Source organism: Suncus etruscus, chromosome 2 (genome assembly GCF_024139225.1).
Source record: "Suncus etruscus isolate mSunEtr1 chromosome 2, mSunEtr1.pri.cur, whole genome shotgun sequence".
Taxonomy (NCBI): Eukaryota; Metazoa; Chordata; class Mammalia; order Eulipotyphla; family Soricidae; genus Suncus; species Suncus etruscus.
In genome coordinates, this window is record NC_064849.1 from 26,606,176 (window position 1) to 26,678,264 (window position 72,089).

Below are 72,089 nucleotides of genomic sequence, written 5' to 3' on the forward strand. Positions count from 1 at the left end.
AGAACAATGGAATAGAATAAAAAATTCAGAAAGCTCTTCAGGTATATGGGCAGTTAATCTTTAACAAATGAGGGGGAAGTATGAAGTGTAGCAAGAACGTTTCTTCAATAGCTGGTGTAGGAGAAATTTGTTGGCTACATGCAAAAAAATGAATTCAGACCTTTTCTAAACCCATGCACAAAAGTCAAATCAAAATGAATTAAATACCTCAATGTCAAATAAATTACATTGAAGGAAACATAGGTATAACACTTCATGACATTGAAGCTAGAGGGATCTTCAAAGATTCAGTGCAATTGGCTAAGCAAGTGGAAGAGAAAATAAACAAATGTAGCGTTATAAAACTAAGAAGCTTCTGCATTGTAAAAAAATAAAAAAAAATCCATCATCAGAATAAAAAATTAGGAATTGAGCTTACATACAATTCAATAACTTTACTTCTAGATATTTACACAAGAGAACCAAAAGCTCATCAGAAAAGACATTTGTAATCCTATATTCATTGCAATAATATTCACAATAACTAAAACATGGAACCAAACCAAGTGTCCAAGAACAAATGACTGGATAAAAGTTATGGTACATATACATAATATAATAGTACTTGACTACAAAAATAGATTTGTAATCATGTAATTTTCTGCTACAAAGCTCTGGAGAGTATCATGCTGAGTGAAATAGTTAGAGAGGGAAAGAACATTATCTGCCTCATATGTGGGACATAAAGAAACATGACAGGAAAATAACAAATCCCCAAATGCAACAGAAACTGGAGGATGAAATAGTTTGGGTGTAGGCACTAGGATAATGGTGAAAGAAAGACACCATTTTGGTGGAGGGTATTGTGCTGCAATGTTTTATGCATGAAATCCTATCATTAACATCATTGTAGTGCTAGAGCAATGGATATTTGTCTTGCATGCAGCCAGCCTAAATGAAACCCCCCAGTATCCCACATGATCTCCCCTTATCTCCAGCAGGAGTGATCCTTGAGCACAGTTCTAGGACGAAACCTTGAACATTATTTTTTGATGTTCAAAGAACAAAAACAAAAGCATTATTACAAATAACAGTGCTTAAATTAAAATTTAAATGAATAATTAAATTTAAGAAAATAAAAATAGGGGCCGGAGAGATAGCATGGAGGTAAGGCGTTTGCCTTTCATGCAGGAGGTCATCGGTTCGAATCCCGGCGCCCCATATGGTCCCCTGTGCTTGCCAGGAGCAATTTCTGAGCCTGGAGCCAGGAATAACCCCTGAGCACTGCCAGGTGTGACCCAAAAACCAAAAAAAAAAAAAGAAAATAAAAATAAATAAAAGCATGTCCTTTAAGGACTTTTCTTGTTGGTGTACGGGCAATATTTTAAAAATTATTTGTAAACAGAGTTTTCTTCTAGTTCTTAGATGCTCCAGAAAACATTTCTGTATATCATTTTTCCTGATACCAGAAACTTAGTGCTTTCCATCTCAGCTTGGTTGCTGGCCTTAAGTTCCTGGCTAGTTGCTTGGGATTTACTAGCTCCAGTGGTCAGAAGGCACTAGTGAACATAGCCAGAGATTTCCACAGTTAAAGATTTTTCAACTCACTCTCACAAGAAAATGTTAAGATGCTGTGTTGGAACAGATGATCATGATAATTCAATGACTGTTATCTCATAAGGGGTTCTTTATAGCTCTTAAAATAAAAAATCTAAACAAATAAGTGGTTGTAGAAGCAGCTCCAAGCTAATTTCCCACTCTACTTCTTTTATTCAGATCAGTAAGCCAAAAGTGGACATTAATTTATATTGAGTAAATTTAATGCTCTTGGGAAAAGTTCAGAACATCCTTTGATGTCCAGAAAAATCTGTCCTGAATGATTTTGTAAGAAAGTAGTGCTGGGATGTTTTGTGGACATGACAGCTCAGTGAGATGTGGAAGGAAAACCTCTGCTTGAAATAAAATGTCACACATGAAAGAGGAAAGAGCCGTTTGGTGCTCTGAAGTGGGGACATGTCATTTCCTCAGTGCAGACAAGGAAATGAATAAGGATAGGGGCTGGGGGAGGGGTATTTTAGAGGAACTCTTGTGGAGAGGACTCCCATGGACATCTTTGGAAACCAGAAAGAGAGGTGGGGGAAAATCTATTTTGGAAATATCTAGCTATTAGCTGCACTCCAGGCCTCCTAAAAATATTTGAGGAGTCAATAATACAGCATTTGGAGGTCTGTTTCACAGATCCATTCCTTCACATTACCATTTCTTTGTACTCTGGCAAAAAAAAGAGTTGATTTTGTGAAAACAGCACTGAAGGCTGGGGGGAGGTCGTCTTTGAAAAATATAGCTACATGTAAACGTATCTTTTTTTGTTTTATTGCAAGACCATGATTTGCCAGGTTGTTCATAATACAGTCATTTCAGGCATTAAATATTCCAACATCAATCCCACCAACAGTGTGACCCTCACTATTGTCTTCAATTTTTTACCCACCATCATAGCCAGCCTCCATGCAGACACAAAGTATATAAAGTAAAAAAAATTACTTTATATTGTTTGTTACAACACAGAGACAAATGGTATTCTCAAATCTTAGATCAACATAGGTCAATTTGAAATGATTTTTATATATCCCCATGTTACTAAAGTGGGTGTCTGAGGCTTTATTGGGCTGTGGTTGGTGCTAGATGAACCTTCTGCTTTACAATTTAGGCTTAAATCCATTTATTACTATGTAAATTTCCCATCAAATATTCCGTGACACAACTGAGCTGACACCACTATAAAATATTGATGTCATGGATTTACAGATCTGAAACAAATGTGGTAGCTTGGAAGCTTAATCATGATAATCATGAGGCTGGGCTATTTCTCTAGTAGGGTGTATAGGGATTGGGCTAATGTGGTTCATGCAGAAAGGGGAATCTGCACCTTCCCCACTTTCTGAGAATACCGTAGAGGTATCAGCCGGGACTAGTTTACCTGGGACTTATCCAAAGTCATGATTGTCTTTTGAAGCCTGGATTATGCTCAGAAAGAAAATGGTCTGGCCCCTCCACCCGGGACTGGAGTGATAGCACAGAGGTAGGGCGTTTGCTTTGCTTGTAGTGGACCTAGAATCGATCCCGATTCCCAGCATCCCATATGGTTGGTACCTGATGCCTGCCAGTAGTTATTTCTGAGCTCAGAGCCAGGAGTTTCCCCTGAGTGTTCCCAAAACAAAACAAAATAAAGAACTTGGACACTGGTTCTTCCCAGGTAGTCTGTTCCTGACTGATACCTCTGTAGCATTCTCAGAAATGGGGGAGGGGGTAGATCCCCCTTTTTGCATGAATGACAGCAGCCCAGCGACATACCCTATATCCCCTGACAGAGATAGCCTACCTCCGCGATTAAAATCAAATGATAAGAGTAGTTAAATCCTCTCAGGTGAAATCGGTCTACAAGGCTGAAATTCTGGGTCATTGCTTTTTGAATGGTATTCAACTGACCCCACTCACCCAACCTACTACCAGAAAACCCAGCAGGTCCCACCCATTGCCACCATCTTTCTGGAGGTAAATGGTTCTTTTAAGGCCATCTCCTTGGAAAGTCTAACATCCTTCTTTCTCTTTTCTGTGGTGAAAGGCTAACAAATCTGTGTTTTACGCTGCCTTCTTCAATAACCTCTGTAACTGCCCTTCCTTCACATATCCACTTCCCACCAAATTTTTGTTTTAGTTGGGATTTTTAATATGATATCTGAAATCATGCAACTATATTTGTCTCTTAGACTTTGTTCTCTATATATGTCAATACTTGTTCACTTATCCACCTAATCACTAAGAAATATGAGAGTTAATAATGATGATTTCTTTTGCTCTCTGATTATTGAATCAAATTATTATTTAAGAACGGCTAATAGATATACTCATAAAATATTTTATATTAATAATCTGGATGAAGTCTTATGAATGGTTCTTCAGAAAAAAATAAAATTCCTATTAAAGAGCAACCTCGGACCCCTGCCGCACTTCATGATAGCTGATGAGCTAAGGGGTGTGTACTTAACTAGTTAGTAGGTTATTTGAAATCACCTAATATGCATAGGATTAGCATAGCTAGATATGTCCCTTCAAATTTTACATTTGAACTCGCATCATTTTTCAAATAATAGTTATACATGCCTGCTATGGTATCAGAAAACAATAGCTAGTTAGAAAAATGAGCAGTTTGACTCACAGACATCAAAACATGGGCGTCACCTCATTTTTATCTTATGTCACTATCTGTTGGGTCGTATTGTCTTCAGTGGGTTTCATTTGCTGAGTATCTGAGGTACTTCTTATTCAAGTATTCTTTAGACTTTCTGTGAGGTTCTTAGGCCCAAGCAAATTATGCTCAAAGGACTGAAATGTAATTTTTTATTGATTTTTTTACATTGATGTCTGAATGACAATCAACTCTAGCAGAAGCCAGTAAGCTCACCCTACATTTTAAATCTCATTATAACTTTTTAGTAATTTTAATATAATAATCCAATTCTGCTCACTTTAAAAATCATGAAATTTTAAACTGTTCTTTTTTAGTCTTTCCCCAGCAAGTTTGATATGCTTAGGGATTAAAGTAGATGACCTGAATAAAAGATAAGGTCAAATATATTCTAAACTCCAACATAGACACTCATGAACTTAAAATAAATGAATTGAGATGAAAAAGCAGCATTTTGGGCCTTTACAATAGTTATTGGGGATATAAATTTCATCATATATATGCATGTATATAATTTTTCTTTCATTTCTAGTTCCCCATGGTCTTCTTCCTTTGCTCAGCAGATTTTCTTTCTCACACTTTTGTATAAGATATGTACAGACTTTCTTCCATCGAATAATCAAAGCAACTTGTATTATTTAAAAGAAGCCTCTAATGTAAAACTTACACTTAGTTTTCAGGAAGATGATGTTAACTAGCTTAAAAAATAATTTAAAGTAAAACTAGACTTGAATTTGATTTGTGTTCCTTGATTGAGATAGTAACTATTTGAAATGGGGTTATTATTAATTTAAAAATAACCTGAGGGTCATGTCACCCTGAGTCCATGGCACTCACACACATACTCCTTATACCTCCCTTTTGAGATGTAGATATATATATACTTTCAAATTGGAATCTGTGCTAACTCTCTCTCCCTCCCTCCATTCCTCTCTCTCCATTGTAGAAAAGTACATGTTCTCTCTTGAGCATGTATTTTAATCTACCTCTTTCCTTACCTTCCTTTATTTCCCCCAATAAATTTTTATGTAAAAAAACAACAATAAGAAAAAAATATACCGATACATTCTGTCCACAACAATATTGTGCAATTGCATTCTTACAAATGACAATAATATAATGGTAAAAGCTGAACAGGGAATTCAAAGGAATTCTGCAGATTGTGATATGAGAAATACTACTCAATTTTACCCAGTTTTCATTTAGTAGAACAATTCTTCTCTGTCTATCTCGGCATCCAACACAACTCTTATTAGCAGATGAATTGTAAAGGGTTCTCTCAAAAAAATCTATTTGTGGAAATTCCATGTAATACACTAGGCAAAACTTAAAAATCATACCCAAGTTTTTCTGACAGAAGAACAATGGCATCCTAAATTTTATAGCCTTGCAAAGACATTACAAATTCCAAACCACATTGTCTCTTGCTTCTTCCTCTCACTATTTCTAGAAAGCAGCTTGCTGTTTTTTTGGTTTTTTGGTTTTTGTTGTTGTTTTTTTATTTTGCACCAATGCTGAGAATGTATGTATGATGGTCACTTTGGTGGAATTCAGAAGTTTGTGTTCCTACATCAGGTTGAATTCCAATTTTGTATTCCAACATCAGGTTACATTTCACGAATGCAACTGAAAATTTTAGGAAGTGTCATACACATGAATGTGTGCACAATCAAATTGCATGCATCAGTTCTCACTAATCAAAGATTGGCCTCCTCCATGAACTGACAAAAGGGTCCCTTGTTTTCTATGGCAAAGATCAAGAAAGAAGAGATAATAACCAAATGTCACAACAACTATCTCAGTTTTACTACACATACCCCAAGCCTCTAGAAAACAGGGTCAGGCTTCCTCTGAAGATCTTTAGGCTTCTTTTTGGAATAAACTGATATTACAAGAACTCAAACTGTAACCCAAATGTGAAATGAATGCCTCCTAATTGATTGTACGAAGTAAAACCATTACTTCAATGGGCTTGGAGATTGCCATACAATCCCCTTTCCTTGTCTCTTTTCCTTTCTCTTTGGATTCAGTTATAGTAGATGAAACATGGTCTCATTTCTTTCTCCAAGACTCTATACAAGACAACAGAAAGAATAACTACACATAGTTTTTTCTCTTTGCTCACATTGGCCAAGTCATACCCTTGTTTTAATAACTTAGCCTTATATTTACCTTTAGGGCTACAAAATTAGACATGGATAAGATCAAAAACACCGTAACTAATGCTTTTATTCCTAAAGTAATTAACTTTAGTCCTAAAGTAATTTAACTGAAGATATGGTGCCAAGTCACAAGTAGATATTATTTTCTCTCCCCTCTAAATTTTAATGACATTAGAACAACAGATGTTTTTAATGTTGAAAACTCATGTTCAGAGACAGCCACCCATACCATGCCCTTGCACAATTTATATTGATAGTCTTATGGATGGCCTGGCTAATTTCTGTTTCAACTTCCTGACTCTGTGTGGTAGGTGCACTTAAGAATGGCACAGAGGGTTTCTATACACTGCCTTTTTGTAGCCTCCAGTGTAGACATCATTCTGGTGATTTTCTCCTGGTGTGCAGGTCTTCAGGGCATTTCCTTTATTGGTAACTTTGTGTGTTTTTTTTTTTAAATTAGTCTCCTGAGGCTAAGATCATTTGTCCTTTTTGGTGGCTGAATGGAGATTATATAAAGGAGAAAAGCTATAGTTCTGTCAAGGCAGGCTGGGGGTGAAGGGATATGGGAGGTAGCCTGGGAACACTGGTGGAAGGAAGTTGACACTAGTGGTGGGATTAGTGCTGGAACATTTTTTGTGTAAATTAAACTATGGAAAACCTTGTAAATCATGGTACTTTAATGAAATTTAAAATTGTAATTAAAAAGTAATAAAAAGAAAAGGGATAGGATTTAAAATTGCAAATGTATTTTCTTGTTTCAAAATTTAAAATACTGTAAGAAAATAAGTTAATTCAAAACATTAACTTTAATCACTTTTGGGATTTTTTTTTGAGGGGGAAACACCCTGTGACACTCAAGGGTTATTACTGACTCAGAAATTGCTCCTGGCTTGGGGGACCATATAGGATGCCGCGGATCTAACCAAGGTCCTTCCTGATCTCTCTCTGGCCCTTAATCACTTTTTTTTTAGTTGGGGGGCACACCCTGTTTTGCTCAAGGCTTGCCCTTCCTCTACAGTCAAGGGTCACTTTTGGTGAACTTGGCAGACTTTCTGGGGTGCTGGGATCAAACTTGGGTTGGCTGCATTCTAGCCAACCTCCCTATTCACTGTACTATTGTTTCAGCCCAATCATTTTTTTAAAGCTATCTTTTTAAACCAGCATATTAAATGATTTTAGATTTATTAATAACTTTTGCTATCATTTTGTATTGTTACTTTTGAATAATACATTTGACAATCAGGACTAAATGAACAAGATTAAATTTAACCAAATATAGGAGTCAAAAGATCATTGTTCTATATTTGTTTTATTCATTGTTTTTTACTGAAAGCTTGATTATAGGTGCCAGAGAGATAGTTCAGCAGGTAGGGTGTTCTCCTCGAATGCAACCAACCTAGCAATCCTATATAGTCTCTGGCACATTGCCACAACTAATACATGAATAACCAGAAGTAACCCCTGAACACTACTGGATGTGACCCAAAAACAAACATAATAAAACCAACTTGATCATAGCCACAAACAATTCTCAAAATGGTGATTTCCTAAAATTCAGATTTCCAGGATGAGAAATGGCCTTTTTCTACTCTAAGTAGAATAGCCCTATAAACACTTTATAGTTAACTAGTTGTCAGTTTACAATTCCTGGTAATTTACCCAAAAACTTGTGGGATGTTACCTTGATCCCAATGACACAAGCTTCCTCACCTGGCCTTCTTCTACACAGTCAAAGTTTTTCTGTCTCTTCATTTCTCTGCGCTTTGCATAAATTAATACTCTTCCCTTTGATGGTAATCCCATTTGCATTGTGTGATGAAAAGGAGTAAATGACTGCAAGAATTAAAGGGATATAACTCCAAATGCATGTAACAGCTGAAAGACTAGGCAACATTGAGAAACTTCAAGTTCCTGATCAAGAATTCATGACTTTATCTGCTCATTCTACAAAGCTTTATCTCCATAGTGAGTTTAAGGCCTTCTGATTATGAGAGGAGTGAGTGGAATATGGCAGGACTCATCTCAAAGTACAATTGACCAAAAGCTTAAGAGAAGAGCACAGCCAAGTACTATATTCTTAGACTTGTCCATCTCTGAACTAATTTTCTAGGTCAGTCCCTGTTTCCCTCCGTGAGGCTATTTCTGAGCAAGAGAGTATATAAAATGCTGAGAAGAAAAATAATAATGGGCATTATGCATTTATATCATTAGCATGTTTCAGGAATTAGTGTATTTGTTTTAGGGAATAGTATAGCCTTACTAATGCCACAAATATAAGTTGTAGGTATTTTGAATCTCACTATTACATAGAAGAGAAGGCAATTAAAACTGTTAAGTAGCTTGTTTGCGATTACAGAATTTATGAATAGCTGAGACAGAATTGAACCTAAATTTGGGGCTGGAGCAGTGGTGCAGCAGTAGGGCATTTGCCTTGCACATGGCTGACCTAGGACAGACCATGGTTTGATCCTCTGGTGTCCCATATAGTCCTCCAAGCCAAGAGTGATTTCTGAGCTCATAGCCAGGAGTAACTCCTGAGCATTACTGGGTCTGGCCTAAAAACCAAATAAAATAAAATAAAATTGAACTTAAATTTAATCATTCATCTATTCTACCTCTATATGAACCAAATTTTTTATTCACCTTTGCCTTTGTTCTACTTTTCTCTGTGTCATGGATTTTCTCTGTGTCATAGAGAAAGAAGGACTCGATGTTGGTCAAGCACTAACAGAAGGAGAATTTTTCTGGAACTCCTTTAACAAGCCTGAACCATTTCTTTTCATCTTTTCCACCTCTTCTAGTAGTTCCTGTTATGATTTTCTAGTCTATGAAACTGCCATTTTTTAAGCCAGAACCAAGAAGTAGCCTCATATGGCCTAATTTGGGCAACATTTTTCAGGGATGCAAAGGCAAATTCCCACTAAGCAAAAGCAAAAATGATACAGAAAATTAAGTAAGGGGTGGAGAAAAAAATAACATTCAGAAATCTATTCAAAATAATGAATCACTCCTGGCTTATCAGACTACGGTCACACCTCAGGGCTAAATATTCACCAAATATAATCCAATGTGTCATACTTTCTCTTGATATCTATGAAAGATATTTCAGATACAGCCTAAAGATTATCTCCTCTGTGTGGGTCTTTATTTTTACTTTGTCCCAAGTCTGGTGACAGGAGTTAACCTTCTTTGTATTGCTGAGTCTCTTTTGTGTTTGTTTCCATTACCTTACCACTTCTCACACTATTTGCTTTCTTTTCCTGATCATTTATAGCAATTACACAACTGTGGCTTGTGAGTCTATATTTCTCCATCCTCCCTAATAATGTCTAGTACAGTGTGGTTTAATAAATATTAATTCTCTAATACCACTCGTCTTCTGTTGGCTCTTCTGGTATATTCTGAATTTTCTTGCCTTCGGGCTTACAGATTTGCTTCAGTTGGTTGAGTGAATATGGCAGACTCTCAGTGGGGAATTTCTGTGAAAAAAGAAAACTGCTCTATACCTGTGCTGCCTCTTCACAACCACTGCTCAGAGACATTATGCACAGCATTAAAGGATATTATCAGGTAGGCTCTTAGCAATGATTTTCAAGAAGCTATAAAATCAAGATATGATTTGAAAAGAACTTTCTAACTCTAGTACCAGCTCTGGACTTAGGACACCCGCTGGAAACTGCAGACCAAAACTCAGTAAGACAGCCAGGAGCACTTTTCAGCAAAAAGAAAGATCCTACCATGCTAAACTTGACACCTAGTTTTGTGCAGGGTCAATTTGGATTGTGTTCAGGGGACCATATATAGTAACGGAAATTAAACTGAAGTGTTGAGGCTGAAGTGGTGACATGCAAGAGCCTTTTTTCCGATACTCCTTACAATCTGCAACAGGATTCTTAGCTGCACAGAAAACCTTAAGATGGGTCAACCTACCCAACTACAATCATGTTTGTAATCAAACTGTATAAATAAAGATATTTTAAAAAAAAGATGGAGCAACCTTAGGCCAGAGAGATAGTATTGCAAGTAGTGTTCTTACCTTGCATGCAGCTAATCTCGGTTTAATCCCTGGCTTTACACATACCTACAATTCTATAGAAATACCTGAGTAATCTAATACATAACCCATAGTAATCCAGTATATCACTGAATGTGCTCTTTTGTTTTACAATAAAAATCATTCTGTCTAATCCTCTCCTAAGTATCTGCATTGAATTTCTTTTCTCCCAAGAAGATAAAAGCAAAGTGGTAAGTATGCATCACAGTCAGTGACTAAGTCAAGTTAGAGGGCTCTTTCCATTGTGCTTTTACTGTACATCTGCTTTATTTCTTTATCACATTGTTTGTGTGCACCTGAAATTCAGATCCTCTAAGAAGATCATGCTATCTTGACTGCATAGTCCTAGACCAAGGTTTCTAAACATATTTAGCTACCACTGCCTTCTTAGGAGAAATTATTCAGTGCCTTCCTGAAAATCTACCTTATATAAGCAAAGAACCCTTTAATAACATGCAAGACTCTCATCATGCTCACCACCATGGTTCCAGTGTCCCCCAAGGGCAATATTGAATGCCTTGATAAACACTGGCCAAGCATCTAATTCAGTGCCTGTCATTCAAATCTAGTTCATGGTGAACACCTATTCCACATCAGGTCCAGTTATATGTGTACTATTGCTATAAAGAAATCATATAATCCTCAAATTATTTTTACCATACATATGAAGAAATCATATCATTATATATTTTCTTTCAAAATCTTTCAGTAATGATAATGATTATTTTATATTTTCCCAACCCAGACACCCTGTTCCCACCATGATTACTTCTAGGCTCCTAGGGTTCTATGCAGTGCTGAAAAATTAAATTTTTGGACAGGAAAGTCTAATTTTAGTTGTTCTCCATGCAGGATACTAACACACTATCATAGGAATCTTGTTTTAGGATTTGCCTCTTGTGTCCTTAAAGCTAGTACATGACAGAAATATCAATAATTCCCTACCCCACCTATCCTCTACTGACCATAGGAAGCACTAAGAGACTGACCAAGACTTGTCCTCTACCAACCTCTTATAGGTACATATTTGCTCTTCAACTTCTTTTAAGCTATTGTGAATTTATACCATGTGCCAATCCCACTGAACTGTCCCCTCCCCACAGCTACTCATAGTACAATATCCCTATTCCTCAGGATTCCAGTTATATGATTGCCACTCCTTCCCCACAGAAAGTTTCTGATTTCTGAAGGTAAAGGAGAGACTATTTTGGGTCACTCTTAGTTCTTTCTGTCTTGAATGTCTAAGGTCCTTTTCTTTCTGAAGTTATTTATTTCACCCAAAATGTTTGTAATGGCAATGGTCCAGGTCAGAAAAGAGAAAATCATAATGAATAACAAGAAAATAAGCATCAAAAGTATTATTGATGAAGACTCATCATAATAGCTAATTACTTCTTAGCTCTTGTACTATGCCAGTAACTACAATAAGTAATTCATATGTCTTACATAAATTCATTATCACAACAACCCATGAGGCAAATTAAATTATTTATCCTTGTTTTACAAATGAAGTGCAGGCAAGGTTGCCTATGGCCATGAAGCTAGAAAGCATGGTAGTCTATTGGGAACCAGGCTGTCTGAACCCAGCTTTTTATTTTAACTATTCATATTGCCTTCCTCCATCTTGAGACTCCCCCTAGACTCAAAGTAGCTTATAATAACATTGCTTGTTTGAACAAAATCACCAATGAGCACCCAATAAATATTTGCTGAAAGATGACAAATAAAGAAACACAAAAATATGGTGAATTTCTTCAACAAATAGGGTGTGGGGAGTTTGTTCACTATACTCTTTCAAATAAAAAAATTAAAAAGTGAAAAATTTTGCATATACTAGAAGAAACAATAATATTTTTATAATAGAGCTTAAAATATTGCCTTATACCAACAAGTTGTGGACCAGAGTCCCAAATCAATGTGAACCTTAAAAGTAGATCAAGCATGTATGAAAATGAGGCCTTATGAACTGAGAACTGAGAGATAGTACAGGGTTGAGGCATTTGCCTTGCATGTGGCCAATTATATTTCCAGAACTGCATACAATCCTCCAGAGCACTGCCAGGATGGACTCTTGAGCACAGAGCCAGGAGTAAGCCCTAAGCACAGCAGTGTGTATGGCCCTAAAACAACAGAAACAAATTAATAAAAAAAATGAAAAGAAGATCCAAGCATGAAGGTATTACACATAGACCATAAACTTACGTTTTCTTTCTGAGCAGTGCCACATATCAGTCCCTCTTCAAAGTCACTTTTCCTGCAGTAAGAGCGTGGCCAGGCCAAGCTCTATTTTTAGCCAGTGTGTGGGTTGGGGACTTTTACGTATTTTGTTTTGGTTTTGATATTTTTTTTTTCCTCCCAGAGCCTTAGCTTATGTTTTACTTCATCAGCAGTTAGAACCAAAAATCTCAAGGGCCTCCAGCAGGGAAAATCAGTTTGGAGTGTTTTTAAAGCTCAGTTCTTGATAGCATTGGTGCAGGCTCATCATGAGGAAAATTAAGGTACTAATAAAGGTTTTCAAGAGACCTCAGAGTATGTTTTAACTGCAGGGGAAAAATGACTTTAAAGAGCAGTGAGCCATAGTGAGAAAAATCTTCTGTTTTTAAGTCCATGTTCCTACTTTAATATAACAGGACTACTCCAGCTGCGATACAGCTTCAGATTTTCTGATGTGGGCCCAGAACATCCTTGTATAAGTAAAGAATCCTAGATGTAAGTATAAGGACCTCTTAAAGAGGCAAGATAGATACACACAGGCAAAGTAAAAACACTTTAAGGACCTAAATAAGACAAATATGATTGATATAAGACAAATGAACCTCACTGATCTTAGATTTTTGGAGGGCAAGGTTGACTATAAGCTAAGTTATATCCCTTATACTTACCTAGTCCATCTTAAATTCCATACTTCAGAATAAGACTTTATTTAAAGATAAGGTCTTTAAATTGAAATGAAGTAAAAATGAGGCCTTAGGAACTGAGAGATAGTATAGGGCTGAGGCATTTGTCTTGTATGTGGTTGATTCTATCTCCAATTCTGCATATAATCCTTGAGAGCACTGCCAGGATGGGCTTTAGAACACAGAACCAGTAGTAAACCCTAAGCACAGCAGTGTGTGTGGCCCTAAAAGAACAGAAACAAATTAAATTTAAAAAAAATTAAATGTAGGGGACAGGGGTGATCAGCTGGGAACCATGCTGTCTGACAGTTCTTAACCCATTAGGAATCAAGACAGATCTGCCCTAATAATCCATCACCCAGCACCCAAGCAAAGGGACAATCACTCAGCCCCTTATCTTGTCCCCCAGCAAGAAAATACAACCAATACTCCTGCTGACTGATGTCCTGTGGCTCTCCTTCTCACCCCCCCCCACAAATGTGGACTGTTGCCTGATCCCAGATTCAGCTCCAGAAGGACCCCCAGGGCAAGAACTCTACCCGAGCCCTTTCTGCCACAAATCATTTTAAGACTCAACAAGACCAAGGTGTGTGATGAAAATGTGCCCTGGATTCCACCCCCCACAAGAATATCACAAAAGACAATGGGGAAGCCTATATTTTCTTTATAAGTTTAAGACCTCTATAACAATACCTTTTAACCTATTTATCCCCAAATGTAACATGATCTCCTGCATCACTTTGTTCCCTTAATTACTTTTTTAAACTCATTTTAATTTATTTTTCTTTTATATATAAATGTATTTATATATTGTCTTGTTTTTGCTTTCTTCTCCTCCTTAACATCATATATTTTGGTTCTGCTTGGTACAAAAATCTACAAGAAAAAGTCTTGCCTGGGATTAAAGCTCAAGTCAAAACCAGGGCACAGAGATGATGGAGCCTGACACTCTCACCCCCAAATACACCAGCAATATAAGATAGCACCATTTCTTTTTGCACAGGCACACTATAAAGGGGAAAATTTTACATATAGAAACAAGCTCTTATTGAGGGGTAAGAACTCATACATTCTACAATACAGGGGCATATCCCACCTTGAACATATGTCGTGTGGTCCTAATTTAAAATCCATGTGATTAGACAGCACTCATCCAACCCTGAGCCCTAAATCTCAGACATAGAACAGACACAGTTCTCCACAACATCTCCAGGAACCAAATTCTCTCTGGGGCATTCTTAATATTGCTCTGACACTAACATGCTCCAATTTTGATAAGACTTCCTGACCATGAGAAAATGGCAACAACTTGGTCTAAAAGCAGATTGTCTTAACCTAACAATAAGATGAAATCAGAAGACACGTCATCCTTTGATCTGTGCAAAAGCCAAGATTGCTAACTTCAAAAGACTGACTGTGACAACCATGACTGGGCAGAACCTATTCTGAGACCAATAAAAAAAACCATAGTCTAGGTTTTGGCCTATAACCTAACAACCAAGATCTCTAATTCCAGAGATCTGACTGAAACAACTGCAACTGAGAAGAATTTCTGGAAACATAATGAAAGACTCTATCCTATGCTTCATCCTAGGCTCGGGGCAATAACCAAGACCACCAACTACAAAAGACTGATTAAAACAACAGTGATGGAACAGAACTTCTAGAACCATAAAGAAAGACTCTAGCCTAGGCTCCATCCTATGATCTGTGCAAATACCAAGATCTCTAGTTGCAGAGGCCTGATTTTATCATCCATGACTGAGCGGAAAGTTCCCAGACATCATAAAAGAACCCAGGGGAAGAGAATAAGAGCGTATATGGAGCCTGTAGTTATTCCCATTACAGTATATTTCAAGGGCAGATAAACCCTGTATCTCTTAGGCCAAGGGAATTCCCTTTCTAATCTCCCCAATATTTATTATTCCTATGCACCAAAAAATTAATGGTTTTTATTGTTGTTGTGTTTGTTTTGTTTTTGTTTGCTTGTTTCTTGTTTGATTTTTGTGCTTTCTTTTGTTTTTATCTTGGGACCATGGTTATTGTTTGGTTGTTGTCTTTATTGCTGTGGTACTTATTGCTGTGGTGCTTTTCGGGTTTGTTTGTTTCATTTTTTTCTATTTTTGTTATGTTTTTCTTCTTTTATCTCTTCTCTTAAATTTATATTTATAGCCTCTAAAAGAACTCCTTCCATTTTATTTGCTTGTTTGATTTTTGCCACCCCTTTTTTCCTTTTTTTTTCTTTACTTCTAATAGAACCACATAACTTAAACCATCTTGTTCTGTCTCACAAATTGGAGAAGTAATGGAGGGTATCTAGACCAAACAGTCATATGAACATTAAGTATAAATAAAACATGATCAGATTTAAACACCAAATCCAAAGCCAAGGACAACAGAATAGATACCCAATCTACAACAAGCTAGACACAAAGGAGACCACTTATACTAGCAGCCCAGGGGGTAAAGGAGGCAAATATGGGATGAATGCTGGGAACAGAGGTGAACGGAAGACAATATTGGTGGTGGGAATGCCCCTGATTCAATGTCACTATGTACCTAAAATATTACAGTGAAAGATTTTTAGTCCACTGTGGTCAAAATAAAACTTATTTGGCCTGCCCAGTGGGGCCCGACTGTGAGGACCTGTGAGTGCTGCCTGTGTGTGTTTGTCTCCTGCCTGTCTCCTAAACCTTTTGGGAGTGGGCAGAAAAGGACCCAGAAAAATTGCTCTCCCAGAGGCTCCAGAAGAGCACGGCAACTCCAGCCATGCGCTCTTTCTAAGGAAAGAATGCCACTGCAACAAGAAGAAAAAGTCACACTAAGAACTAAGCTGGATCACTGAAGCCCAGCATTTCACCCTGGACTGTCATCTCTGCTGCATGCTCGGGCCTAAGATTTGATCCTATGTGAGGCTTTATCCACACTGGGCTCCCCTTACTTGGAGGCAAGTCCACCCACCCAGAAAGGGCGAGCCAGAGGAGCATGGCCACGCACATCATTTATCCAATGAATATCACCACAGCACATAGAAAAACCCACAATACAAGTATGACAATGGGGAAACAATGCAGGCCAGCATCAGACATAGAGAATGAAGATGACAATTCTTATGACCAGAAAACGACCAACCAACTAATCAATCTCTCAGATAAGGACTTTAGACAAGCAATATGGAAGATGCTCAAAGAACTCAAAGAAACCATGGATCGAGTTGAACAGAACACTAATAAGAACCAAGAATATATGAAGACAAAAATCACAGAACTCCAAACTGAAATAACAGGTAAATAATACACAACATCAATAATAGGAAAAATAAAAATCACATGATCATATCAATAGATGCACAGAAAGCATTTGATAAGGTCCAAAACCCATTCTTGATCAGGACTTTCAGCAAGATTGAAATGTAAGAAACCTTTCTCATATAGTTAAGGCCATATAGCACTAGCCATTGGCAAATATTATCCTCAATAGAGAAAAACTAAAAGCCTTCCCTCTAAATTCTGGCACAAGACAAGGCTGTCCTCTCTCACCACTCCTATTCAACATAGCACTGGAAGTACTCACTATAGTGATTAGGCAAGAAAAAGATATCATGGGAATCCAGATTGGAAAGAAAGAGGTCAAGCTCTCGCTGTTTGCAGATGACATGATACTCTACTTAGAAAACCCTAAAGACTCTACCAAAAAGCTTCTAGAAACAATAGACTCATATAGCAATGTGGCAGGCTACAAAATTAACACACAAAAATCAATGACCTTTCTATACACCAATAGTAATAAGGAAGAAATGGACATTAAGAAAACAATCCCACTCACAATATTGCCACACCAACTTAAATATCTTGGAATCAACTTGACTAAAAATGTGAAGGACCTATACAAAGAAAACTATAAAACTCTGCTCCAAGAAATAAGAGAGGACATGCGAAAATGGAAACACATACCCTGCTCATGGATTGGCAGGATTAACATAATCAAAATGGCAATACTCCCCAAAGCATTGTACAGATTTAATGCAGTCCCCCTAAAGATACTCATGACATTCTTCAAAGAAGTGGATAAGGCACATTTGAAACTCATTTGGAAGAATAAACACTCTAGAATAGCTAAAGCAACCATTGGGAAAAATAATATGGGAGGAATTACTTTTCCCAACATTAAACTTTGCTACAAAGCAATAGTTGTCAAAACAGCATGGTGTTGGAATAAAGACAGTCCCTCAGATCAGTGGAATAGACTTGAATACTCAGAGAATGTTCCCCAGACATACAATCATCTAATTTTTGATAAAGGAGCAAGAAATCCTAAATGGAGCAAAGAAAGCCTCTTCAACAAGTGGTGTTGGCACAACTGGCTAGCCACTTGCAAAAAATTGAACTTAGACCCCCCAGTTCACATCATATACGAAGGTAAAATCCAAATGGATTAAAGACCTCGATATCATACCTGAAACCATAAGATATATAGAACAACACGTAGGCAAAACACTCCAGGACATTGAGACTATAGGCATATTCAAGGAGGAAACTGCACTCTCCAAGCAAGTGAAAGCAGAGATTAACAGATGAGAATAAATTAAGCTGAGAAGCTTCTGCACCTCAAAGGAAATAGTGCCCAGGATACAAGAGCCACCCACTGAGTGGGAGAAACTATTCACCCAATACCCATCAGATAAGGGGCTAATCTCAAAAATATACAAGGCACTGACAGAACTTTATAAGAAAAAATATCTAATCCCATCAAAAAATGGGGAGAAGAAATGGACAGACACTTTGACAAAGAAGAAGTACAAATGGCCAAAAGACACATGAAAAAATGCTCCACATCACTAATCACCATGGAGATGCAAATCAAAACAACTATGAGATACCACCTCACACCCCAGAGATTGGCACACATCACAAAGAATGAGAACAAACAGTGTTGGCGGGGATGTGGAGAGAAAGAAACTGCTATCCACTGCTGGTTGGATTGACATCTAGTTCAACCTTTATGGAAAGAGATATGGAGATTCCTCCAAAAACTGGAAATCGAGCTCCATACGACCCAGCTATACCACTCCTTGGAATATACCCTAGGAATACAAAAATACAATACAAAAACCCCTGCCTTACACCTATATTCATTGCAGCACTATTTACCATAGCAAGACTCTAGAAACAACCAAGATGCCCTTTAATAGACGAATCGCTAAAGAAACTGTGGTATATATACACAATGGAATATTATGCAGCTGTCAGGAGAGATGAAATCATAAAATATTCCTATACTTGGATGCACATGGAATCTATTATGCTGAGTGAAATAAGTCAGAGAGAGAGAGAGAGAGAGAGAGAGAGAGAGAGAGAGAGAGAGAGAGAGAGAGAGAGAGAGAGAGAGAGAGAGAGAGAGAGAGAGAGAAACGCAGAATGGTCTCACTCATCTATGGGTTTTAAGAAAAATGAAAGACATTCTTGCAATAATAATTTTCAGACACAAAAGAGAGAAGGGCTGGAAGTTCCAGCTCACCTCATGAAACTCACCATAAACAGGGATGAGTTTAGTTAGAGTAATAACTACATTTTGAACTATCCTAATAATGAGAATGCATGAGGGTAATAGAAAGCCTGTCTAGAGTACAGGCAGGGGGTTGATGGGGAGGAGGGAGACTTGGGACATTGGTGATGGGAATGTTGCACTGGTGATGGGTGGTGTTCTTTACATGACTAAAACCCAAATACAATCATGTATGTAATCAAGGTCTTTAAATTAAATATATTAAAAAAGAAGTGATAGGGAACAGAGAAAGACCGGAATGAAGAGAAGTTTATGCTTTATTTTATTTTATTTATTTATGTTTTATTGAGTAGGAGTAGCAGATTCAGGAGTCAGCCTTGCACACCTTCCCACCCCCTAACCAATTAAAAAAATAATGTTCATTTTCATCTCCATCACACAGAAATGATTGACTAAATTCAGGACAAAAAAACCTAATATTACAACTAAGGTTACTAGATTTACTCTTCAAAAAGTAGAAAATTAAAATTGGGAAATTATAATGTCTTTTAGAACTCTGGCCAATAGCCTGGCCCTAAACCAAACTAACACTATGTTTTTATTGTTTCAAAATATCATAGTAGAGAATAGAAAGGTCTAAACAATTCAGTAATTGGAGAAGGGCCAACAAATTGATAAATATTTGTTTTTATTGAAGTGCTTAACATTATCAGAACATTTGATCATCAGTTCTTAAAATAAAGATTTAAAAAAATGAAAGAAAAATTAAATTTAGCTTTTACATAAAATAACATTTTATTTTTACATTCTTTATATGACTTGTATATGCTTTTTGAAAAACCAGCATGCAAGTATGTCATAATAAATATGTTTGCCACTACAAATCTAAAACTATCCTTCAGCATAGCACTGTACCCCATTTGAAATAATTCAAGCAAGAAGACAGTGGAATGACATATTTAAACGACTGAATGAAAGAAATTTCCAACCTAGTGTCCAATACCCAGCAAAACCCTCATTCATATGGGAAGGAAGACTAAAAACATTCTCAAATAAAAACGATCTAGCAATAATTGCGCAAACAAAACCAATTTTAAATGACCTACTCAGAGACGAATTACACAATCCAAATCCCCGATTCTAACAACAATAACCCTATACAACACAAATACACAACAGCTCTCTCTGTCAATAATCTCCCTAAATGTTAATGGTCTAAACTCTCCCATTAAAAGACATATACTAGAGAACTGGATTAGAAAACATAAACCGGACTTCTGCTGCTTGAAAGAAACACATCTATTAATACAGGACAGGCACAGACTTAAAATAAAAGGATGAAAATCAATTATTCAGGCCAATGGAAAACAAAAAAGAGCAGAGACAGCCATCCTAATATCAGGTATTCAACCTCAAGAAAGTGATCAGAGACAACTAAGGTCACTACATACTGATCAGGGGAGCAATAGATCAAGAGTACTAACCCTGGTCAATATTTATGCACCTATTGTAGACTCAGCAAAATATGTGAGGCAATTACTCACAAACCTGGAGAAACACATGAAGGGAAATGTGATAGTAGTAGGGGATCTCAATACTCCACTATCACCACTGGATAGATCCAGCAGGCAGAAAAATAGCAAAGTAATAAGAGCCCTAAATGAAAAATTAGAAGATCTAGGGCTAGTAGACTTATATAGGGCTCTCCACCCCCCAATAGTAGAATACACATTCTTCTCAAGCCCATTTGGAACCTTCTCCAGAATAGACCATGCCTTAGGATATAAATCTAACTTATATAAAATCACAAGTGTAAGGATCATCAGAAGCACCCTATCAGATCACTTTTCAACAGAGGTCAAAATTGATTGTAAGAAGAAACAATGGAGAAAATCAAACACCTGGAGATTAAACAACATGCTACTCAACAACAGTTGGATCAAAGAGCAACTCAAGAAAGAAATAAAAAGATTCCTTGAGACAAATGATAATGAAGAGACAACTTGTCAAAACTTGTGGGACACAGCAAAAGCAGTAATGAGGGGGAAACCCATAGCAATACAGGCTTATGTCAGAAAAGAGGAAAATAACAAAATCAACAATTTAAAGGATAACCTTAAGGAACTGGAACAACTACAGCAAAGAAATCCAACCACAATGAGAAGTCAAGAAATAATAAAAACCAGAGCAGAAATAAACAACATAGAAACCAAGAAAACAATACAAAAAATCAATGAGTCCAGGAGTTTGTTTTTTGAAAAAATAAACAAGATAGACAAACCACTGGCAAGACTCACCAAAAAAAAAAAAAAAAAGAGGGAAATCACCCAAATTAATAGGATCACAAATGAAAGGGGAGAGATTACAACAGAACTCCAAGAAATACAACATATCATGAGGTCATATTATGAACAACTATACTCAGTTAGACTAGAGAACCCAGCAGAAATCAACAGATTCTTGAAAAAATATCAGCTACCAAGACTGGAATCTGAAGATCTAGAAAACCTAAACAGGCCAATCACTTCAGAGGAAACAGAAGATGTAATTAAGAAACTCCCTAAGAACAAAAGTCCAGGTCCAGATGGTTTTACAGGTGAATTCTATCAAACATTCCGAGAAGACATACTACCATTGATCCACAGGCTCTCCCAAACCATAGAAAAAACAGGAACCCTCCCCAACTCCTTTTATGAAGCTAATATCACACTCATTCCTGAAGACAACAAGGACAGCACCAAGAAAAAAATCTACATTTCACTAATGAACATAGATGCAAAATTTCTCAACAAAATTTTAGCAAACTGAATCCAGCACTTCATCAGAAAGATTATACACCATGACCAAGTGGGTTTCATCCCAGGGATGCAAGGTTGGTTCAACATACGTAAATCAATCAACATTATACACCACATCAAAAACAAGAAAAACAAAAACCACATGATCATGTCAATCGATGCAGAGAAGGCGTTTGACAAAATTCAGCACCCATTCATGTTGAAAACACTCAGCAAAATAGGCTTAGAAGGAACCTTTCCCAAGATAGTTACAGCTATCTATGAAAAGCCCACAGCCAACATTATCCTCAATGGCAAAAAACTGAAAGCATTTCCACTAAGGTCAGGAACTAGGCAAGGCTGTCCACTCTCTCCACTCTTATTCAATATAATATTAGAAGTCCTAGCAATAGCAATCCAACAAGAGAAGGGAATCAAAGGAATCCAAATTAGAAAAGAGAAACTCAAACTATTGCTCTTTGCAGAAGATATGATGATATATATAGAAAACCCTAGAGTCCACAGTAAAACTTCTAGAAATAATTAACCAATACAGCAAAGTGGCTGGCTACAAAGTGAATACACAAAAGACAGTAGCATTTCTCTACACAAATAATGAAGTTGAGGAGAGAGAAATTAAGAATTCAATTCCATTTAAAATAGTAACAAAAACATTAAATACCTAGGGATCAACCTTACAAGGGAAATGAAGGACTTATACCAGGGAAACTTCAAAACACTTCAGAAAGAAATTGAAGAGGATCTAAGGAAATGGAAGAACATCCCATGCTCATGGGTAGGTAGAATCAATATAGTCAAAATGACTATCCTACCCAAACTCCTATATAGATTTAATGCACTCCCCATCCAAATTCAGACATCATTCTTTAAAGACTTAGAACAATCAATCATGCTGGAGCAGGATTTTTAGCCAGCACGGGCGGGCAGCTGGCAGGCCTCCACATGTGCCAGCGGCCTCTTGGCCTGGCCTAGGGTAGGGGGGCTCGGACATGGGTCACCCGACCCCCCTCTCCCCCTTTCCTCCGGATCTCCAGGTGGGTTACTGGAAGGAGTGATGGGGCACCCTGGGTTTTCCCCACTCCCTGGCCAGGTCCGGACCCTGGCCTAGGGTGGGGCTTAAATCCCTGTCCTTCGGGCTTGGGAGGGTCTCTCTCCCTTCCTGGAGCAGGATTTTTAGCCAGCACGGGCGGGCAGCTGGCAGGCCTCCGCATGTGCCAGCGGCCTCTTGGCCCGGCCTAGGGTAGGGGGGCTCGGACATGGGTCACCCGACCCCCCTCTCCCCCTTTCCTCCGGATCTCCAGGTGGGATTCTGGAAGGAGCTGATGGGGCACCCTGGGTTTTCCCTACTCCCTTGCCAGGTCGGACCCTGGCCTAGGGTGGGGCTTAAATCCCTGTCCTTCGGGCTTGGGAGGGTCTCTCTCCCTTCCTGGAGCAGGATTTTTAGCCAGCACGGGCGGGCAGCTGGCAGGCCTCCGCATGTGCCAGCGGCCTCTTGGCCTGGCCTAGGGTAGGGGGGCTCGGACATGGGTCACCCGACCCCCCTCTCCCCCTTTCCTCCGGATCTCCAGGTGGGTTTCTGGAAGGAGTGATGGGGCACCCTGGGTTTTCCCCACTCTTAGGCTGGCTACAGAGGTTGGCTAAGGGGGTGGAGATTGATCTGGGGGGTGGCAGATAGCTTCTCAGCTATACTCAGGCTGTCACTGGCAATTTCATACCAGTCTACATTTTGCAAACCGCGCGAACATATGCTCCTCCCAACCATTAGTACCCCAGATTTACTCTTAACTTCAGTAACACTCAGTTCTATTCTCTGACCAAAGACATACAGTAGATCTAACAAATCCCAGAACTACTTAGAAGGACAGAAATTGAACACATATTGAACACATATATCTTTTGAATATATTATGGGTATTTTCTTTAACTGATGTAACTCTCTATATATTTTTCTACTATGATGTTTCTATCCACTTTTCATCTTGTCTTTTCTTTGTAAGCTGTTCAGTAAGGATTGTTGGTGGAACTGTCCCTCAGTTTGATGCCTATGATTGAACTATGTCATGGAAATTGCTGGTCTTGTTCCCATTGCCTCCAGATGCACCAATAACACTTCATGGCATTGATCCTTGTTTGCATAGACACATTAAAATGGGAAAACACCATACATACAGATAAGTTCTTATCTAATAAATCTCAGTACAATGTACCTTACACCCTGAACATTGATATAATGACCTGGCATAGGCCTCAGAAGAATGGGCATCCTCCATTCACGCCGGAACCAGGCAAGCTATCTACGAATCATCCAAGGTCTTTTATAGCAACAGCTGGAATCAGTCCTCTACCAGGAAAGACTCTACCAAGGGTCTGACATCGACCTCCTAAAAAGAGACTTCCGTTTACACTGAGAAGACTTGACAACAACAATGACCTGCTCTACAGGACATGGTTCTCTCTATTGCCCCATAAGTGTGAGGTGAAATGAGAGGATGCTCCGCACCATCCTGACTACAATATGGGATATGCAGACTCCAGGATCTTTAATACAGAAGCATGATACCAACAACAACAGAGACTAAGTGAGGAATGGAGGTGTATTGCCACTACAGAGGATGACTTGAATTGGACAAACTAGTGTGCCTGGAGCCTAGAGTCAGTCCTGTGCCAGGAAACTTCAGGGGTAGGGTCTCCTTGTATTTAGACCATAATTTGCCTTTCAATATCCCTTATGTTTGGTGGGCCTATGCAAACAAATGCCACTTTAATACCGTTTTTTACTATGTTCCCTTGACTCCAACCCTTAAGAAAAACAACCCACTAAAACTTTTGAGGCTAACTTAAACTAGTAAGCATGTGCATGGAACTAGAGAAATGTACTTTGCCCTCAATGTTTAAGGAGTTACATAAGTCTAATGTCTTTAGATTATATTGTGTGCTGCTAAGAAATAGTATGTACTACAACTGGGGATTTGAGGGACAAAGTAATTGTATTGTACATGGGTTCAGTTTTGTTTTTCTTAATGTTCTTTGGCTGAAAGTTCAAGGCTGGGATATCATCAATGGGACTACTGTTTATGGGTGATTGGGCCTCCACTGTAACTTTACCCTGTCCTCTTTCTTTGCATCTTTGTTGTCATAATTAAAATAAAAAAAAAGAACAATCAATCATAAAATTCATCTGGAATCACAAAAGACCCAGGATAGCCAAACACTTACTAAAAACAAGAAGCTGGGTGGCATCTCGCTACCTAACCTGAAGCTATACTATAAAGCCATAGTGATCAAAATGGCATGGTACTGGTACAAGGACAGAGCCTCAGATCAGTGGGTTAGAACAGAATTTCCAGGCATAAGCCCCCAGACATATAGTCAACTAATATTTGACAAAAAAGCCAAGAACTTGAAATGGGACAAAGAAAGTCTTTTCAACAAATGGTGTTGGTACAACTGGAAAACCACCTGTAACAAATTGAAAATTGACCCATACCTCACCCCATATACAAAAGTCAACTCAAAATGGATCAAAGACCTCGAAATCAGACCCAAAACCATAAAGTTTATTGAGAAAAAAATAGGCAGAACACTCGAAGACCTATATATCAAAAAGTCTTTGATGATAGATTGCCAATGGCAAGAACTTTAGCACCAAACATAAACAAATGGGACTACACCAAACTAAAAAGCTTCTGCATGGCAAAAGAAACCATACTCAATACAAGAAGACAGTTAACTGAATGGGAAAAAGTCTTTGCACTCAACATGTCCGATAAAGGGCTGATATCCAGAATATACAAAGCACTCAGAAAGATGAGCTTCACAAAACCAAATAAAGCCATAGAAAAATGGGGAGATGAAATGAAAAGACACTTCACCGAAGAAGATTGAAAGATGCCCAACAAACACATGAAAACATGTTGACCTTCACTCATCATTAGGGAAATCCAAATCAAGACAACAATGAGGTACCACCTTACACCAGTGAGGATGGCTCACATCAAAAATAATGGAAACAATCTCTGTTGGTGGGGTTGTGGTATGAAAGGCACTCTTATCCACTGCTGGTGGGAATGCCCCCTAGTCTAACACCTATGAAGAAAAGTCTGGAGAGTGCTCAAGCAACTCAGAATTGAGCTGCATTTGACCCAGCAATTGCTCTGCTGGGTATCTACCCCCAAGTTGGAAGGACATTCATCCCCAAATATGTGTGCACCCCACTATTTATCACAGCACTCAGTATAATAGCCAAGTCTTGGAACCAACCTCGATACCCAAAACAGATGAGTGCATTATTAAGTTGTGGTATCTATATACAATGGAATATTACATGGCAGTAAGAAATGATTCAATCACAGACTTTGCAGCAACATGGATGGACCTAGAACATATTATGTTAAACGAAGTAAGCCAGAAGATGAAAGATAAACACAGAATGATAGCACTATTCTGAAGCCCAAAACACATGAAATAGGAACATAATAAACTCTAGACTACACATTAAACCATAAGAAACCAGCAATAGCAGAAAGAGCAGCATAGAGAGAACAGGTATGTAATCAGCCTGTTACTGCAAAGGCTCATAATAGTCTCTTAGGGATCTTATACAAGGTTACACGTAAAGAATACCATGGGAAATCACTGACTCCAACCGAAGTATTTCAAAATCATAGGTGTTAATGCCTTAAGCTTAATATATTTAAAGTAACCTCTCAGCTTTTCTGTCCACAGGAGTTCTTGGATACAAAGGATGGACAACCTAAGATGGCATCTCAGAGCTAAGCCACACGAGATACCCAGGTTGCGTTACAAAATTGTCTCAATAAAACTTTTTAACACACCCTTTATCTCTAGGGCATACCTTCTTTTAGGACCTGAAGCATGTGACCAGCCAGACCACCGAAGCAGCAACTGTGACCTGCAGACTTATACTACGGGGCCTACTCATCAAATATATTCAAGCAAAATGACATGCCCCCGCTTTTTCCACCTCTCTTCTCACTGCTCCCTCTTCCTTTTTTCTCCCTATATAATCTTATTTTCCCCTTTCTTCCTTTCTGCCCCTTCCAAATACTCTCCCCTATCCCCCTTCCCAGGAATCTGACTACCCCTTCACCCCTCAATCCCATCCATATTTTCCAACTTATTAAAACTTTTCCACCTCGGTTCTTAATCTATTAGGCAACAAGACTGACCTCCTACCCCAACGAACCAGTACCTAGCACCCAAGCGAAGGGACATCCACTCAAACCCACACCTCGCCCCCAGCAGAAAAAGACAACCAACACCCCTACTGACTCATGCTGTGTGGCCCTCCCTACCAACTTATCCTAACGTGGACTGTTGCTGGATACCGGACTTAGGCCTAAAAGAAATGCAAGAACTTTACACAAGACACCCCCCCTCAAATCTTTTACCAATCTCAGGAAGGGCGGGGTGTGCAATGAAAAGGCACCTGGGAACCCACACCCTACAAGAAAATCTCAAAAGGCAATGGGGAAACCTATACGTCCATCATAAGACCTGTATAACACTACTTCTTTATTTTTTATTTCATTTTACTTAAAATCATTTTCACTATACATATGTGAGCAAATATATATTTTTTATTTCTATTTTTATGTTATTTTGGGTGTGTGACTTGTTTCTCTGTTCTTTTCACCCCCAAATGCACCGGCAATATAATGAAGCACTATTTCTTCCTGCAAAGGCACACTAAAAAGGGGGAAATCCCACGTATATAAACAAGCTCTTATCTACTAGGGATAAGAACTCATACTTATTTACAATACAGGGGAATTTCCCACCTTGAAAATATGGCATGTGGATCCATCTTAGACTCCAGAAGATTAGACACCAACCGCCCAGACTTGAATCCTGAACCCCAGACATAGAATCAACACAGTTCTTCACAACAGCTACAGGAACCAAAGCCCATCTGGGACATCCTGAATACTACTCAAACTCCAACATGTGCCAGTTCTAATATATCATGACAACGAGGAAATTGGGAACAAATGGACATAAGAACAGGTTATCCTACCTTACCAATTAATGATAAAACAAAATCAGAAAACTTACCACACTATGGGCCATGTGAAAGCCAAGAATGTAATCTACAGATGACCGGCTGATAGAACCGTGACTGGGCAGTATGTATTCTGGGACCAACAAGAAAGCCCTAGTCTAGGGTTTGGTCTATGTCCTGCACAACAATCATGACCTCTAATTCCAGAGTCCTGACCGAGGCAATTGCAACTGAACGGGTCTTCTGGAAACATAACGAAAGACGATATCCCAGGCTCCATCTGAGTTTCAGCGCAAGGGCCAAGACCACTAACCACAGAAGACAGATTAAAATGACATCGAGGAAACAGAACTTCTAAAATCACAAAGAAATTCTTCATCATAAGTTCCACTCCTTGACCTGTGCACAGACTGAGACCTCTAGATTTAAAGGTCTGTTTTTATCATCCAGATCAGAGCAGAAGTCTTCCATATGGCACAAAAACACCAAGGGGACAGTAAATGAACATGAAAGGAGTCTATAAATAATCCCATGACAATATATTCCAAGGGTAGAGAAACCCTGTATCTCTTAGGCCAAGGGGATTTCCATTTCAGATGACCCTAATATTTACTGTGCCTATGCGGGGGAGGGGGGGAGGGGAGACAAAAACACTAAATAATCCTTTTTTTATTTTTTATTATTTTTTAATCTAGTTTTTGTCTATTTCTTTGTTTTGGGGTAGATATTAAAGTAGTTGTCCATTTTTTTATTTATATATTTACTTTTTCTTTCTTTTCTCTTCTTCCTCATTGCGCCTTGTCATATTTCCTATCTCAAGACCATGGAAACCATATGGTGCATATTTTTATTGCTGCAGTGCTCACTGGATATCTTATTTGATTCCTCTTTTTGAACTGTTGTGGTGTTTCACCTTCTTCTTTTCCCCTTTGTCCCTCAAACCAAGGATGAGAGCCTCTAGAATGACTCTGCTCACAGTCGGCATAGTTGATTTTTACCCCATTATATTACTTTTCTCTTCCTCAAACAAAACCACATAACTTGAACTTTCTAGTCTCGCCTCCTAATTAGAGTGGGCAGTAATGGAGGCACCAAGACCAAACAGTTATAAGACCACTAATAAAATAGACACAGAAGGGACCATGCATTCTAGCAGCCCCTGGGGGGAGAGTGGAGGATATAGGATGCAAGATGGGAGCGGATGTGGGAGGACAATTCGGTGGTGGTAATTCCCCTGATTCAATGTAAATATGTACCTGGAATATTACTGTGAATGATATGTAAGTCACTATGATTAAAATAAAAATTATATTAAAAAATAAAAAATAAACCTAAAAAATTTAAAGAAAAAATTAAATGTAGCCTTTACCTGAAATAATATTTTATTTTTACATTCTTTATATGACTTGTATATGCTTTTTGAACAACCAGCATGCAAGTATGTCATAATAAATATGTTTGCCACTACAAATCTAAGACTATCTTTCAGCATAGCACTGTACCCTCTAGGAATAAACAAAGCCAAAACAAAACAAAACAAAAACAAATGAAAAAACCCACAATCTTTTTTTTAATATATTTTTATTTAAGTAACATGATCATAGTTGGTTTAAAGTCATAACCAGAACACCCCCCTTCACCAGTTTAACATTACCCCCCCCCTTCCCATCCCCTGCCTGTATTCGAGACAGGCATTCTATTACAATTATTTGAAAAAAAACCACAATCTTTCGACCCCAGCTATAGAACTGAGCTTTCCAGGGGAGACACTTAAGAAGGGAGGTGCTCATTTGACTCTGAGGAACATTGACACTTTGGTGGTAAATATGGTGTGTGCACATATTTTGAAGAGCTGTGATGTTATCCTTCTAAAACACATTTAATCACCTAAGAATCAGTGTTATCTCTATAAAAAAAAACAGAATAAATGAAGTCTTGATAAATACTAATCCAATGTAATGTTCTTGCATGAAGGATATAGGATGAATCAGATTTTAAACTGATAATTACAGATACTACACTTGATCTGAGCCAAAAGGCCATGAAGTGATGATATTCCTGTATAAGAGGGCAGTTAAAAGACACACAATATAGAAAAAAAAAAAAAAAACAAAAACCTTTTGAAGATGCAGGAAGAAGAGCATCAACTAGCCAGCAGGGGAGAGAAATCTCAGTGGCACCAACCCTGATAACTAACTGCTTGATCTCAGACAGTGGCCTCCAGAACTGTGCAAAAAGACATTTCCAGCCTTTCAGCCACTTGAGCCCAGATTTCCCTTGATGGCACGAGTCAATCCTTCACTGCAAAGTGAGTGAAGCTGGAAGTCACTGTGGAGAAAGAACAGAAATCAGCCCAAATCAAGGCTGGGGCGATCTAAGAAATTATTAAAAAGTTACAGAGATGGGAAGTTTGTCTGACTCAACATGATGCCTATGTACATTGGGTCCAAACAACTGTGGTGAGAGCATGTACAAAAAAATTGTGGCACTTCTTCCCAGTTCAGGTCAAGAGTTAAGTTGGTAGTTACTTTCCAACTCTTTAAAGCTTTAACCTTCCTTTACTTCAAGTAATTAAGTGCTGGTTGTAGTTACAAAATTAAGGACGTGGTGTTCTCTAAGTGCTTCTCAGTAAGTCAGTAAGTTGACATCAAAATTGGACTTCTCACTTTTTATATTCTATCTCTGTAGAGAGCATGGAGGTGATCTATTTTAGGAAATAGTATGCAAACATTAGATTTATTTTGGAGTCTTCACCTTCTTTTACTACATCTCACCAAATACTAAGGTTAAATAAAGAGATAGATATAAAAGAGAATAAGGTAAAAACTGGTTTCCAAAAATCTAAAAATTCCAAATACTGGTTGCTAAATTAGTTCAAACATCTCAAAAAGATTTGGATAAGACCTGTCTGGTTCTAAAAGTTGTCTCTGAAATTAGAGACATATTACAGTATGTAGTACTTCCATGTGCCTTGTATGTCTTTAACCTGAGTCTGATAACCAGCATTGCATATGAGACCCAATCCCTACCAAGAATGATCCCTGAGAAACAATACTCCACTCTCAAACAAAAATAAAAGTTTCCCAACTTAGGCTCCAGGGAACTAGACACTGACCGTTCAGCCTTAACTCCTGGATCCCAGACAGATACCACAGAGTTCTCCACAACAGCTCAAGGAACCAAATCCCCTCCAGGGCATTTACAATGCTGCTCTGACACCAACATGAGCCAGTCCTAAATTGATAACCTGACAAGGAGGAAATGGGAACAACTTGATCTAAGAGCAAGTTGTCCTCCCTCATCAGCTATCGATAAGACAAAATCAGAAAACAGGACACCCTTTGATATGTGCAAAAGCCAAGATCGCTATATACTGGTTGTTGCAACCAAGACTGGACAGTACGAATCCAGGGACCAACAACAACAACAGCAACAAAAAGCTCTAGCCTAGCTTTTGGTATACGATCTGTTCAACAAACATGAGCTCCAATTCCAGAAATTTGACTGAGACAACCGCAACTGAACAGGTCTTCCGGAAACATAACGAAAGACTTTATTACAGGCTCCAGTTTAGGAGCAACATAACGACCAGGAACACCAACTACAGAAGATGGATTAAAACGACACTGAAGAAGCAGAACTGCTAGAAGCACAAAGAAAGACTTCATAAACTTCATTCCCTGAGCTGCACAGCCACCAAGATCTCTAGAAACAGAGGTCTGATTTTACCATCCAAGACAAAGCAGAAGTCTTCCACACACCACGAAAGCAGCAAGGGGAGAGTAAATGATCATGCAAGAAGTCTAGAATTAATCCCGTGACAGTATACTTCAGGGATGGAGAAACCCTGTACCTCCTAGGTCAAGGGAATTCCCTCTACAATATCCCCAATAGTTACTGTGCCTATGCAGGGGGATAAAGAAAAGGAGAAAAAAAAAGCACAAAACAATAATTTTTCCACATGTTTATTTATCGATTGATCAATTTTTTTGACGTCTTTATTTTGGTGTGGAGATTACGGTTGATGTCTCCAATATTATTTTATTTTATTTTGTCTTGTCTTTCTCTTTCTTTTTGCACTCGAGCATGATTTGATTTCAGAACCGAGACTATTGTGTGGTGCCTGTCTTTATTGCTGTAGTGCTCACCGGTTATTTAATTCGATATTTTTTTCTGTATTGTTGTGGTATTTCAAATACCTTTTTCACATCCTCTCTCAAACTGAGGTTGGAAGCCTCTAGAGGGATTCAGCCCATTTTCAGCGTATTTGACTTCTGACTTCTTTTTTTTTCCTCTTATTTTGTACCCCATTCTATTGCTTTCCTTGCCTTCAAACAAAACCACATACCTCGATTTTTCTAGCTCTGCCTCTTAAATAGAGGGAGAAACGAGGGTTCCAGAACCAAACAGATATGTGATCACTAATAGTAAGCCAGACAAAGAGGGGTCCACCTACCGCCCAGGTGATGGTGGGGTATATGGGTTGTAGAAAGGGAACTGGAATGGGGGGAGGACATAGTTGGTGATGGGTATTCCCCTGACTCAATGTTAATATGTACCTAAAATACTACTGTGAAAGATATGTAAGCCATTATAGAAAAAAATGTGTTTTTAATAAGAAACTTTCTTTGACTTACATGTATTATTATTATAACAATTATATGTTATGTTATGTCACTATATTATGTTATGTTATTTTACCTCATTATGTTAATCAATTTTGTCTCTTGAATAAATTCTTACAATAAAAAAGAAAAAAAAATAAAAGTTTCCTCTGGCCTTAAGAATTTATAGAAAAAGTAGGGCTGGAGTGGTGCCACATGGTATAAGGCACCACCTTACTCCTTAATGTGTGCCTTGTGCTTGTTAGCCTAAGACAGACTGTGGTTCCATCCCCCGGCGTCCCATATGGTCCCCCAAGCCAGGAGCAATTTCTGAGCACATAGCCAGGAGTAACCTCTGAGTGTCACTGAGTGTGGCCTGAAAACCAAAAAAAAAAAAAGAATTTATAGAAAATTAACTCTGCTCAAGAATTGAGTCATAGGCATCTCCATTCATCTCTAAATCTATCTCCAAAGTCTCTAATGGCCATCAGTTTTCCCAATTATACAATGGGAATTTTATTATTGGTTGTGTGTCATGAGTCAATAAAGTAAAAACTATGAGTATCCCTTCCAAAACAATACTTCAATAACTCTATATATTAGTTTTTTTCTTTGTCCTGCAATGCATTTCTAAATCCAAACATTTAAATACAAGTCATTATTGAACGATACTGAAATTAGGCCTTTTCCTCTGAAATAGATATAAAAGGTCCTGCAGCAAAAATATAATTCATCTCTCATTTCTATGTTTAAAATATTAATAGTACCCATTGTCACATTGGCAAATAGATAGGCAAGAGTCCTAGGAAATAATAGCATGGTTAAGAACATGGACTCCAGAGTCCTAATGGCCTGCTTTCAAGCCCAGTGCAGCTATATGCTAGTTGTAAAACTGGGACAATTCTATACCCTTCAATGGGACTGATAATGACAGTAGCTGCTAATACCCTTATTGAAAGAATAAGAAATAATGAGGGTAGCTGTCAAATATACTTGTTGTGAGAAATGAATGACATAAACCTTGTAAAAGCACTTCTTAGCTCAGTGAATGTCTGTTACTTAGGAAACATTCAATAGCAGTTGAGTTAGCTTTGCTCTTGCTATTTTCTGTCAGTAAGCTTTGGGGGATTAGTTTGAGAATTTTGTAAAGCCTAAAGGCAAAACCATTTCTATTAGATAAAGAAACCAGGAGGGCTTTCAAGCTATATATAGACTTCTTTTCTTTCAGAGTACATTCCACTTATTAACACTTTTTTTTATAAATGTCTTCTGACTTTTCATCAAAGAATTGTCATGAGACTCAGTGGCCACTCTTTCCTTGAGGTCCATATTTGACCTCAACTAAGATGAAAAGATCCTCACTTGCCACCACGAAACTCTCTTTTGTTTAAAGTTCTTGAAAAAGATTTTTAAGGTTTGAGTTTTGTTGATCCAATGGTCAATAACTATTTGAGGCTGTAACCAATAACCAATGAATCTTTTCATGAACTAAGACCACATTACATTATATATCAAACTTTCATTAAAGGATTTTAGACATCTCCAAATGGTATCAGTGAGACAAATATTTTAAACACCTATATTTAAAGGGGACAGGATATTTTTAAATTTTTGGCAAATGTTTATGCTCATTTTCAAAATTAAAATGTCTACAGAAAGAAAGGTCTATGCAAGATTAGAAAACACATGTATTATCCATTTTAATTAAGAAAGATGGGCACATTGGCTGACATTTTCATGAGTTAAATAATGCACAGAACTAAATATTTGTAAAAAAATTAGTTCATTTGGAAAGTGGATGACTCTTAGGAACAATGAAGAATAAAAAAGAAGTTGAAGGAGTCAAAGAGAGTACAGTAGGTAGAGAACTTATATTGAATCTGGCTAATTTGAGATTAACGTCTGGCACTTCATATGATTACCCCAAGCCCTCTAGGAGTGATCCCTGAGTGCAGAGCCAGAAGTAAGCTTTGAGCTCTATCTGCCAAGTGGGATACACATACACACATACACCACAAACAGTTTTAAAAATTCAATTCTTATAAAGCATACAGTATGATGCAATTTTCTATAGTTCACAATAAAAGAGACCTAAGTAATAGATTGCTTAAGGGAAGCATACATATGCAATATGTAAAAAAATACAAAAGATAATCTTTCAATTTAGAATTTGATTTATTTCCAAAAAGGTGACATAACATATTTATTCATATAGTGGAATATAATGCAGTGAAAAAGAAAGAACAAATTACCGATGCATGCAACGATGTAGATAATTTCCAGACTTTATTGTAAAAAAAAGAAATTAGACACAAAGAGTAATATCATTATTATTCATTATATGAAGTTCAAGAACAATGACAGCAACTCTATACAGAAACAGATAAATATTGTGACTACTTCACTGAAGAAGGTTGAGATGGAAACTAGGAGTAAGTTACTTATTGGTGATTTTACTAGGGAAGGACATGAGAGAACTTTTTTTTATTTTGTTATTTTTTTAAATTTATTTAAACACCTTAATTACATACATGATTGTGTTTGGGTTTCAGTCATGTAAAGAACACCACACATCACCAGTGCAACATTTCCATCACCAATGTCCCAAGTCTCCCTTCGCCCCACCCGACCCCCGCCTGTACTCTAGACAGGCTCTCCATTTTCCTCATACATTCTCATTATTAGGACAGTTCAAAATGTAGTTATTTCCCTAACTAAACTCATCACTCTTTGTGGTGAGCTTCCTGAGGTGAGCTAGAACTTCAAGCTCTTTTCTCTTTTGTGTCTGAAAATTATTATTACAAGGGTGTCTTTCAATTTTCTTAAAACCCATAGATGAGTGAGACTATTCTGCGTTTTTCTCTCTCTCTCTGACTTATTTCACTCAGCATAATAGATTCCGTGTACATCCATGTATAGGAAAATTTCATGACTTCATCTCTCCTGACAGCTGCATAATATTCCATTGTGTATATGTACCACAGTTTCTTTAGCCATTCGTCTGTTGAAGGGCATCTTGGTTGTTTCCAGAGTCTTGCTATGGTAAATAGTGCTGCAATGAATATAGGTGTAAGGAAGGGGGTTTTGTATTGTATTTTTGTGTTCCTAGGGTATATTCCTAGGAGTGGTATAGCTGGATCGTATGGGAGCTCGATTTCCAGTTTTTGGAGGAATCTCCATATCGCTTTCCATAAAGGTTGAACTAGACGGCATTCCCACCAGCAGTGGATAAGAGTTCCTTTCTCTCCACATCCCCGCCAACACTGTTTATTCTCATTCTTTGTAATGTGTGCCATTCTCTGGGGTGTGAGGTGGTATCTCATCGTTGTTTTGATTTGCATCTCCCTGATGATTAGTGATGTGGAATATTTTTTCATGTGTCTTTTGGCCATGTGTATTTCTTCTTTGTCAAAGTGTCTGTTCATTTCTTCTCCCCATTTTTTGATGGGGTTAGATGTTTTTTTCTTGTAAAGTTCTGTCAGTGCCTTGTATATTTTGGAGATTAGCCCCTTATCTGATGGGTATTGGGTGAATAGGTTCTCCCACACAGTGGGTGGCTCTTGTATCCTGGGCACTATTTCCTTTGAGGTGCAGAAGCTTCTCAACTTAATATATTCCCATCTGTTAATCTCTGCTTTCACTTGCTTGGAGAGTGCAGTTTCCTCCTTGAAGATGCCTGTAATGTCCTGGAGTGTTTTGCCTATGTGCTGTTCTATATATTTTATGGTTTTGGGGCTGATATCGAGGTCTTTAATCCATTTGGATTTTACCTTCGTACATGATGTTAGCTGGGGGTCTAAGTTCAATTTTTTGCAAGTGGCTATACAATTGTGCCAACACCACTTGTTGAAGAGGCTTTCCCTGCTCCATTTAGGATTTCCTGCTCCTTTATCAAAAATTAGGTGGTTGTATGTCTGGGGAACATTTTCTGAGTATTCAAGCCTATTCCACTGATCTGAGGACCTATCCTTATTCCAATACCATGCTGTTTTGATAACTGTTGCTTTGTAGTACAGTTTAAAGTTGGGGAAAGTAATTCCTCCCATATTCTTTTTCCCAATGATTGCTTTAGCTATTAGAGGATGTTTATTGTTCCAAATGAATTTCAAAAGTGTCTGATCCACTTCTTTGAAGAATGTCATGGGTATCTTTAGAGGGATGGCATTAAATCTGTATAATGCCTTGGGGAGTATTGACATTTTGATGATGTTAATCCTGCCAATTCATGAGCAGGGTATGCGTTTCCATTTCCGTGTGTCCTCTCTTATTTCTTGGAGCAGAGTTTTATAGTTTTCTTTGTATAGGTCCTTCACATATTTAGTCAAGTTGATTCCAAGATATTTGAGTTTGTGTGGCACTATTGTGAATGGGGTTGTTTTCTTAATGTCCATTTCATCCTTATTACTATTGGTGTATAGAAAGGCCATTGATTTTTGTGTGTTAATTTTGTAGCCTGCCACCTTGCTATATGAGTCTATTGTTTCTAGAAGCTTTTTGGTAGAGTCTTTAGGGTTTTCTAAGTAGAGTATCATGTCATCTGCAAACAGTGAGAGCTTGACTTCTTCCTTTCCTATCTGGATTCCCTTGATATCCTTTTCTTGCCTAATTGCTATAGCAAGTACATCCAGTGCTATGTTGAATAGGAGTGGTGAGAGAGGACAGCCTTGTCTTGTGCCAGAATTTAGAGGGAAGGCTTTTAGTTTTTCTCCATTGAGGATAATATTTGCCACTGGCTTGTGGTAGATGGCCTTCACTATATTGAGAAAGGTTCCCTCCATTCCCATCTTGCTGAGAGTTTTGATCAAGAATGGGTGTTGGACCTTATCAAATGCTTTCTCTGCATCTATTGATATGATCATGTGGTTTTTATTTTTCTTGTTATTGATGTTGTGTATTATGTTGATAGATTTACGGATGTTAAACCAGCCTTGCATTCCTGGGATGAAACCTACTTGATCGTAGTGGATGATCTTTTTAACGAGGCATTGAATCCTATTTGCCAGGATTGTGTTGAGGATCTTTGCATCTGCATTCATCAGTGATATTGGTCTGTAATTTTCTTTTTTGGTAGCGTCTCTGTCTGGTTTAGGTATCAAGGTGATGTTGGCTTCATAAAAGCTATTTGGAAGTGTTTCTGTTTGTTCAATTTCATGAAAGAGTCTTGCCAAGATTGGCAGTAGTTCCTCTTGGAAAGTTTGATAGAATTCATTAGTGAATCCATCTGGACCTGGGCTATTGTTTTTGGGCAGACATTTGATTACTGTTTTAATTTCATCAATGGTGATGGGGGTGTTTAGATATGCTACATCCTCTTCCTTCAACCATGGAAGATTATAAGAGTCCAAGAATTTATCCATTTCTTCCAGGTTCTCATTTTTAGTGACGTAGAGTTTTTCAAAGTAGTTTCTGATTACCCTTTGAATCTCTGTCATATCAGTTGTGATCTCTCCTTTTTCATTCCTGATACAAGTTATCAAGTTTCTCTCTCTCTCTTTCTTTGTTAGGTTTGCCAGTGGTAAATCAATCTTGTTTATTTTTTCAAAGAACCAACTTCTGCTTTCGTTGATCTTTCGGATTGTTTTTTGAGTTTCCACTTCGTTGATTTCTGCTCTCAGCTTTGTTATTTCCTTCTGTCTTCCTATTCTTGGGTCCTTTTGTTGAGCATTTTCTAGTTCTATTAGCTGTGTCATTAAGCTACTCAGGTAAGCTCCTTCTTCCTTCCTGATGTGTGCTTGCAAAGCTATAAATTTTCCTCTCAGTACTGCTTTTGCTGTGTCCCATAAGTTCTGATAGTTTGTGTCTTTATTGTCATTTGTTTCCAGGAACCTTTTGATTTCCTCCTTGATTTCATCTGGGACCCACTGGTTATTGAGCATGAGGCTGTTTAACTTCCAGGTGTTAAAGTGTTTCTTCTGATTCCCTTTGGAGTTCACAAATAATTTCAGAGCCTTGTGGTCAGCGAAGGTAGTCTGCAAAATTTCTATCCTCTTGATCTTATGGAGGTATGTTTTATGTGCCAGCATGTAGTCTATCCTGGAGAATGTCCCATGTACATTGGAGAAGAATGTGTATCCAGGTTTCTGGGGATGGAGTGTCCTATATATATCCACTAGGCCTCTTTCTTCCATTTCTCTCCTCAGGTCTAATATATTCTTGTTGGGTTTCAGTCTGGTTGACCTATCCAGTGTTGACAAAGCCGTGTTAAGGTCCCCCACAATTATTGTGTTGTTGTTGATATTATTTTTCAGATTTGTCAACAGTTGTATTAAATATTTTGCTGGCCCCTCATTCGGTGTATATATGTTTAGGAGAGTGAATTCTTCCTGCTCTACATACCCCTTGATTAATATAAAATGTCCATCTTTGTCCCTTACAACCTTCCTGAGTATAAAGTTTGCATTATCTGATATTAGTATGGCCACTCCAGCTTTTTTATGGGTGTTTTTTGCTTGGATAATTTTTCTCCAGCCTTTTATTTTGAGTCTATGTTTGTTCTGACTATTCAGGTGCGTTTCTTGTAGGCAGCAGAAGGTTGGATTGAGTTTTTTGATCCATTTAGCCACTCTGTGTCTCTTAACTGGTTCATTTAGTCCATTGAAGTTGAGAGAAAGAATTGTCCTGGGATTTAACGCCATCTTTATTTCAAAACTTGGTGTGTCTTTTGGGTAGTCTTGTCTTAGATTAGGTCTTTCAGTTTTTCTCTTAAGACTGGTTTTGTGTCTGTGAAGTTTCTGAGCTGTTTTTTGTCTGTGAAACCATGTATTCTTCCGTCAAACCGGAAAGTGAGTTTTGCTGGGTATAGTATTCTGGGTGAAGCATTCATTTCATTCAGTCTTGTCACAATATCCCACCACTGCTTTCTGGCATTGAGTGTTTCTGGTGACAGGTCTGCTGTAAATCTCAGGGAAGCTTGCTTGAACGTGATTTCCCCTTTTGATCTTGCTGTTTTCAGAATTCTGTCTCTATCTGTGGGATTTGTCATTGTGACTAGGATGTGTCTTGGGGTGGTTTTTCTGGGGTCTCTTTTGGTTGGTACTCTTCGGGCATGCAGGATTTGATCACATATATTCTTTAGCTCTGGAAGTTTCTCTTTAATGATGTTTTTGACCGTTGATTCTTCCTGGAAATTTTCTTCCTGGGTCTCTGGGACTCCAATGATTCTTAAGTTGTTTCTGTTGATCTTATCATAGACTTCTATTTTCATCTGTTCCCATTCTTTGACTAATTTTTCCATTGTCTGCTCATTTGCTTTAAATTTTTTGTCCAATCTCTCCTGCTGTATGGAATTGTTATGTATCTCATCTTCCACAGCACCAAGTATATTCTCAGCTTCTGATACCCTGTCCCAGAGCTTATCCATTTTGTCATTCACTTCGTTTACTGACTTTTTCAGTCCTGTTAGTTGACATGTTATTTCAGTTTGGAGTTTTGTGATTTCTGTCTTCATATATTCTTGGTTCTTATTAGTGTTCTGTTCAACTCGATCCATGGTTTCTTGGAGTCCGTTGAGCATCTTCCATATTGCTAGTCTAAAGTCCTTATCTGAGAGGTTGATTAGTTGGTTGGTCATTATCTGGTCCTCAGAATTGTCATCTTCATTCTCTATGTCTGATGCTGGCCTGCGTTGTTTCCCCATTGTCACACTTGTATTGTGGGTTTTTCTACGTGTTGTGGTGGTATTCATTGTCTATATGATGCAGGCAGCACACTCCTCTGGCTCCTCCCTTTCTGGATGGGCTGACTTGCCTCTAAGGGAGGGGAGTCCTCCGTGGATGAAGCCTCACACTGGGTCAAATCTTAGGCCGGAGCATGCAACAGAGAAGACAGTCCGGAGAGAAATGTTTGCTTCTGTGATATAGCGCCGTTCTTAGTGTGATTTTTCCTTCTTGTTGCAATGGTGTTCTTTCCTTAGAAAGAGTGCACGGCCGCGTAGCGAAGCGGAGCAGCCGTGCTCCACTGGAGCCTCTTTTTGCCCCACTCGCAAGAGTTTCACGCAAGAGGACAGTAGACAGACATAGACAGGTCACACTCACAGTTTTTCACAGTTGGGCCCCACTGGGCCGGTGTACTCTCGCGGATTTTCCCCGCCTGGTGTCACACACAGAGAGCCGGCTTTTGCCATTTTGTTATTTTTTTATCTTTGTTTTTTTTTTTTGGGGGGGGCACATCTGGCAATGCTCAGAGGTTAATCCTGGCTCTACACACAATAATCACAGAACTATATGGGATGCTGGGGATTGGACCTGAGTCAGCTGCGTGCAAGTCAAGCATCTGCACCACATGCTATCTTTCCAGCTTGAAGGACCTGAGGGAATACTGATATAATATGACATTGATATAATATGACAGTTATAATGTCAAATTTTATCAAACCAGAATTGTAAAATGTATGCATTTATGATGTTATTAAATATTCATGATAAAATAATTTTAATAATAGATGAATATAAATTTTCTATTTTGCTTTTTTTTTGTTTGGGGGGGGTCACAACTGATGGTGGCTCTGCACTCAGAAATCACTCCTAGCAGACTTGGGGACCACATGAGATGCCAGGAATCAAACCACCATCCCTCCTGGGTCGACTGTGTGCAAAGCAAACGCCCTATAGCTGTGCTCTGGCCCTTGAATTTTCTATTTTTGATGTCTTTTCTGGTAATATAAAAAGTGGCCAACTCAAAAACCGGCTATCCTTTGCAAAAGCTGGCTCCCTGTGTGTGACACCAGGCGGGGAAAATCCGCGAAAGTACACCAGCCCAGTGGGGCTCAGCTGTGAAAGACTGTGAGTGTGACCTGTCTATGTCTGTCTACTGTCCTCTTGCGTGAAACTCTTGCGAGTGGGGCAAAAAGAGCCTCCAGAAACCTCGCTCGCCCAGACGCCATTTTCAGGGAGGGACTTCAGAGCATAAAAACCGGCTATCCTTTGCAAAAGCTGGCTCCCTGTGTGTGACACCAGGCGGGGAAAATCCGCGAAAGTACACCAGCCCAGTGGGGCTCAGCTGTGAAAGACTGTGAGTGTGACCTGTCTATGTCTGTCTACTGTCCTCTTGCGTGAAACTCTTGCGAGTGGGGCAAAAAGAGGCTCAGAAGAAGCTCCGCTTCGCTACGCGGCCGTGCACTCTTTCTAAGGAAAGAACTCCATTGCAACAAGAAGGAAAAATCACACTAAGAACGGCGCTATATCACAGAAGCAAACATTTCTCTCTGGACTGTCTTCTCTGTTGCATCCTTGGGCCTAAGATTTGACCCAGTGTGAGGCTTCATCCACGGAGGACTCCCCTCCCTTAGAGGCAAGTCAGCCCATCCAGAAAGGGAGGAGCCAGAGGAGTGTGCTGCCTACATCATATAGACAATGAATACCACCACAACACGTAGAAAAACCCACAATACAAGTGTGACAATGGGGAAACAACGCAGGCCAGCATCAGACATAGAGAATGAAGATGACAATTCTGAGGACCAGATAATGACTGAACAACTAATCAACCTCTCAGATAAGGACTTTAGACTAGCAATATGGAAGGTGCTCAACAGACTCCAAGAAACCATGGATCGAGTTGAACAGAACACTAATAAGAACCAAGAAAATATGAAGGCAGAAATGACAAAACTCCAAACTGAAATAACATGTCAACTAACAGGACTGAAAAAGTCAGTAAACGAAGTGAATGACAAAATGGATAAGCTCTGGGACAGGGTATCAGAAGCTGAGAATAGACTTGGTGCTGTGGAAGATGAGATACATAACAATTCCATACAGAAGGAGAGATTGGACAAAAAACTTAAAGCAAATGAGCAGACAATGGAAAAATTAGTCAAAGAATGGGAACAGATGAAAATAGAAGTCTATGATAAGATCAACAGAAACAACTTAAGAATCATTGGAGTCCCAGAGACCCAGGAAGAAAATTTCCAGGAAGAATCAATGGTCAAGAACATCATTAAAGAGAAACTTCCAGAGCTAAAGAATATATGTGATCAAATCCTGCATGCCCGAAGAGTACCAACCAAAAGAGACCCCAGAAAAACCACCCCAAGACACATCCTAGTCACAATGACAAATCCCACAGATAGAGACAGAATTCTGAAAACAGCAAGATCAAAAGGGGAAATCATGTTCAAGCAAGCTTCCCTGAGATTTACAGCAGACCTGTCACCAGAAACGCTCAATGCCAGAAAGCAGTGGTGGGATATTGTGACAAGACTGAATGAAATGAATGCTTCACCCAGAATACTATACCCAGCAAAACTCACTCTCCGGTTTGATGGAAGAATACATGGTTTCACAGACAAAAAACAGCTCAGAAACTTCACAGACACAAAACCAGTCTTAAGAGAAAAACTGAAAGACCTAATCTAAGACAAGACTACCCAAAAGACACACCAAATTTTGAAATAAAGATGGCGTTAAATCCCAGGACAATTCTTTCTCTCAACGTCAATGGACTAAATGCACCAGTTAAGAGACACAGAGTGGCTAAATGGATCAAAAAACTCAATCCAACCTTCTGCTGCCTACAAGAAACGCACCTGAATAGTCAGAACAAACATAGACTCAAAATAAAAGGCTGGAGAAAAGTTATCCAAGCAAACAACACCCATAAAAAAGCTGGAGTGGCCATACTAATATCAGATAATGCAAACTTTATACTCAGGAAGGTTGTAAGGGACAAAGACGGACATTTTATATTAATCAAGGGGTACGTAGAGCAGGAAGAATTCACTCTCCTAAACATATATGCACCGAATGAGGGGCCAGCAAAATATTTAATACAACTGTTGACAAATCTGAAAAATAATATCAACAACAACACAATAATTGTGGGGGACCTTAACACGGCTTTGTCAACACTGGACAGGTCAACCAGACTGAAACCCAACAAGAATATACTAGACCTGAGGAGAGAAATGGAAGAAAGAGGCCTAGTGGATATATATAGGACACTCCATCCCCAGAAACCTGGATACACATTCTTCTCCAATGTACATGGGACATTCTCCAGGATAGACTACATGCTGGCACATAAAACATACCTCCATAAGATCAAGAGGATAGAAATTTTGCAGACTACCTTCGCTGACCACAAGGCTCTGAAATTATTTGTGAACTCCAAAGGGACTCAGAAGAAACACTTTAACACCTGGAAGTTAAACAGCCTCATGCTCAATAACCAGTGGGTCCGAGATGAAATCAAGAAGGAAATCAAAAGGTTCCTGGAAACAAATGACAATAAAGACATAAACTCTCAGAACTTATGGGACACAGCAAAAGCAGTACTGAGAGGAAAATTTATAGCTTTGCAAGCACACATCAGGAAGGAAGAAGGAGCTTACCTGAGTAGCTTAATGACACAGCTAATAGAACTAGAAAATGCTCAACAAAAGGACCCAAGAATAGGAAGACAGAAGGAAATAACAAAGTTGAGAGCAGAAATCAACGAAGTGGAAACTCAAAAAACAATCCGAAAGATCAACGAAAGCAGAAGTTGGTTCTTTGAAAAAATAAACAAGATTGATAGACCACTGGCAAACCTAACAAAGAAAGAGAGAGAGAGAAACTTGATAACTCCTATCAGGAATGAAAAAGGAGAGATCACTACTGATATGACAGAGATTCAAAGGGTAATCAGAAACTACTTTGAAAAACTCTACGCCACTAAAAATGAGAACCTGGAAGAAATGGATAAATTCTTGGACTCTTATAATCTTCCACGGTTGAAGGAAGAGGATGTAGCATATCTAAACACCCCCATCACCATTGATGAAATTAAAACAGTAATCAAATGTCTGCCGAAAAACAAAAGCCCAGGTCCAGATGGATTCACTAATGAATTCTATCAAACTTTCCAAGAGGAACTACTGCCAATCTTGGCAAGACTCTTTCATGAAATTGAACAAACAGAAACACTTCCAAATAGCTTTTATGAAGCCAACATCACCTTGATACCTAAACCAGACAGAGACGCTACCAAAAAAGAAAATTACAGACCAATATCACTGATGAATGCAGATGCAAAGATCCTCAACAAAATCCTGGCAAATAGGATTCAATGCCTCGTTAAGAAGATCATCCACTACGATCAAGTAGGTTTCATCCCAGGAATGCAAGGCTGGTTTAACATCCGTAAATCTATCAACATAATACACAACATCAATAACAAGAAAAATAAAAACCACATGATCATATCAATAGATGCAGAGAAAGCATTTGATAAGGTCCAACACCCATTCTTGATCAAAACTCTCAGCAAGATGGGAATGGAGGGAACCTTTCTCAATATAGTGAAGGCCATCTACCACAAGCCAGTGGCAAATATTATCCTCAATGGAGAAAAACTGAAAGCCTTCCCTCTAAATTCTGGCACAAGACAAGGCTGTCCTCTCTCACCACTCCTATTCAACATAGCACTGGAAGTACTTGCTATAGCGATTAGGCAAGAAAAAGATATCAAGGGAATCCAGATAGGAAAGGAAGAAGTCAAGCTCTCACTGTTTGCAGATGACATGATACTCTACTTAGAAAACCCCAAAGACTCTATCAAAAAGCTTCTAGAAGCAATAGACTCATATAGCAAGGTGGCAGGCTACAAAATTAACACACAAAAATCAATGGCCTTTCTATATACCAATAGTAATAAGGATGAAATGGACATTAAGAAAACAACCCCATTCACAATAGTACCACACAAACTCAAATATCTTGGAATCAACTTGACTAAATATGTGAAGGACCTATACAAAGAAAACTATAAAACTCTGCTCCAAGAAATAAGAGAGGACACACGGAAATGGAAACACATACCCTGCTCATGGATTGGCAGGATTAACATCATCAAAATGTCAATACTCCCCAAGGCATTATACAGATTTAATGCCATCCCTCTAAAGATACCCATGACATTCTTCAAAGAAGTGGATCAGACACTCTTGAAATTCATTTGGAACAATAAACACCCTCGAATAGCTAAAGCAATCATTGGGAAAAAGAATATGGGAGGAATTACTTTTCCCAACTTTAAACTGTACTACAAAGCAACAGTTATCAAAACAGCATGGTATTGGAATAAGGATAGGTCCTCAGATCAGTGGAATAGGCTTGAATACTCAGAAAATGTTCCCCAGACATACAACCATCTAATTTTTGATAAAGGAGCAGGAAATCCTAAATGGAACAGGGAAAGCCTCTTCAACAAGTGGTGTTGGCACAATTGGATAGCCACTTGCAAAAAATTAAACTTAGACCCCCAGCTAACATCATGTACAAAAGTAAAATCCAAATGGATTAAAGACCTCGATATCAGCCCCAAAACCATAAGATGTATAGAACAGCACATAGGCAAAACACTACAGGACATTACAGGCATCTTCAAGGAGGAAACTGCACTCTCCAAGCAAGTGAAAGCAGAGATTAACAGATGGGAATATATTAAGCTGAGAAGCTTCTGCACCTCAAAGGAAATAGTGCCCAGGATACAAGAGCCACCCACTGAGTGGGAGAAACTATTCACCCAATACCCATCAGATAAGGGGCTAATCTCCAAAATATACAAGGCACTGACAGAACTTTACAAGAAAAAAACATCTAACCCCATCAAAAAATGGGGAGAAGAAATGAACAGACACTTTGACAAAGAAGAAATACGCATGGCCAAAAGACACATGAAAAAATGTTCCACATCACTAATCATCAGGGAGATGCAAATCAAAACAACGATGAGATACCACCTCACACCCCAGAGAATGCCACACATCACAAAGAATGAGAATAAACAGTGTTGGCGGGGATGTGGAGAGAAAGGAACTCTTATCCACTGCTGGTGGGAATGCTGTCTAGTTCAACCTTTATGGAAAGCGATATGGAGATTCCTCCAAAAACTGGAAATCGAGCTCCCATACGATCCAGCTATACCACTCCTAGGAATATACCCTAGGAACACAAAAATACAATACAAAAACCCCTTCCTTACACCTATATTCATTGCAGCTCTATTTACCATAGCAAGACTCTGGAAACAACCAAGATGCCCTTCAACAGACGAATGGCTAAAGAAACTGTGGTACATATACACAATGGAATATTATGCAGCTGTCAGGAGAGATGAAGTCATGAAATTTTCCTATACATGGATGTACATGGAATCTATTATGCTGAGTGAAATAAGTCAGAGAGAGAGAGAAAAACGCAGAATGGTCTCACTCATCTATGGGTTTTAAGAAAAATGAAAGACACCCTTGTAATAATAATTTTCAGACACAAAAGAGAAAAGAGCTGGAAGTTCCAGCTCACCTCAGGAAGCTCACCACAAAGAGTGATGAGTTTAGTTAGAGAAATAACTACATTTTGAACTGTCCTAATATTGAGAATGTATGAGGGAAATGTAGAGCCTGTTTAGGGTACAGGCGGGGGTTGGGTGGGGAGGAGGGAGATTTGGGACTTGGGTGATGGGAATGTTGCACTGGTGATGGGTGGTGTTCCTTTTATGACTGAAACCCAAACACAATCATGTATGTAATCAAGGTGTTTAAATAAAAAAAAAATTATGCATTAAAAAAAAAATAAATAAATTTGAACCTATGCGAAATTTAAAGTCAATATCATGACAACCAAGGCCAGATAGATAGGCTGAGCTAGGGATAGAAAAAAAAAAAAAAAAAAAAAAAAGAAGTAGAAAACAGGAAAAATCTAAATCATAACATTTATTGATTGGGGTTTCTACAAGAAAGCAAAATGGGGCAAAGTAAAGAGTTTAGGACTAACTAGATTGCACAATTTCTTAGAAAGGGCCAGATTCAATATTTCAATGCTTTGGATAATAAAATAATCCCTAGTTGTCTGACATCTGACCTCAGGATTATTTGGAGAAGAATAAATATTGCGCTGTTAGACAGAAGTAAGATAAGGCTGTGGTTAGAGATACAAAGATTTTGAGATTTTGAGCTACTTAGTTTCCACATGAAAGATAAGTTCTTAGACAGATCTTTTTCTTGTTCTGTGAATTGGTTACTACTCGGAGAAAAGTCTCTCCTAGAGTCTGTAAGTCTTCCAAATGATAAAAACACCAGTAATGAAGAAAAATATGTGGTGATAGAGTGATAGTAAGAGTGATATCAGCAAGATGGCAGATTGAGAGTTTCCAGCAGGCATTCCTCGTGGAAACATCAATTTAACCATCTATTCATGAGAATACTTTCATGAAACATAAGAAAACCAAGGGAGAGTTTGCAGCATCTGGGTAGAGCACAAATACATCTTTTCATGTATGGAAGAAAGTAGAAAAAGACAGTGTATCATTACCTACATGCTATGGTTTAAATGTGTTTTCCTCAGATTCATATATTGAAACCTAATGTCCTCTATGCTGGTATTATGATGTGTTACCTTTGAGTGATGGAGCCTTAATAAATGAGATCAATGACTTTATAAAAAGAAACTCCAATGACTTCTCAAAAAAAAAAAAAAAAAAAAAAAAAAAAAAGTGGCCAACTCTACCAGTTGCCAGAATTTTATTTTGATATTATATTAGCTCATCAATTCACAATTAGATCTAGTGTCCTAATCTAGTGAATTTTTATAGTACTTAATTCATTCTAACATTTTATAATGAATTCTCTTCTATCATACTGTAAAACCAAATCATGTCCCCATGATTACTAAATTGTTTGCTAGGCAGGCTGTGGATAGTTTATGTTTTTGAGAAAACACAAGTCTTCAGATGGGACATGAGCATTGAGCTTGCAATAGTTCATTTCAAATTAGATTATGCTAAATATTGTCATTATTTTTTGCAAAACTGAGTTTAATGATATTCGTTATTAAAAGCAAGAAAGCACAAAGCCAATAATGTATAAAAATGATGACAGTGTCCAATCTGATTCCAAGGACAAAATTTTTTTAGAGCTCATGGGTATGCACACCACAAAGCATGGAATAGTGATTATTTATAAAAGTTAAAACCATTATTTTTTTTATTTTTTTGTATATAAATGTTGTCTAAATCAAATAGATGTGTTGTTAAACCATAACTATTTAGTTTATCTTATTCCAACTTTATAAAAATATTTAATTATTTTTCCAGTTTAAGATCCCATAAACCTATTACTGAGACTACACAGGATCTATGATTAAGGATCTTTGAGAATTCCTGCTTGTCTCTTTATGACATATTTAAATATAAATATACAAATTATCTATCAAAGGGTAGGATGGAGAGTAAACTAACAAATGTATTGATGAATGAATGAATGAATGAATGTGGAAGCAGTGTTTCTCTGGCATACCTCTTTATGTTTGAAAGTGTGTTCAAGTTACTTTCTCACTGAGAGTTCCCATCCGTTAATTTGATCCAGCTCTTTTCCAGACAAGTCATTGGCAGGAAATTCAAAAACCTCTTAGGATGTGGAGACTCATAATAAGCTGTACAGGAAACAGCAAGGAGGGTCACAGGGCTAAAGCACATGAGCTCCCAAGCATTGCAAGAAGAAACTTTTGAGCACCAAGCCAGGAGTAGCCCACCTTCATCAGAACCCTAGCATCACCAAGAGTGAACAATGAACCACAAACACAAGATGAAAGAGGTGAGATAGATGGAGGGCTGAAATCTGAGAAGGATGATGTTTCTAAGTGAGGTCATTATGAACACTTGAAACAAACTAGGAGGTCTGAGTATGAAATTAGAAGGGCAGTTGAGACAGAGGAAGGAGAGAATAATTAGAAGGAGGTGTGGTTGGTTGGCAGAAATATGAGAGTAATACAAGGCAGAGTCAGAACATCCAGTCACAGATTCTGAATTTATTTGGCAGGGATTGAAGAGGAGCAGTTCAGATAAAAATAATAAAGGGGGCAGTGGGTCAGTGGTCAAAGACTAGGAAGGCAAAGTAATGTCATTATCAGTGCCTATATGGAGTCCAGAAGGATATTGAAGTTGCTTGTTAGCCGCCAGACAGCCTTGAACAGAACATAGAAGGTGTGTGCAAAATAAAGCCCAATGTTGTGTCATCTTGGGTGAATAATCTGCTTTATGAAAGTGATTGTAAATGAACAGGCATGATTTATGCTTTCTCTTTAGGCAGGAAAATTTCACACTGAACACATTCAGTGACTGTGGCCAAGAAACATATTGTAGATAAGCTTCACCTTTAGGCTACCATGGAGGCAAGTGGACTGTGACTTGAATTTTAAATTCTACTCACACATGGATTATTGCCTACAGACAAAGGTTCTGGATGGCATGCATGGCTAACAATGTACTCTTCCTGCAATACATATCCCAAGTTTTGTCTCATTCTGTCCTTAGGAGGGCTCACTCATTGTGAAATGCAACTCACATTCTAACGTAGATCACATCTTGGTATTATTCCCAGGCATTATCCACTGAAAAGAAAGCATTTGCCTTGCTTAAATTTGAGGCATTTATGGCTTTGTGTTAAAGCTTTACTCATTGTTGAACTATGATTCTCTCAGTATGAGTTATGTATATTCTAAAGGACGAGTTATCTTTTGGAGGTGATATTACTTAGAGGTGCTAGGGTGCCTTTTATGAAGCAAAAGTACTCATGTACCCTTGAGAAATGCTGGGAGAGAGCAGAATTTTATGGAAATTTGCTCAGGTGGGAAATACAGCCTCAATTCCCAAGCCTGTCACACATTTGCTGTGACATTGGTTCTGTCAGGTTACCTCTCTGAACATCTGCTTCCTCAAACTTCAAATGACAAAAGGCAGTACGCCACTGTGAGCAATGCATGAACTCCAGGCTCTCTGGGGGCCTAGTTTGGAACTGTTGGTCTACTATCTACCAAAACTGAGAGCAGATAACCCATGCTCTCTGAGTCTAAATTTCACTGTGTATAAAGTTGCAGGATTATAGAGAAAGAAAGGCAATTAAAAGTCTCTGTCTCGAATACAGGCAGGAATTGGGGAAGAAGATAGTTGGGGGACATTGGAGGTGGGAGTGTTGCACTGGTGAAGAGAGGGTGTTCTTTGTTATAACTGAAACCCAACTACAAGCATGTTTGTAATCATGCTATTTATAATAAAGATATTTAAAAAAATGTACATTGCCAAATATCTTGTTTTGAGTCCACCGTCTGGTAAAACCATCTGAGTCTTCCATGGGGATGGGGGACAAGGAGAATTTTTTTATTTTTCTTTTTTAAAATAGGGATAAATATTTCAACCTATGCTAATAGTAAGTGTTACAGTTAGCTTGATTTAGGGCCGGAGAGATAGCATGGAGGTAAGGCATGATTTCGATGTCATGATTTAGGTGCGAATATTCCTGCTAACTCTCTAGACTTAAGTCATACTCTGCTTATTGTCATGTTAATGTGATGTTAAGTATGAGATCTGGTTCCTGATAACCTCCAGTGCACAAAGAAAAGAGGGTTTCTGCAGATGGGTTTCAAGTGCTGATGGCCCCTAGGAGCAAGAAGGTAGCAAAGATGAAATAATGGGGAATACTTGGCTTTCTAAGCACAAAGTATGAGCAAATATTCTAGGCCTATATTCCTCTTTCTCATTTTTTTCTGCACTTTCATTTTATTTATTCTTTGTTCAAAAACTTGATTTCCTACTCTAAAATGCATAGTTGTTAATGAATGCTTATTAAAATAAGAGGAAGAAGAGACTATTTTTAAAAGTATCCATGGGGCCCGGAGAGATAGCACAGCAGTGTTTGCCTTGCAAGCAGCTGATCCAGGACCAAAGGTGGTTGGTTCGAATCCCGGTGTCCCATATGGTCCCCCCGTGCCTGCCAGGAGTAACCCCTGAGCATCGCCGGGTATGGCCCAAAAAACAAAACAAAAGAAAAATTATCTATGATCCCTGAGCACTGCTGAATGTGGCCCCAGCCCACCCTACCCCAAACAAAAGTACCTGAAATATCATACTCAAACTAAGCAGCACTCATAATTTGGTGTGTGAATGCAGGAACACAAAAAGTGTGTATAGATAAGAGTTTGCTGTAAATGCAATTTTATTATAAATACAATATAATTGTTAAGGTTACTTTTATAGTCTAGTATTACACACACAATATAAAAATTGCCATATTGACTTTTCTGTTTTGAAGACCACACTTGGCATTATTTGAGGGTTACTCTTGGCTCTGAACTCTGAAATTACTCCTGGAAGGTTTGGTGGAACAATAATAGACTTGATTTTATTACTAAAACTTAAGATGATAAATGCCATGAATGAAAGGAAGGTGCACATGGTGCCGGAGAGATAGCATAGAGGTAAAGCCTTTGCCTCGCATGCAGAAGGTCGGTGGTTTGAATCCCAGCGTCCCATATAGTCCCCTGGCCCTCCAGGAGCGATTTCTGAGCATAGAGCCAGGAGTAACCCCTGAGCGCTGCCGGGTATGACCCCAAAACAAACCAACAAAAACTGAAAGTAAGGTGCACATAATCATCATCATAGCTGAAACTTGACAGGCAAAATCCTGGACCTTAGAGGACAGAGAAGGAAAAACCTGGATGGGGAAAGAACTGGACTGAATCTGCTGTAGACTGAACTTAAAAGTTTACCTCTTATCTGATGGGTATTACGTGAACATATTCTCCCATTCTTTAAGTAGCCTTTGTATCCTACTCACTATTTCCTTTGAGGTAGAGAAGCTTCTGAGTTTAATGTAGTCCATTTTATTTATCTTGCTTATGCTTGTTTGGCCAGTGTTATTTCATCATTGAGGATGCCTCTAGTTCAATGTCATGAGTGTTCTGCTTATGTTTTCATCTATGTACCTATGGTTTCCTGTCTGATGTCAAAGTCTTTAATCCATTTTGATTTGACTTTTGTGCATGGTGTTAAAGAGAGGTCTGAGTTCACTTTTTTGCATGTAGTTGACCAGTTTTCTCAGTACCACTTGATGAAAAGGCTTCCCTTGTTCCAAAAATTTGTTTACTTTCCTGGAAAATCTTGAAAAGAATTGCTTCAGGGGTCTCAAACTCGCAGCCCGCGGGCCATTTGCGGCCCTCCGTACAACATTTTGTGACCCTGCCCTAGAGGAATCTTTTTTGTTTTGTTTTGTTTTAGTTGTTTGGGTCACAGCCCCCAATGCTCAAGGTTTACTACTGACTTTACACTCAAGGATCACTCCGACTTTGCCTCCTGCGGCCCCCAGGTAAATTGAGTTTGAGACCCCTGCGTGGATCCTCTTTAAAGATTTGAAAGGATTCACTAGAATCCATCTGGACCTGGGCTTTTGTTTTGTTTTGATTTGGTTTTTAGGGCCACACCTGGTGACACTCAGGGGTTACTCATGGCTATATTCTCAGAAATCACTCCTGGCTTGGGGGGACCATATGGGACACTGGGGATGAACCCAGGCTCGTCCTGGGTCAGCTGCATGCAAGACAAATGCCCTACTGCTGTGCTATCATTCTTGCTCCTGGGATTTTGTTTTGGGGAAGACATTTTATTACCCTTTCAATTTCCTCAACAGTTACAGGTCTTTTCAGATATTCAAGATCATCATGGTTCAACCTTGGAAGGTTGTGGAAGTTGAAGAATTTATCAATTTCATCCAGGTTTTCTTGTTTTATGACACAGAGATTCTCAAAGTAGTCTCTGATTACCCTTTGAATTTCTATAGTGTCTGTAGTGACTTACCCTTTTTATTTTTTTTAGCTTACTAACTTCCCCCTTTTTTTTATCCTAATCTTTATTTCTCTCCCTTTCTTTGAGTCTTGTTAATGACTTATCTATCTTGTTTATCTTTTCAAAGAACCAACTCTTGCTTTCAATTATCTTTTGAATTGGTTTTCTTTGTGGTAGTGTCAATTTCATTAATTTCTGCTCTAAGTTTTATTATTTCCTTCTGCTCGCTTATTTTTAGCTCATTTTGTTGCTTTTACCATTTCTTAAGCTGTACCATTCAGTTTCTTATGTAGGTTTTTCTTCCTTTCTGATGAATGATTGTAAAGTTATTGATTTCCCTCTTAATACCACTTTTACTGTGTCCCATAGATTCTGATAATTCATGTCTTTATTCTCATTTGTTTCCAGGACCTTTTGATTTTCTTTTGACTTTTTCTCTTACCCACTCATTGTTCAGCAACAAACTGTTTAATTATATATATACATATAATATATATATGGATTGAGGAAAAATGTGTTTCCAATTTTCTGAAGATGAAGAGCCCTAATATATGTATATACATATATATTATATATATATGTATATATATGCCACTCTCTTCTATCTCATCCTTCTGAGCCAATATATCATTGCTAAGTTTTAGCCCAATTGTCCTAACAAAGGATAACAAGGCAATGTTGAATTCTCCCACTATTACTGATAAACTTTTCTTGTTTATCAACAGTTGTTTTAAGTATCTTGCTGATCCATCATTGAATATTTGTTTAGAAGTGTGAATTTTTCTGGCTGTACAGATCTCTTGATTTGTAAGCAGTGCCCATATCTTTTTCTTATAACCTTATTAAGCCTAAAATCTGAATCTTCTGATTTTACTATGGCCACCGCAGCCTTTTTAAGGGAGTGTTTGCTTGAATAATTTCTCTCTAGCCTCTGATTTTTTAGCCTGTTTGCTCTGACTATTCAGGTGTGATTTTTGTAAACAGTAAAATGTTGGCTTTAATTTTTTGATTTGTTTTGCCACTCTGTGCCTCTTAATTCATGCATATAGTCCATTAACAGTAAGAGATTTGGTTATCATGGGATTATGTGTCATCCTTTTTGTAGGAGTTTTGTGTGTTTGTTGGGTTTGTCTTGCCTTAAAGTAGATCCATCAATTCTTTAAAGGTTTTTTTTGGGGGGCACACCTGGTGACGCTCAGGGGTTACTTACTCCTGGCTATGTGAACCGCAATCCATCCTAGGCTAGCATGCAAGGCAGGCACCTTATGCCCTGTACCACCACTCTGGCTCCTAAGGTTGTTTTTGAGAGCTGGAGAGGTGGCACAGTGGTAGGGCATTTGCCTTGCATGCACTGACCTAGGATGGACCACAGTTTGATCCCTCAGCATCCTATATGGTATCCCAAATTAGGAGTGATTTCTGAGTGCATAGCCAGGAGTAACCCCTCAGCATCACCAGGTATGGCCTAAATAAATAAATAAATAGCAAACAAACAACACAAAAAAGGTTGATTTTGAGACTGTAAAATTTTTGAGCTGTTGTTTATCTGTGAGACTTATCTCTTCCCTTCAAACTTGAATGTGAGTTTGGCTGAATGGTATATTCTTGTTGAAGCATTCATTTCATTGAGTCTTGCCACTATATTCCACCACTGTATTTGAGCCATGAGAGTTGTTTGTGAAAAATTCACTGTAAATCTTAAGGATGATTCTTTGCATGCAATTTCCCTTTTTGATTTTTCTGTCTTCAGTATTCAATCCCCATCATTGTGACTATAAAATGTCTTGGAGTACTTTTCTTTGAAACTCTTATAGCTGGTACTTTTCAGGCATACAGGATTTGATTTATGCACTTCTTATCTCTGGCGACTTCACTGTAATGATGCCTTTGACTGTTGATTCTTCATGGGGGTTATCTTCCTGGGTCTCTGGGACTCCAATAATTCTTTTTGTTTTTGTTTTGGGGGCACACCTGGTGACACTCAGGGGTTACTCCTGGCTATGCACTCAGAAATAGCTCCTTGCTTGGGGGACCATATGGGACGCTGGGGGATTGAACCGAGGTCTGTCCTGGGTCAGCCACATGCAAGGCAAACACCCTACTGTTGCGCCACCACTCCGGCCCTAGGGGTTCCAGTGATTCTTATATTGCTTCTGTTGACTTATCTTAGACTTCTGTTTTCATCTGTTCACACACTTTGTAGACTTTTTCTATCATCTGATCAGTTATTTTAAGGCTCTTTTCCAACCATTTCTTTGTGTGGAGTTGTAATTCAGCTAATCTTCCAGCTCATTGAATCTGTCCTTAGCTGCTGTTACTCTGCTTGTGAGGCCTTCCAGTGAGTTTTTCATTTTGTCTACCAAGATTTTCATCTCTGTTATTTCAGTTTGAAGTTTTCTCATTTCTGCTTTCATATCTTCTTGAGTTTTGTTTGTGGCTCATACAGTTCATGCCAGGCTTTCATTGAGATCTTTGAACATCCTCTGTACTTATTCTCAAAAGTCTTATTTGATAGACTATCTAATGGTTGGTATTTTTCAGGTCATCAAAGTTACCAGCTTCATTCTTCAAGCATAGTTGCTATCTTCATTCTTTAATCATGATGGAAGTCTGTTGTTTTTCCATGGCCATGGTTGGAGTGTGGTGTTTTCTACATGCTGTGCTGAGGTTCATTGACTAGGAGAAGTTCACAGCCATGGAGCAAAGTGGAGTGGACAGTTCCTCTATCTCTGTCTCTCAGGTTGGGATCTGCTCACCTGGCTGGCAACGAAGTCCTATGGTCAGGCAAAAGACAATACTGTATTGTCCAGCATATAAGATGACTTTTTAACCCATGAAAAACTCCTTAAAAGTCGGGGGTCATCTTATATGCTGGTATACGACATGCTGAAACTTACTCCAGCTTCAGGGACTAGTAATTTGCTACCCTCTTCCTGCCGCATCCCATCCAGCTGCCAAGCATCATCATTCAGTTCTCTGCTTGTCCTGATTAATTTTTCAGGGCACACAGAGAAACTGAGTTACCTAGCTCTGATCCCATCAGCCGCCGAGTGTCATCACTGGTATACTGCTTTCGGGTGCTCAGTCCTCTATTCAGCTTTTATGGGACACAGAGGAGGCACTCTGTCTTCCCCTAGCTGTTCTACTAATCACTGCACCCCAGCATGCTGCTCTTGGAGGAGCCCCTTCACCCTGCTCTCAATGTAGATAAAATTAAAAAAATCACAATCACAGCCTCCCAATGCTTACCACAGACTATGTTCTTTACACTGATTGTATAGAAAGAGGAGGTATAATAAGTGCACCCCATATACACCTCAGCCCAGGACCTTTACCTGGTCTGTATTGTGAATGGGGGGACACGGAAGCTGAAAAAAAAAATCACAGTCACTCACTACAAATGACAAATGTAAAATGATAGTTGGCACTCCAAAGTCTAGCTTTATTAAACATATACTGTTAACCTTTGAGGGTTCTACTCTTTTTCTCTTAAATTTTTAATTTCCATTTGGTGTGTATTAAAAAAGAGGTAGTCTTATATAACGAATATAGCCCAAACCCTATATTTTAACAGGAAAAGTATGGGGTCGTCTTATATACTCAGTCATCTTATAAGCTGAAAAATAGGGTAGTTCTTAAATATTCATAATGTTTAATATGCTATTATCATAGAGATGAAAAATCAGGGCAAGTAGATTTATGCGAGTGTATATAGTATGAAAGTTGGAGCCAGGATCAGACATCAGATCTATTTTCCACGCATTCACCTTTTCATTCATTTACATGCACAGGGCAATTTTTAAAAGCAGGTTTATGAAGCAGAATATATAAATCACAAGACATGCAAAACTTTAAATTATTTAGTGCAGAAATTTTTAAAGACACAGTGCTTTTGATAACTTCATTAGCTTGAATCAGAATGTAAGCAATTTAATTTTGTTTCAAAATATCTTTCAAAAATTGATCCTATGATTTTGTGGCATGAAGACCATAATCAAATCACAGATAAATAATTTTCTTGTTTATGCAGATCATAATTTGACTGCCATGGCACTATTATTAACATAAGAAGTCTCTAGAAGGATTTACAATTCAAGGTGAAATTGTTTGAGGCTGGAGCATTATTACAAGAAGGAAAGCATTTGCTTTGCATGAAGTAAACCCAAGTTCAAATATCTGGCAAGACTTATGTTCTCCCAATCATTGTTAGGGGGTTATTTCTGGTTGTGTGTGTGTGTGTTTGTCTGTGTGTGTGTGTGTGTGTTTGGGTCACACCTGGTGGCATTCAGGGATCATGCCTGGCTCTGCACTGAGAAGTCACTCCTGGTAGGCTTGGGACCATCTGAGATGCTGAGATTTGAACCAGGGTCCGTCCTGTGTTGGTCACGTTCAAGGCAAATGCCTTACCACTGTGCTAGCAACCACCCCCAAAGATACCATGATCTAAATCTTTGGCATTTGACTGACTAGTATCAATATTTTGATGAGTGAACAAATCAAATCTAAAAGTTTTCAAAAATGGAAACAGAAGTGCTCTGCACTTTCTTTTTCAGTTAAAAATTAGTACTGAGACCCAGTATTTAAAGCCCATTGATAACATTATTTGTTGATCACAGGACTTATGTTTACTGCAGGGAATTTGCTGCTGTATATAAAAACTAGTTGGATAATTGCTTGAGCTTCTGTACTAAATACCAGACAAAAAATTTACTGCTATGACTAATTTTGCTATTATGGCTATAACAGAACTATTTAAAAAACAAACTATGTTTTATTGGAAAACATTTTTAAATTTTACTCATATGGTAATAGAGGGATATAATACAGATTGTCATCATTAAACTTTTCATATTATAAGTTTTTCCTGATAAATTATTTGCATCTATTATTTTCATTAGAACTATCAACAACCCTGGATTAATGTCAAGTATAATGCCTGGCACTTAGAAACAGTTAATTACCTCCATTAATTTTATTTAATTTTTTTAAGATGGATGATTAATGGTAATTTTTTTTATTAACTCACCATGAGATACAGAGTTAAAATGTTGTTGATAGTTGAGTTTTGGTCACACAATATTCTAACACCCATCCCTTCACAATTGTATATTCCCTGCCATCATTTCCCCCATTATCATCCTCTCCCTCATTTCCACTGATTTTAATACATAATGATAATATTTAAATGTATTTAGTTATTTAATACCTATTTGAGGCTTTCTTTCAAGGATATCTCAGGAGTCCTAGGGACCCTTTCTTGTGCTTCTTAGTTATTGGGATAAGTAATGCAATGTAACGGTTCAAGGATATGGTGCTGCTTTTTACCCTTCAGTGCCAGAGATTATGTTGGTAATTCTAGAAGTGCTCTGGGGCTTTCAGGTCTATACCCAACAGTACTTGCAAAACTAGATGATGCCAGGGATAACATGGAGATTAGCTACATGTAAGGTAAACTCCTATATTATCTCTTCACTGCTACAAAATATTTCTTTTTAAAATTTTGCATTATGGTTAGATTATTGTTGACATTTTAATTAATCTAAATGTCCAAATGGGAGTCAGAAGCAATAGTAGTATAGGTAGGATGCATGCAGTCAACCCAGGTTCTATTCCCAACACCACATATGGTCTTCTAATCCTCTCTAGGAGTGATTTTGGGGCACAGAGACAGGAGTAAGACCTCAATCCTAGGCCTAAAACCAAATAAATGTCAACAGTAGTTTGACTCTTAAGATTCTTGGCATATACAGTTATCTCATCATCACAAAGTGCCTAATATATCCCACCTATGGGGTATATCACATCTGTCTTTTTATTCCCCAATAATGTGAAATTCTTGAATTTCATGAGCACCAGCTCTGTTAGATCCTATTTTCATGGCATTAATGTCTAAACCATACAGTAAGTATGGTTGGAGAAAACACAATTAAAATTCTATATATGAATGGTTATAGAGTGAAGGCAAGATGAGGTAAAGAAGGGTTGTAGACATGTAATTTTTGAGCCAAGACCTTCAATGAGAGAACACACTATAGAAGAAAAAATAGGTAGGAGTGAGAGAAGGTCAGCAAGAGCAAAGATACTAGAGAAAAGTTTCAGAGGAGGATCTGAGACTAGCATACAGGTCAGATAACCAGAGCAGAATGAGTAAGGCAAAGAGAATCAGCAATGTTACAGAGATCTGAGGTCAGGAAGGCTTGTGGGACAATGCTACTTTTACTCTGAATAGGAAGCAATAGCAGGCCCTGAGTAGATGTGACCTCCTTATAAAGGGTTATCTTTGGTTGATCCATAGAAAGAAGACCAAAGAGAGGCAAGAGTCAGAACAGGAAGACTTTTTGGCAACCTATTATGATAATACATATTGACATAATACTGTCTTGTACCCAGGGCAGAAATGGTTAAACTATATTCTGAAGACAAAATAGAATTCGCTTACGAATTGAATGTAGGTAATGAAAAGAGAAAAGTAAATGCTAAGCTGCAGAGTGGAGGAGGGGAATAAAGTTAACATTTATTAAAAGATAACTATTTCAGAAAAACAATTTAATTTTTGTCAAGGATATTATGTGTTTGATCTAGGACATGTCAGGACTGAAATAGGAAATTTGGACCAACCTGTTTACAAACTAGCTGACTGATAAGTCACAAGCAGCAGATAAACAGTGTAGGATCATCAGTGTTAGAATCCTGGCAAAGTCATGTTGGAGTAAGTATAGACAGAGGAAAAAAAAGAAACCTGAGCATTTATCTAAGATGCCCCAAACTTTAGAGGGAAGAAAGATGAAAAGAAATTAGCAAATGAAACTAATAAAGTACAGTGGTAGTTTATGGTAGACATAAACAGTGAAGGAGTATAGTTAGGACAGAGAAGAGACCACTGAGACAATGAGAATGGGAAATGGTCACTTTCAACAAGAACTGGGTCATGAAAGGAGATAAAGTGATATGCATTATATCCCTTCAGTAACAATATTGAACACCACTGTGCCTAAAAGAAAAAAAGTTAAGAGACAGAGAAAGAGAGAAAAAATATCTCCTCCAGAAGCAGGTAGAGGAAATGGCATGGGGAAAGGCTGGGGGTGGGGGGACTGGAAGCATTGGTGGCAGGATATGTGCACTGGTGAAGGGTATTGGACATTGTATGACTGAAACTCAATCATGAACAACTTTGTAACTGAGTAAATCACAATGATTCAATTAAAGAATTTATTATTTAAAAAAATCATGCAGAGGAAGATGATAAAGACTAAAGTTCCCAAAAGGAAGAAGTAATTCTAGAAAGGGAGATTGACCTGTTGTCAATTCTAAGTTAGGCAGGCAGTCTTTCAACCCTAGCTGGTGCAACAAAGTACCCTGAGGCTGAAGCAGAAGGCACTGATTTCTCCTCATTTTGGAAGATCAGAAGAGCAGGATATAGATGTTGGCACATTAATTAGAGTTTCTTTTGAGTACTGACTTTTGTCTTGTTGGACACCTTCTTGCTATGTTCTCATAGGGCAGAGAGAGAGAGAGAGAGAGAGAGAGAGACAGAGAGAGAGAGACAGAGAGAGAGAGAGAGAGAGAGAGAGAGAGAGAGAGAGAGAGATTTGCTATCTCTTTCTCTTTTAGAAGGACACTGTTGCCTTCACCAGACCTCCAATCTCAGGACCTCACCTAAATCTGTTTCCCAAATATCAACTTCTAAAGTCATCACCCTGGAAGTTTGGGGCTCTGCATATAGGCTTTAGAGGGATGCAAATAATCAATCTGCAGCAGATATGATGAGGACTGAGGAATGGATTTGGCATATGGAAGTCACTGTGAATGTTGACAAGGTTAGTTTTAGGGCCATGACACATACTCAGAGAATGTGAGGGGAAGAAGGATCAGGATGGAGAAGTTACACAAAAATACACAGTTTGAGGACCAAAGAGGGTCAAGTCTGTTTTCTGGAATTTCCTGGCCATGACTTCTATCCTGAATAAGCTGGTCAACCCAGAGGAAAAAATAATTTTGTTGACATTTTTTTTCTGCCTGGAAAACACCATGTTCTAAAATAGCCACTATAATTCCTTCACATGTTGTATTGGTCTAAGTACTAAGGTGCTGTTGGAAAATTTGCAAATATAATTTTGTACTCCCATAATTTGATTTTAGGCAGATTACTTGTGGGGTTGGGACGATATAATCTGGCTTAATCACATGCGTTCTTTATAAGTAAGGACTTCGTCTGTAATTTTCTCTATAACTTCTCTATAAGTAACATTGTCTGCAAAACAGCCAGTTTTGTGAACGGTGGATAGCAGAAAGAGATCTGTGGGTGCTTCCAGATGCTGAAAGATATTACCAGACAATAGACCTCAATCTATCTTCACAAGGAGTTGAATTCTGACAATAGACAGTTGGAAGAGAATCCTTTATCCCAAAATCCCAATCAAAACTTCAAAGTCATCTTAGAGACTCTGATCTGAGAATCCAACCATACTACACCTGAGCTTTTAGCCCAAAGAATTTATTAGACAATTATGCTGCATTGTTTGCAAACATGCATTTTCAGTACTTTGTTTCACAGAAATAGATAAATAACAGAAAACTTCTTTTTGATTGTTTTTGGTTTACACCTGCTGTTTTCAGGGCTTTCTCCTGATTCTGCACTGAAGAGTCACTCCTGGTGGTGCTTGGGGGATCAGAGGGATACCAGGTATCATACCAAAGTAGACTATATGCAAGTCTAGCCCCTCATCCTTTGTACTATCTCTCAAGTACAGAAAAACTATTTTTTAATCCACACTTGTATCTTAAGTACTATTGCATCCCTGAAATAAAAATGAAGCCAGCAACTTAGATGCATGATTGTCCTTTCCATCTGCTTGGTGCAGGTTTTCAAAATTTGAAAATTTCACCAAATTAGGAGCCTCAGACAAGAATGACAGATGAGGGTGATGAAAGAGCCCCCAATTTGGGGAAATGATGTTCTCTGGGTAGATCCAGGATTCTGAGAGTGAAATGGTTGAGGTACAACTTTTGTAAATAGAGGCAGGGATTTGAGATCTAGGTCCCCATAAAAATTTTACTTGGGGCAGAATTAGAACCTTGACTGGTGGCCTGTAGATTATAGAGAGGAAAATCTGAAGATAGGGAGGTGTGTATGTGTGTGCGTATATGTGTGAAGCCTGTGTGTGTGTCTAAAGATGAGAGAGAGACCTACTTTTCTTATATGGCTGATGTTTTATCTAGACATTCTCCTGGCAGTGGGTGGGGAAGCATTTTTGAAAACTGGGAAGTCATTAGTAGAGGGTATCATTAAGTTTTAAGTCATAAACACTCTTCATGCCCTCTGATAGCTGCAGGAAAGGAAGGAGGATTGTATATAAACACACTTGGAGAAGAATAAAGCCTGATATAAAGAGAAAAGTCTTGATTGCAAGTTTATCTGATACAAAGGGCTGCATGAAGAGAAATTGTTTTTCTTTGGTATATGTTACCTATGATAATGTCAGGCACTAACCTACTTATACTACAGGGCTTTGAGGTCTCAAAAAAATGTTTGCAATTTGCAACCTAAACTGTTATGATAAGTGAGACCATATTTTCTAGTATGGTCTAGTGCACCATATTCTTTTAGACCAAGAATGTCCAAATTAGACAATGCTTCTCTTTTATAATTGGGGATGAAAATGGGCATTTTGGACCTATGTTCAATATGCTCAACTTTCTTATAAACACAGAATCCCAATGAAAAAAAATTTTTGGAGCAAAGAAGACAGCTCAAATGGTTGGAACATTATACCTGGGAGGCTCTGAGTTTGATCCCTAGCACTGTGCAATTAAGTATAGCCTTGAAGGCCCTGAACACTGAGAAATGTGATCCCCAATGGATCCTGAGTACCTTTACTGTAGTTTTAATGGTCTCTAGCTTTACTGGACCTAAGCTGCCATGCCATGCATAAACTTTTCCATTTTAGGGGAACTCAGGAAGCCCACCAGATGTATCCCCAGGTTTCCCTGGTGTGGAGAACTGAAATAACCCCCACGGGGTTCCTCAAAAGGCCCGCTGTGGATGCTTCTTTCCCTGCATGGATAGTTGAGGAATTTCAGAAGAGATAAATCCATGCTTGGTATTACATTTTCTGTCATATTTGGCTATCTTTCTTTTGTAAAATCTCAAGCAAAAATATGGCCTCAATTAAGTTCTTTTCAGAAACCCCAGCACCAAAGATCACTAATAGAACCCTTTTTCTGGATAATATTTAGCACCAAAGTAAAATACAAGTTTTTTCTCTTTTTCAAATGTCCTTGCAGCCTCAGTTTCTGGTAATCAAGGGCATAGCCATAATGCAGATCCTGGGCTATTGACTCTTCCCAGAAAATGGCAACTACACCTTAGGGGATTTCACTCTTTTCTTTACTTGACCTCTAAAACAATAGAGCTCATCTCAGTAAAGATCATGTTTCTATATTTCTTTTACTTCTTAATAATCTCTTATTTAGCATTTGAAGTTAGTTTGCTAAGAGCTGCCTTGAGTTGTGACCTTCTCCTTTGTAACTTAGAAATCTTATGGCTCACACCCATAGTTTAAGCATTGTCTACTGTTAAACTTTATTTTGTCATTGAAAACATTTTTCTCAATACTTATGACTGGCTTTACCCCTTATAAAACCCCTGCTTAAAAATTAAACTTGTCTCATGTCTATGCCAGAAGACGTGGGTCCCCACATGCTTGTGTGTAGTTTCATTATTTCATATATCATATTCTGCATTATAAATAAAAAAGTGTTACCCACTTTTCTCTTGTGAAAGATTTTTCCCCACTAGAGTTGCTGAGATGCAAGACACCTGTAGCACTAAGCAATATTGTACTACCTGGCCCAGCAGAAAACCATTTAGCCTGTATCACACTCAGGTCTCCTAAGTATTGCTTGGGAAGCCTCACCACAAAAAAGTAAGATTCACAAGAAAAACAGTGAAATATCTCATTATTTATCAGAATTTTCAGTTAGAAGCAAAAAACGACTTGGTAAGTCAACCATTTCTGCTATGTCTGTCACAGCAAATGCTGGCAGGCATTCAACTTTGAGTGAGAGAAGTCAGTCGTCAGAGAACTAAAAGCACATGCAGGCAGAAGACTAGGGACATAAAAAGGAGTTAGAGAGTCCAATGGGGCAAGAATGTACAGGGATCTTATAAGTCTTTAACAGATACAATGCAGTATCGCCCAACACACAATGTGTGTGAATTTCTATCACCTGCCACTCTACCTTGTGGAATTGAATCTGGGGCTTCTTCTTGGCCTTGCTCGACCTATCAATGAGAATACACTATAAATGACATACAATTTTAGGTCTAGCTTTCAGGTAAGACAGTATATCCTGAAATAGCTGGTCCCATGAAATCTGGAAGACTTTCTTCCATCACTTTTTAGGAATACCAGTGAGAGTGTTTAGCCATCACACAATGAATTTTGCCAGAATGGAATATACCAAATATCAGTTTTTCTCTATTTTATGAAATGTGTTTAATCTCTCTTTCTCCACACTTCAATATCCAGCAATCAGAAGCTTTTTTTTTCCCCTATAAACTGATAAAGTGCTCCAAGCTGGCATCAATTTTACTTTCTGCCAAATAAAAATGAACTCTGAGAAGGTCTTCTTGACTCTCAATTTCTGCAATCATTATAGCAAACCTCTAGATATTCCTAGTCCTGGTGTGCCCTGCAATTCAGGAATATTCCAAAGACTAAAAGGCTCTTTTAATGGGAATAATCAGGAGACTCAGCCCATGTTTCTATCAAGCTGGAATGTGGGTGCAAAAAACAGATGACACCACCTTATTTTAACAGAGTGCTGTGGGCAATTGCTTTGTTCAGAAGTCTCTTCAAGATAATCAATTCAGGGTGACACGGAGAAGCTTGCTGGGTCTCGTTGTTAACACTTTCATCTAAATCACCAGCAGCTAGACTTCAAAAACATCCAGCTTCCTGTGTTGCAATCTTTTCTTCCATTCTTGATCTTTTCCAGGAAGTTATTGACTTCTCTTACAAAGATCATATGACCAGTCCTACAGGGTGGGTGAAATTGGCTAAAAGAAAGATCAGCAAGAGTTGCTTCTCTCCAGGGAATGGCAGAAGTCATCAGGACCTCTGAGGACAGCCATATGCAAGCTTGGTAAAGTGAGCATAAGGATGTTAGAGATCGCTGTGAGATGGGAAGTAAGTAGAGCAGGAAAATATGTTTACACATAGCACAAGTTTGACAAAGGGTACAGTAAAGAGTTTTCCTATGTCTGGAAACCAAGTATGCAAATGGGAATTAAAGCTGCATCCTGTGGAGCCGGAGCTATAGCACAGCAGTAGAGAGTTTGCATTGCACTCAGCTGACCCAGGATGGACCTGCATTCGATCGAACCCAGTGTCCCAAACGGTCCCCAAGCCAGGAACGACCTTCAGAGCACAAAGCCAGGAGTAACCCCTGAGTGTCACTGGGTGTGACTAAAAACAAAGAAAACCAAACAAAAAATCTGCATCCTGGGTACCAGTTCAAAAGAAAATGATAACAAAGACCAAGAAAAATATTACCTATTTTTCCAAGTTTTTCTAAGTTGGCATGGTTGCATCCCTGTTATTCAAGGAGAATTGACTTTTAGGAATTCTTTTAGGCATTCTTGATTTTCATGTGATTTCCTGGGTTGCTGAAAATGATGGTATTAGTCTAAACTCATTTCATTTCAGGAGTTTGGATGGGAAAGGTTTGCACATGCTGGACAACTTGATAGATATCTGGGACTTTTTCTTTAGTGTTAGCCTATGCTGCAAATCAGAGTTCCAAAGTTAATAGCATTAGTCTTTTAGACGGGGGGTGGGGGGGTTGGGGGGGGATTGAAATCTGTCTTAAAATTTTGCCTACATAGTCAGAGTCAGAAGCACAGGATATACCCCCAAACAACATAAATGATGGAACGTGAATAAAGGAACAGGAGAAAGGGCCTAGTAGGAGAGGACCTTTTCTAACACCTAGATTGTTAGTGATACTGCGTTGTGTCTTTTTGCAGCAAAGAGCTGACACACATGTTCCTGCTTCTTCTTGTTTTCCACCAGCTATTAGAAAGCATGAGGGGAAACCTGATGGAAAGATGCTTGGCTGTCCTGAACTAAAGATCATTGAATTGGGTGGAGGGGGGTCATATGAAGTGCAGTTAGACTGCTAAGCTAATTTGCAACAGTGTGAAGTATTTAAATTCGCTAATCCTCCCTTTCCCTTATGAAAGCCCCTGTCTCAGTAACTCCAACCATCAGCTCATGAGTCCAGACCTGCACAAGTGGTCCAAAATGTACTGCCTTCAGACATGTCCTGACATGCAGCTCTAGATTTTTTTAGTTCACCAATAATGTGATAGGAAACCTCGAGGTGAATTCCAGGGCACCCCTCTACTGATGACTGATGAGGTTCAAGCCAAACTAGGATGCGAGCCAGAAAGTTTTACTCAACCCATCTCACAGTTCTCTCCCCAATGGCTTGCAGATTCTGGACTGATAAGTCTCACAGAAGCTTGTCTACTTCCAAAAGCAGGCACTACCATCTCCCCTACAATTTCCTTCTAGCATACTTCTTCTTTTATGCCCTTTGTTATTAATAAAGTATGGCTTTTTTTAGTTTATTTGAAACTTTTTTTTCTTTATTTAAACATCTTTATTACATATATGATTGTGATTAGGTTTCAGTCGTGTAAAGAACACCTCCTTCACCAGTGCAACATTCCCACCACCAATGTCCCAAATCTCCCTCCATCCCACCCCGACCCCACCTGTAATCCAGACAGGCTTTCCAGTTCCCTCATTCATTCATATGATTATGATAGTTCTCTGTGTAGTTATTTCTATAACTGCACTCACCACTCTTTGTGGTGAACTTCATGAAGTGAGCTGGAAGTTCCAGCCCTCCTCTTATTGTCTCTGAGGATTGTTGCAAAAATGACTTTTATTTTTCTTAAAACCCATAGATGAGTGAGACCATTCTGCGTCTCTCTCTCCCCCTCTGACTTATTTCACTCAGCATAATAGATTCCATGTACATCCATGTATAGGAAAATTTCATGACTTCATCTCTCCTAACAGCTGCATAATATTCCTTTGTGTATATGTACCATAGTTACTTTAGCCATTCGTCTGTTGAAGGGCATCTTGGTTGTTTCCAGAGCCTGGCTATTGTGAATAGTGCTGCAATAAATATAGGTGTGAGGAAGGGATTTTTATATTGTATTCTTGTGTTCTTAGGGTATATCCCTAGGAGTGGAATAGCTGGGTCGAATGGGAGCTCAATTTCCAGATTTTGGAGGAATCTCCATATCGCTTTCCATAGAGGTTGGACTAGACGGCATTCACACCAGCAGTGGATAAGAGTTCCTTTCTCTCCACATCCCTGCCATCACTGATTGTTCTCATTCTTTGTCATGTGTGCCAATCTCTGTGGTGTGAGGTGGAATCTCATTGTTGTTTTGATTTGCATCTCCCTGATGATTAGTGATGAGGAGCATTTTTTCATGTGCCTTTTGGCCATTTGTATTTCTTTTTTTTTATCAAAGTGTCTGTTCATTTCTTCTCCCCATTTATTGATGGGATTAGATGTTTTTTTCTTGTAAAGTTCAGTCAGTGCCCTGTATATTTTGGATATTAGCCCCTTATCTGATGGGTGTTGGGTGATTGATAGACCATTGGCAAAACTCACAAAGAGAGAGAGAGAAATTTGATAATCCATATTAGAAATGAAAAGGGGGAGATCATGACAGATATTGCAGAGATCCAAAGGGTAATCAGAGACTACTTTGGAAACTTTATGTTACTAAACATGAGAACCTAGAAGAAATGGAAAAATTTTTGGACACTTATAACCTTCTGCATTTAAGTAAGGAGGATGTAGCATATCTAAACACCCCCATCACTACTGAGGAAATTAGAAACTGTAATCAAACATCTGCCCAAAAAGAAAAGCCCAGGCCCAGATGAATTTCCTAATGATTTTTTTTTTCAAATCTTTCAAGAGAAGCTACTACCAATTCTAGCCAGGCTCTTCCATGAAATTGAAAAAACAGGAACATTCCCAAACAGCTTTTATGAAGCCAACATCACCTTGAAACCAAAACCAGACAGCGATGCTGCCCAAAAAAAATTACAGACCAATGTCCCTGATGAATGCTGATGCAAAGAGCTTCAACAAAATCCTGACAAATAGGATCCAATGCATCATCAAGAAGATCATACACTACGGCCAAGTAGGTTTCATCCCAAGAATGCAAGGATGGTTTAACATCCATAAATCTATCAACATCATACACAACATCAACAAGAAGAAAAATAAAAATCACATGATCATATCAATAGACTCAGAGAAAGCATTTGATAAGGTCCAACACCCATTCTTGATCAAAACTCTCAGCAAGCTGGGAATAAAAGGAACCTTTCTCAATCTAGTTGAAGCCATCTACCACAAGCCAGTGTCAAATATTATCCTCAATGGAGAAAAACTAAAAGCCTTTCCTTTAAATTCTGGTACAGACAAGGCTGTCCGCTCTCACCACTCCTCTTCAACATAGTACTGGAAGTTCTTGCTATAGTGATGAGGCAAGAAAAGATATCAAGGGAATTCAGATAGGAAAGGAAGAAGTCAAGCTCTTATTGTTTGCAGACGACATGATACTCTACTTAGAAAACCCTAAACACTCTACCAAAAAGCTTTTAGAAACAATAGACTCATATAGCAAGGTGGCAGGCTACAAAATTAACACACAGAAATCAATGGCCTTTTTATACACCAATAATGATAGGGAAGAGAAGGAAGTCAATAAGGCAATCCCATTCACAATAGTGCCACACATACTCAAATATCTTGGAGTCAACTTGACCAAAGATGTGAAGGACCTATACAAAGAAAACTATAAAGCCCTGCTCCAAGAAATAAGAGAGGATACATGGAAATGGAAACATATACCGTGCTCATGGATTGGCAGGATTAACATCATTAAAATGGCAATACTCCCCAAAGCATTATACAGAGCACTCCTAGGGAAAAGGAAAATGGGAGGCATTACTTTCCCCAACTTTAAACTGTACTACAAAGCAATAGTTATCAAAACAGCATGGTATTGGAATAAAGACAGACCCTCAGATCAGTGGAATAGGCTTGAGTCCTCAGAGGATGTTCCCCAGACATACAATTACCTAATTTTTGACAAAGGAGCAAGAAATCCTAAGTGGAGCAGGGAAAACCTCTTCAACAAGTGGTGCTGGCAGAACTGGTTAGCCACTTGCAAAAAAGCGAACATAGACCCCCAGTTAACATCATGTATGAAGGTAAAATCCAAATGGATTAAAGACCTTGATATCAGACCTAATATCATAAGGTATATAGAACAACACGTCAGTAAAACACTCCATGACATTGAGACTAAAGGCATCTTCAAGGAGGAAACTGCACTTTCCAAACAAGTGGAAGCAGAGATCAACAGATGGGAATACATCTAGCATACTTCTTTACTTTGATGTTGGCCACTTGCTAATAATTGGCTGGCTGAAGACAATTATCACTAAAGTATAAATAATTAATGCATTTGCAACTTGTCAGGGAGTGTTTGTTAACTGAAATGCTTCTCAGAATGGTCAATGATTCAATATATAAATCATTATGACCTAGATGGTCTCTTAGGTACCTTGACTATTTCATAAAACTTCTAACCTGACAATCAACCTATCAAATTCATAATTACCAAAATTTCTCTTTCTTGGTCAATCTTGCCTACAGCTTTAGTACAGATCTCCCCTTATTTTCAAGTTAGAACACTATAAGGCATATACACCCTCCCCATTAAATAGCTTAAGTCTCAGCTAATACCTAACACTATATAATTTATGCTTTTACATGCTATATGTACACACACTATATGTATGCATATATGCGTAGGTATTATGCATTATGTTATATAAACATGACATATCCCCATGTGATAAAGCTTAATTGAAAGAGCCTAACAATACTAAGTAATGATAAAGTAGAATAAATGTATGATGTGAATATAAACACATAATCTATTGTATATAATATTTCGGATCACAGTTGACTGCAGGTAACTGAAATTGTAGACAACAAAACAGTGAATAAGGTAGAACTGAGCACTTACATTCTCGAGAGCATAAGGTAATATTAAGATGGCATGATGCCCCATTAGAATCATGAGATTTTTTCCACTGACATCATTTAATATTTTAGAAATGTCATAGTTTCCCTGTGGTATTTCTCTGCAACTGTATTCTATTGTTAAGCTCACTCTGCCTGTTTGGATGCCTCTTATTCCACAAACATTGAATAAATAAAACTGTGACTGTGAAAAATATATTACAACTTTTAAGTCCAAGATGACAGGTATGTTTTATGACATTAAGAACTCAAGATTTCCCTGAGGGTGTTGTATAAAATGCCTATATTTTCTAGGATAAAGTTTGGCTACACATGACCAAAAAAAAAATAGCCTCCATAAAACAGAACTGTATTTGGCTCTTATATTAATGTTGAAGGTCATGCTCAAGATCTTTAGAGAGCTTGTATCCTTATAAGCAAATGTTCTTAACCTGACTCAGTCTCCCTCTTCATTAATGGCCAGTTTGCACTGTCCTAGATGGCAGTTCCAATTATAGTTTTTGTGTTCTGCAGGAAAGAGGAGACGAATGACACACACTCTATTTTAAGACATTTTACAAGATGTAGAGTACTATTTCTGATAGAGCCCTGCTGGTTAGAAACTAATCACATAAACCAAATTGTTGTGTAAGAAAGGGAACAAGGTATAGGTTTTCCTCCAGAACCTTCACTTAGGAAATTTTCTCAGCCCTCCTGACTTCCAGGTGCTGCAACCCTGGCAGCATCCTCAGGGATGTCACCTCTTAGAGGTGCTGCCTTCAGTCCAAGGGTTTCTTTACTGCCTTGGCAAGGAAATGTCATACTCTTTGCGATTCTTAGTGTTGATCTGGGACAGTATCCCTAAGAATATTCAGTTTTGTCAATTCCCTAAAGGTGTGGCTGACATCATTTACTGTTCTGACATTGTAGTGAAAAGTGGAAGTCACTTGGGTGATTCATTTCTTTAATCAACGAAGATGTCAATAAGATCTCAGCGATGTTGAGAATGAGAATGTAGTGACAAAAGACTGAAGTGTTTGCCCACTAGGGCCCAGGAACATCTGAGGGAAAAGGGAGGGACTGGTTACCGGGAAGCTCTGGGGATGAAGGTGGTGCCTAGTCTGTCAAAGCAGATGGAGGTGATCTGGTAATCACCATAAAGGAGCTTAGTCTGAGATGAACTTTAAAGAAATGAGGATTAGTCAGACAAAATGGAAACATGTATTCCATGAACAAGGTTTAGCATTACTAACAGTTCAAAAAAAGAAAAGAGTGTAGGGTGTTCAAGCAAATCCATGCCATCTTGGCACTATTGGCAATGAAAGAAGATGAAATTAGAGAGGTAGGAAGGCAGGTATTGACTCCCAGACCATTTTATTTGCAATATGATATGAGTTTCACTTGAGATTGAAGACAATAGAGAAGCCAAGGGCAGGTTTCTGTTCCTGGTACACTCAATTTTGGCTAAAGCGCTCTGGCAGCATGATTTTAATGAAAAGTAAATATGGAACTTCTTCACCTCCTCTCTTACACTTGTAGTTTCTTGTCCTTTGGGTCATAGCCATTCTCGGTAGGTTTAAGATCATATTTCATTGTTGCTTAGATTCGCATTTCCTTGATGATGAACATCTATGCACGTACCTATTGGCCATTCATATGTATCAAAAATACTAGTCTGAAAAGATATAGACATCCCAGTCTTCATTATAGTATTATTTACAATGTGCTAGATCTGGAACTAAGCACCAATTAAACATCGACTGGGAAAAAGAAATGTGATTTAAACACCCAAAATTACTTTTTTACTATGAACAAAGAAAAACCACAGAATTTTCAACAACATAAAAACCAAGAAGGTGTTGTGATTAGTAAAATAAGTCAGTTGGAGAAAAGAATAAAATTTGTTTTATATCACTAATATGTAGTTCATAGTGAAACCTACTAATGAATTGTCCAACCAAGCAAAATATAAACTTTTAGATTCTAAGATCAAATAGGTGATTACCAGAAGAAAGAGGAAATGGTAGGTGAATAAGAAGAGAGTATGATATAAGATGAATTAAAAACTTCCAGTGATAA

General features: G+C 38.3%; 1 non-coding gene and 1 pseudogene across 1 annotated transcript; one reads left to right on the plus strand and one right to left on the minus strand.

Moving 5' to 3' along the window:
- Positions 1-29,593: 29,593 nt before the first annotated feature.
- Positions 29,594-29,717, minus strand: LOC126002929 (uncharacterized; annotated as a pseudogene).
- Positions 29,718-56,097: 26,380 nt separating this feature from the next.
- On the plus strand, positions 56,098-56,230 carry LOC126002527 (small nucleolar RNA SNORA51). The gene has a single exon (XR_007493217.1). It is a non-coding gene; the product is annotated as a small nucleolar RNA SNORA51 (small nucleolar RNA).
- The last annotated feature ends 15,859 nt before the right edge of the window (positions 56,231-72,089 follow it).